At 37.1% G+C, this 72,089-nt stretch overlaps 3 protein-coding genes across 3 annotated transcripts; 2 read left to right on the top strand and 1 right to left on the bottom strand.

The window, feature by feature from the left end:
- Nucleotides 1-14,885: 14,885 nt before the first annotated feature.
- LOC141555656 (antibacterial peptide PMAP-23-like) lies at nt 14,886-19,332 on the bottom strand. The gene is made up of 4 exons (XM_074288705.1): nt 19,133-19,332; nt 17,638-17,745; nt 16,672-16,761; nt 14,886-15,184 (listed from the first exon to the last, which is right to left on the bottom strand). The coding sequence occupies exons 1-4, from the start codon at nt 19,313-19,315 to the stop codon at nt 15,167-15,169; spliced, it is 399 nt and encodes a 132-aa protein (XP_074144806.1). The 5' UTR covers nt 19,316-19,332; the 3' UTR covers nt 14,886-15,166.
- A 20,906-nt stretch (nt 19,333-40,238) lies between these two features.
- On the top strand, nt 40,239-45,191 carry LOC141551429 (protegrin-5-like). The gene is made up of 4 exons (XM_074283064.1): nt 40,239-40,448; nt 41,998-42,105; nt 42,351-42,422; nt 44,940-45,191. The coding sequence occupies exons 1-4, from the start codon at nt 40,257-40,259 to the stop codon at nt 45,057-45,059; spliced, it is 492 nt and encodes a 163-aa protein (XP_074139165.1). The 5' UTR covers nt 40,239-40,256; the 3' UTR covers nt 45,060-45,191.
- Nucleotides 45,192-67,689: 22,498 nt separating this feature from the next.
- Nucleotides 67,690-70,289, top strand: LOC141551427 (cathelicidin antimicrobial peptide-like). Its single transcript, XM_074283062.1, has 4 exons — nt 67,690-67,899; nt 68,960-69,067; nt 69,315-69,386; nt 70,111-70,289. The coding sequence occupies exons 1-4, from the start codon at nt 67,714-67,716 to the stop codon at nt 70,183-70,185; spliced, it is 441 nt and encodes a 146-aa protein (XP_074139163.1). The 5' UTR covers nt 67,690-67,713; the 3' UTR covers nt 70,186-70,289.
- The last annotated feature ends 1,800 nt before the right edge of the window (nt 70,290-72,089 follow it).

The raw sequence follows: 72,089 nt of genomic DNA, 5'->3' as shown, positions 1-72,089 counted from the left end.
ATTCATGAAAGCAAGTATCTTTAGGAAGTCAAATAAGGAATACTTTTCAATCTCTTGAAATTATTAAATATATTTAAAATATTTTAAAAATTATTTTTCATTACTTTCTTTTAAAAAAATTTGAAGTCTGATTTCACTCCTTCCTTTAAGCCCTCCCAACCATTTAGAATGCAAGTCATGTGATATCAATTATACATATGAAATGATGTAAAACATTTCCATTTTAGTCATGTCACACACACACACACACACACACACACAAATCAAGAAAAATAAAGTGAAGGAAATTTACTTCTATTTTCAACCAGAGTTCATCAGTTCTCTTTTTGAAGGTGGATGGCATTTTTTATAGAGTCCTTTGAAATTGTCTTGGATCATTGTATTGATGAAGAGTAGCTAAGTCTTTTGCAATTGATTATCATCATATTATTGTTATTGTGTATAGTAACCTCTTCATCAGTTCACATAAGTATTCCTATGTTTTTGGAAACACTCTTCTCATTTTTTTATGGCATAATAGTAGTCTGTCACAATCATGTACTACAATTTATTCAGTCATTCTTCAAGTGATGGGCATCTCCTTACTTTCCAATTCTTTGCCATTACTAAAAGAAGTGCTATAAAATTTTTGTATTCCTTTCCCTTTTTCTTTGATCTCTTTGGAAGGCAGACTTTATAATGGTATTGCTGGGTCAAAGAGTATTCATATTTTAAAAAATATTTTAATAGTTTTTATTTACCAGATATATGCATTGGTAATTTTACAACATTGACAATTGCCAAACCTTTTGTTCTAATTTTTCCCTTCCTCCCCCCCCACCCCTGCCCTGCAGATGGCAGGTTGACCAATACATGTTAAATATGTTAGAGTATAAATTAAATACAATATATGTATACATGACCAAACAGTTGTTTTGCTGTACAAAAAAAAATGGACTTTGAAATAGTGTACAATTAGCCTGTGAAAGAAATCCAAAATGCAGGCAGACAAAATTAGAGGGATTGGGAATTCTGTGCAGTGGTTCATAATCATCACCCAGAGTTCTTTTGCTGGGTGTAGTTGATTCAGTTCATTACTGCTCTATTGGAACTGATTTGGTTCATCTCATTGTTGAAAATGGCCCCATCCATCAGAATTGATCATCATACTGTATTGTTGTTGAAGTATATAATGGCCCTGCTCATTTCAGTCAGCATCAGTTCATGTAAGTCTCTCCAGGCCTCTCTGTATTCCTCCTGTTGGTCATTTCTTACAGAACAATAATATTTCATAATAGTATTCATATTTTGATTGCTGTTTGGATATAGTTCCAAACTGTTTTCCAGAATGGTTCCTCAGTTTTCAGTGCTTTAATTTCATTATTTTCCACATCCTCTTCTACATTTGTCATTTTCCTTTTCTTCATATTATCTAATGTGATGGTTGTAAGATAGTACCTCAGAGTAGTTTTAATTTGTCTTTCTCTTACAAAATGAAATTAGCGGAGCCAAGAGAACATTGTAGATAGTATCAGCAATAATCAACTATGCATCATTCAGCTCTTCTCAGAAACACCAAGATCCAAGAACAAAGGTCTCAGGAAGGAAAATGCTAATTATATTTAGATAAAGAACTGATAGATTCTGAATTCAGATTGAAACATACATTTTTTACTTTATCTTTTTTACATTTTTTCCTTTTGATCTGTTTGCTCTTTTACAACTGCAACTAAAATGGAAATATTCTTTACATAATTGCACCTTTAATAACTGATATTAAATTATCTGTTATTTTTGGCAAAGGGGAAGGGAAGGGAAGGAGAAAGGGAGAAAAATTCTTACCTCAAAATCTTGTAAAAATGAATGCTAGAATGTCTTGACATATAATAGGGGAAAAAAAGAAATACTTTAAAATTTTTTGCCTTTCTCTGATAAATAGAGATTCAGAGTACATTCATATGATTATAGATTTGATTTCTTCTTCTGAAAACTGCTCATATGTTTAGACTATTTATCAACTGGTATTGGCACTTATTTTTTACTAAAGTTGACTCAGTTCCTTATATAAATCAGGCTTTTATTAGAAAATTTGTGATTTTTTAATATTACTTCATTGTCTAAGGTACCTGTTAGAAAACTGTAATTTCCCTAATTATCTCTTTTAATTAGATTCATTTTTCATTTGGTTTGTCTGATATCATGATCCCTATCCCTACCTTTTTTACTTCAACGAAAGGATAACTGATTCTGCTCTAGCCCCTTATTTTAACTTTATGTGTACTATCTGTTTCAAGTGTGTCTCTCATAAACCAATTGTTGGATTCTGATTTTCATTCAATTTTATGACCCACTTCTGTTTTATGGATGAGTTCATCCTATTTGCATTCACGGTTAAGAGTACTGTATATTTCCCTTCATTTTATTTCTTCTTTTTATCTTTTTTTTTTTTTAAATTATTTTCTCCCTTCTCAAAAGTCTGTTAGTTTCTGACTACTGCTTCCCTTAATCCACTCTCTTTTATTACTTCCTCTCCCCTTTCTTTTGCTCCTTCCCCTTTATCCTGTTGAGTAAGATAGGATTTTAAAGTCAACTGAATGTGTGTATATATTGTGTTTTTGAACCAATTTCAATGAGAGTGATGTTCAAATACTGCCTGCTCCTCCATTTCATTTTCTCTTCTATTGTAAAAGCTCTTCTTTCCATGCTTCTAATATGTGAGATAATTTTCTCTATTCTCCTATTTTCCCCTTTCAATTGTGTCTGACTTTTTGTTAACTCATTTGGGGTTTTCTTGGTAAAGATACTTGAGTGCTTTGCCATTAACTTCTCCACATCATTCTACAGATGAGGATACTGAGGCAGAGTTAAGTGACTTGCCAGGATTGAACTCAGGAAGATGAGTGTCTCTGACTCCAAGCCTGGCACTCTAGTGTGCCAGCTAACTATCTATATTAACTCATTTTCTAAAAAAAGTTTAAACATGTGTAATTCTTTTTCTTAAATAGCTTTTTATATTTCCAAATACATATAAAGGCAGTTTTCAACATTCACTTTGCAAAACCTTTTATTCCCAATTTTTCTCCTCTTCTCTCTCTCAGACAGCAATCCAGGATAGGTTAAATGTGCAATTCTTCTAAACATATTTCCATATTTGTCATGCTGCACGAAAAAAATCAGATCAAAAGGGAAAAAATACGAGAAAGTAAAACAAACAAGCAAGCAAACAAATAGTAACAACAAAGGCGAAAATACTATGTTTTGTTTGTTTTGTATGTCGTATGTTGATATTCAATCTCCATAATTTTTTCTCTGGATTCAGATGGCACTTTCCATCACAAGTCTATTGGATTATCTTGAATCACCTCATTGTTGAAAAGTCTAGTTGTATATCAACTCCTTCTAACTATCCTAATAATGATAAAGTTATTTATTAGGCATTACATATATCATCTTTCCATCCTTTATGATTTCTCTTTTATGTTTACTTTTTTATACATCTTTTGACTCTTGTGTTTGAATGTCAAATTTTTTACTCAGCTTTGTTTTAGGTGCTTCTAAAGGAGTGTGATCTGGGGATAGCTATAGCCACTGTTCTTCTGGTCTACACACTGGTCTATACCCTGGAATGGCCCTAGTTTCCTTAGAGTCATAAGAGTTAGACTGATCCCTTGTTCCTCTCTACTTTGGAACTATGACCCAGAACTGTGTATGGACAATGCAGTTTCCAGTCAGAACCAGTTGGAGCCAGTGCAAGCATAGGGCTCCCATAATCTCTTTCTGAGCAGTTGTCCAATCCCCTCACCTGGTTCTGGGACAAAAGTTCCTGAAGCTGCTGGTGCTGGTGTCCCAGTCCCCTCCTAGACCCATAGTGGTGTTGCTGCCTGTACTCTGGACTTCTCTGTTGTCCTCCTAAGTTGTCTTGGCCCAGAAAAATGTCTCATCCTAACTTTTGTTGGCTGAACTTCTCCAGAATTTGATCTGAGGCATTATTTTAAAATTGTGCATGAAAGTTGGGAGAGTTCGTCTGGTTTGCTGCTTCTACAATCCCTGAGATTCTCCCTCCCTGAGAGTAGGCTAGTAGCACAGTAGTGTGGAAAGTTTTCATCTACTTTGCTAATGCAAATTGCTTTAGTTCTTGAGGATTCCTGGCTCTGTCAGCTTACCCAGCACCTCATACATTATCTAGTCTGACTATATCTTCACAGATGTCCTCCTTTATAACACTGTTGACAAGCAGGCATCCAGCCTCCACCTGAAGACCTCTATTGATGGGGAACTTTTTACCTCTAAGGCAATCAGTCTTTCTTTGTGATAGTTTTAATTTCTAGAAGGCTTTTTCTTTTCATCTACCTTAGATCTACCTCTCTATAACTTCTACCTATGGCATTTGGAATCAAAGAGAACAAGTTTAATTTCTCTTCCCACATGACAGCCCTTCAGATATTTGAAGACAGGAATCCCATTCTCAGCAAGTTTTCCCTTCTTCAGATTAAAAATCCTAGTCTTCACCCCCCTCATCAGCTGCTTATCCTCCTCTAGACTGATGGGAAGAATCAAATGAGATCATATGAAGGCATCATATGAAGGCATATTAGAAAGGACAAATAAAATGATGCTACTTTTTTTCTTTTTTTTTTTTATTATAACTTTTAATTTACAAGATATATGCACAGGTAATTTTGTTTTTGTTTTTGTTTTTTTTTCTGTTTTTCCTGAGGCTGGGGTTAAGTGACTTGCCCAGGGTCACAGCTAGGACGTGTTAAGTGTCTGAGACCAGATTTAAACTCGGGTCCTCCTGAATTCAGGGCTGGTGCTCTATCCACTGCGCCACCTAGCTGCCCCTACAAGTAATTTTTCAGCATTGACAATTGCAAAACCTGTTCCAACTTTTCACCTCCTTCTCCCAACCCCCTCCCCTAGATGCAAGTAGACCAATCCATGTTAAATATGTTAAAGTATATGTTAAATACAGTATATGTATACATATCCATATAGTTATTTTGCTGCACAAGAATAATTGAACTTAGAAGTAAGGTAAAATTAACCTGGAAAGGAAATAAAAAATGCAAGCAGACAAAAACAGAGGGAGTGGAAATGCTATGTTGTGGTTCACTCTCATTTCCCATAGTTCTTTCGCTGGGTGTAGCTGGTTCTTTTCATTATTGAACAATTAATTTGAACTGATTTGATTCATCTCATTGTTGAAGAGAGCCACGTCCATAAGAAAATTGATCATCATACAGTATTGTTGTTGAAGTGTATAGTGATCTCCTGGTTCTGATCATGTCACTCAGCATTAGTTCATGTAATTCTCTCCAGGGCTTTCTGAAATCATCCTGCTGGTCATTTCTTACAGAACAATAATATTCCATATATGCCACAACTTATTCAGCCATTTGATGGGCATCCATTCAATTTCCAGTTGCTAGCCACTATAAAGAGGGCTGACACAAACATTCATGCACATACAGATCCCTTTCCCTTCTTTTTTTTTTTTTTAAATTTTATTATAGCTTTTTATTTACAAGATATATGCATGGGTAATTTTTCAGCATCGATAATTACAAAACCTTTCATTCCAGTTTTTCCCCTCCTTCACCCCCCAAGATGGTAGGTTGACCAATACATGTAAAATATGTTAAAATATAAGTTAAATACAATATATGTATACATGTCCATACAGTTATTTTGCTGAACAAAAAGAATCGGACTTTGAAATAGTGTATAATTAACCTGTGAAGGAAATAAAAAATACAGGTGGACAAAAATAAAGGGATTGGGAATTCTATGTAGTGGTTCATAGTCATCTCCTAGAGTTCTTTTGCTGGGTGTAGCTGGTTCAAATCATTACTGCTCTATTGGAACTGATTTGGTTCATCTCATTGTTGGAGAGGGCCTTGTTCATCAGAATTGATCATTATATAGTATTGTTGTTGAAGTATATCATGATCTCCTGGTCCTGCTCATTTCACTCAGCATCAGTTCATGTAAGTCTCTCCAAACCTTTCTGAAATCATCCTGCTGGTCATTTCTTACAGAACATTCCATAACATTCATATACCACAATTTATTCAGCCATTCTCCAAATGATGGGCATCCACTCTATTTCCAGTTTCTGGACACTACAAAGAGGGCTGTCACAAACATTCTTGCATATACAGGTCCCTTTCCCTTTAAAATCTCTTTGGGATATAAGCCCAGTAGTAACACTGCTGGATCAAAAGGTATGCACAGTTTGATAATTTTTTGAGCATAGTTCCAAATTGCTTTCCAGAATGGCTGCATGTATTCACAATTCTACCAACAATGCATCAGTGTCTCAATTTTCCCATATCCCCTTCAACATTCTGCATTATCTTTCCTGTCATTCTAGCCAATCTGATAGGTGTGTAGTGGTATCTCAGAGTTGTCCTAATTTGCATTTCTCTGATTAATAATGACTTGGAGCACCTTTTCATATGGCTAGAAATAGTTTCAATTTCTTCATCTGAGAATTGTCTGTTCCTTTGAACATTTATCAATTGGATAATAGATTGATTTCTTATACATTTGAGTCAATTCTCTCTATATTTTGGAAATGAGGACTTTATCAGAACCTTTGACTGTAAAAATGTTTTCCCAGTTTATTGCTTCACTTCTAATCTTGTCTGCATTAGTTTTGTTTGTACAAAACCTTTTCAATTTGGTATAATCAAAATTTTATATTTTGTGATCAATAATGATCTCTAGTTCTTCTTTGGTCATAAATTCCTTTTTCTTCCACAGGTTTGAGAGGTAAACTATTCTATATTCTTCTAATTTATTTATAATCTCATTCTTTATGCCTAGGTCATAAACCCATTTTGACCTTATCTTGGTGTATGGTATTAAGTGTGGGTCAATGCCTAGTTTCTGCCATGCTAATTTCCAATTTTCCCAGCAGTTTTTGTCAAATAATGAGTTCTTATCCCAAAAGCTGGGGTCTTTGGGTTTGTCAAACCCTAGATTATTAAAAGTTATTGACTGTTTTGTCCTTTGAACTTAACCTAGTCTACTGATCAACTAGTCTATTTCTTAGCCAGTACCAAATGGTTTTAGTAATTGCTTGTTTTATAATATAATTTTAGATCTGGTACAGCTAGGCCACCTTCATTTGATTTTTTTTTCATTAGAAAAAATTTCTCTTGAAATTCTTGAACTTTTGTTTTTCCATATGAACTTTGTTGTTATTTTTTCTAGGTCATCATATAGGTTTTTGGGAGTCTAATTGGTATAGCATTAAATAAATAGATTAGTTTAGGTAGTATTGTCATCTTTATTATATTCACTTGACCTATCCAAGAATGCTTAATAGTTTTTCAGTTGGTTAGATCTGACTTGATTTGTGTGGAAAGTGTTTTGTAGTCTTGCTCATATAGTTTCTGACTTTCCCTTGGCAAATACATTCCCAAATATTTTATACTATTGGCAGTTACTTTAAATGGAATTTCTCTTTGTGTCTCTAACTGTTGGATTTTGTTAGTGATATATAAGCATGCTGATTCTCTAAATATGCCATCATCTCATCTGCAAAGAGTGATAATTTGGTTTCCTCATTACTTACTCTAATTCCTTTAATCTCTTTCTCAACTCATTGCTGAAGCTAGCATTTCTGATACAATATCTAACAGTAATGGTGATAGTGGGCAACCTCGTTTCACTTCTGATCTTATTGGGAATGGTTCCAGTTTATTCCCATTATGTATGATGCTTACTGATGGTTTTAAAATAGATGCTACTGATTATTTTAAGGAAAAGTGCATTTATTCCCATACTCTCAAGTGTTTTTAATAGGAATGGATGTTGGATTTTATTAAATGCTTTTTCTGCATCTATTGAGATGATCATATGGTTTTTGTTAATTTGCTTATTGATATAGTCAATTATGCTAATAGTTTTCCTAATATTGAACTAGCCCTGAATTCCTGGTATAAATCTTACTTGGTCATAGTGTATTATCCTGAGGATAGTTTTCTGTAATCTTTTTGCTAATATTTATTTAAGATTTTTACATTAATGTTCCTTAGGGAGATTGATCTATAATTTTCTTTCTCTGTTTTCAACCTACCTGGTTTAGGTATCGTACCATGTCTGTGTCATAAAAGGAATTTGGTAGGAGTCCTTCATTCCCTATTTTTTCAAATAGTTTATATAACATTGAGGTTAATTGTTCTTTAAATGTTTGGTAGAATTCACATGTAAATCCGTCTGATCCTGGGATTTTTTCTTAGGGAGTTGATTAATAGCTTGTTCTATTTCTTTTTCTAAAATGGGACTATTTAAGCAATTTACTTCTTCCTCTGTTAATCTGGGCAGCCTATATTTTTGAAGGTAGTCAAAAATTTCACTTAGGTTATCAAATTTATTGGCATAAAGTTGGGCAAAGTTACTCCTAATTATTACTCTAATTGTTCTCCCTTTTCATTTTTAAGACTAACAATTTGATTTTATTCTTTCCTTTTTCTAATCAAATTTGATGGTTTTTTCATAAAACCAACTCTTAGTTTTATTTATTAATTCAATTTTTTTATTTATTAATTCAATAGTTTTTTTACTTTCAATTTTATTAATTTCTCTTTTTAATTTTAGAATTTCAAGTTTAGTATTTGATTGGGGGGTTTTAATTTTCTCTTTTTCTAGCTTTTTAAGTTCAAACCCAATTCATTGATCTTCTCTTTCTCTATTTTATTCAAATAAGCCTCTAGAGATATACAATTTCCCTTTATTACTGCTTTGGCTGCATCCCACAAATTTTGGTATGTTTTCTCATTGTTGTCATTCTCTTGGGTGAAATTATTGTGTTTATGATTTGCTGTTTTACCCATTCATTCTTTTTTTTTTTTTTCCCTGAGGCTGGGGTTAAGTGACTTGCCCAGGGTCACACAGCTAGGAAGTGTTAAGTGTCTGAGACCAGATTTAAACTCGGGTCCTCCTGAATTCAAGGCTGGTGCTCTATCCACTGCACCACCTAGCCGCCCCCTACCCATTCATTCTTAAGAATGAGATTATTTAGTTTCCAATTACTTTTTGATCTATTTACCTCTAGCTTTTTGTTGAATGTAGTTTTTTCTTGCATCGTGATCTGAAAAGAATGCATTTACTATTTCTGCCTTTCTGCATTTAATTTTGAGGTCTTTATGTCCTAATATATAGTCAGTTTTTTTTCTGCTGAGAAGAAATTGTACTCCTTTCTGTCTCCATTCAGTTTTTTTCAAAGATCTATCATGACTAACTTTTCTAATATTCTATTTATCTCTTTAACTTCTTTCTTATTTGTTTTGTGTTTTTTCTTCAAGAATCCATCGTCAATTATGTAATAGTCTGGTTATTTTTAATGGAGACCTGTGTGTAAAATTTGGAGATGTGGCCAGTAAAATTTGCCACTCTGGGATGATTTCACAGCATACATTAATTTGTGCATTAGTATAAAAGGTATATATCTTGTCAGGTCTTATCCCAGATAATTGTACTGCTCACTTAATGGTCTTTAATAAAATTCTAGCCACAAGCACTGTGTAAGGAGTAAGGCATTGTTCTGGTTATTCTGGAAGGTTCACTCACTCTATCACACTGTCTCCTTAATGAAGGACCACTCTGAGTGCTTCATTTTTTTTTTTTTTTTTTTTTTTTAGCAAAAACTGATATTTCCAAGGGTTTTTGAGTGACTCTTTCAACCACATTGGATAATGCCAGTTCAACTTCTCTCAAAGCCTCTTGAACTTCTTTTGTAAGCTGGTGTGGTGAGTTTAAACACTGTCTCCCCTTAAAATATCATATAATAGTTGCAATTGATAGGTAGTTAAGCCTAACGCTGGGCACATCCATTGGATATCTCCTATCAATTTCTGAAAGTCATTTAAAGTGTTTAGCTTCTCTGTTCTTTTTTTTTTTTTTTGATACTTTATTTTTAAATTAATTTTATAATTATAACTTTTTTGACAGTAAATATGCATGGGTAATTTTTTTACAACATTATCCCTTGCACTCACTTCTGTTCTGAAATTTCCCCTCCTTCCTTCCCCCACCTCCCCTAGATGGCAGGCAATCCCATACATGTTAAATGTGTTATAGTACATCCTAGATACAATATATGTGTGCAGAACCAAATTTCTTGTTGCACAGGAAGAATTGGATTCAGAAGGTAAAAATAACCTGGGAAGAAAAACAAAAATGAAAACTGTTTACACTCATTTCCCAGTGTTCCTTCTCTGGGTGTAGCTGATTCTGTTCATCATTGATTAATTGGAACTGAATTAGATCTTCTCTTTGTTGAAGATATCCACTTCCATAAGAATACATCCTCATTCAGTATTGTTGTTGAAGTGTATAATGATCTCCTGGTTCTGCTCATTTCACTCAGCATCAGTTCATGTAAGTCTCTCCAAGCCTCTCTATATTCATCCTGCTGGTCATTTCTTACAGAACAATAATATTCCATAACATTCATATACCATAATTTATCCAATCATTCTCTAATTGATGGGCATCCATTCATTTTTCCAGTTTCTAGCTTCTTTGTTCTTAAGGAGAGTTTTTATACCATAAGCACCTTAGGATATACTTCATATACTAAATATTGAAAAGGAGCATGTCTTTGAATTTTTTCTGGAGCTATGTGCAATTTGTAGTTCCTTAGTGTTTCAATGGTTTTTTTGTAGACATGCTTCTAACATTTGTTTCTACGGTGCACATCCCAATATATCATCCATATAATGTACGAACATTACTTTTGGAAATGCTTTTCTTACTGAGTAAGAGCAGCAGCAACATATATTTGACACAAAGTAGGGCTATTTTTCATTCCCTGTGGCACAACTATCCATTCATATCTTTTGTAAGGCTCAACCAAGTTAATGCTGGGCACTGAAAAGGCAAATCTTTTCATATCCTCCTTATCTAGAGGAATAGAATAGAAACAATCCATAATGTCTATAATCCAAAGAAGACATTCTCTAGTCAATTGAGTAGGAGATGGAAGTCCAGGCTCAAGAGTTCCCATAGTTTCCATCTATTCATTTACTTTTCTTAACTCAGGTAAACATCTTCCATTTTCCAGATTTCTTTCTTACAACAAATACTAGGGAATTCCAAGGACTTAGAGAAGGTTGTAAGTGTCCTTGACCAAGTTCCTCTTGTTCTATATCTAATAAGGCCTGAATTTTATCGCTAGCTAAGGGCCACTGTTCTATCCACACTGGTATATCAGTTTTCCATTGGATAGGAACAGGTGAAAGTGTTGGCAGGCCTTCAACAGCAGCCTTGCCTAAAAAACTAAAGTACTCATTTTTAACCCTAATTGTTGTAAAATGTCTCTTCCCCACAGGTTGATGGGGATTTTTCTAATTATAAAAGGTGTAAAAACTCCTGTTTCACCTTCAAATATTCATCTCAAAGGGGTAGCTCTAACTTCAGCTGCAATTGATTCTCCTGTGCTAGACATGTAGGTGTCTGCCTTAATATTTGGCTAGTGACTGGCCAGTTGCCACCTCTAATGACTGTGCGATCTGCACCTCTGTCTACCAGTATATAGATGGTGAGCATAGGTCGATCAGCTGTCACAGCTGCTGTCCAATATATTCCTGGGTTTTGTTGCTTGGAGTCAGAATGTGGGTGACTATCACCAGGTTGCTTATTAGGAGTCTGTATCAATAAACCTGATGCTACTACTTCTCCTAGTTGATAAGTCACACATTGTCTACCTGTATTAGTGACTGGGATATTATCTACACATTCCCCAGTTTCCCACATCAGTGTATGGATGGACACTGTTTTGTAAGTACTCTCAGGAGGTGAAATGGTCAAGCCTACTATGCCTGGAGGTAAGGGATCCATAGGCTGGAGAGGAACAGATTTCACCTCTCCAGGGGTATCTCAGTTGTCCTTGCTGCATACAACTCTATTCTCCCTAATTGTAGTCCCTTGGGAGCATTAGGTTCCTTCCTGGCTGATTGATTGTGTCATCCCTTTCTCCCATCAGGTTGTTTCCTGGCTGATTGGTCATGTCTGGGTACTGGACTTCTAGGCACTCTCTGGGTGTAGCATCAGCTGCCATCATGCCCCAAGTATTTTTTGCCTTGGGCCCTGGAGCTGGGCCCCTCATCCCGTTTCTCTTAATCAGTCTACATTCTGATGCACAATGGAACCCTCTGTTACATTTTGGATATGGGGTATTGGGTCTTGTTCTCCCACCCTGTTTTCTCACTCTGTCTCTATGCCAACATTGAGCTTTCAGATGCCCTACTTTACCACATTGAAAGCATTGATGAGTCTCTGTTGAAGTGCCTTGCCAGAAGGGACCCTGTTTTCCCATGTTCTGATCTTGGGAAGTCTGCATCATAGCCTGGCTATAAAAGGTATTTGTGCCCACTGTGGCACAGCTTCTTATGATCTCCTCTAAAGGAACATCCTTGCATAGTCCTACTATTAAATGCTTTTGCAAACTTCATTAGCATTTTCTTTAGCAAGTTGCCTTATCATATGTCTGTTACTGCATTTTCACCATTATTCCATATGATAGCTGTCTGCAAACGTCCCACAAAATCAGCAAAGGGTTCATTTGACTCTTGTGCAACTTTTGTGAAGGCCTCACCCTTGTCGTTTTTATCAGGAAGAAAAGCCCATGCTTTGATAGCAGCAGCTTCAATTTGCTCATATGCTGCTATGGAGTAATTAATCTGTACTAAAATTTCTGCATAAGAACCTACACTCAGTTAGTTGGTCATAGGTGATTGGAGCAATAACTCCATTATGACTATTTCATTGGCCTTGTATCTTACAGAGCTCACTATATTCAGATAGCCACATTGCTATAGATTTCCAGTCCTTAGGGTTTAAGACTTTATAAGCCAAATTCTGTAATAACATCTTAACATAAGCTGATGTAGCCCCATAAAGAGAGCAAGCTTTTTTCAGGTCTTTGAGGATTTCTATATCAAAAGGAGTGTATCTTCTACTTTCTTGACCTGAAGAGTTAAACTGTTGAATCACTGGATACATATTGCTTTTCAAATCAGCTAAATTCTGCCCTTCTTTTGTGGCTTTAAGTACTGCCTTTTGCAATCTAGTCATAGGAGGCCATGATTGCTGGGGAGGGGAAGGTGCTGGTGATATCACCTCCCCTCCCACAACTCCTCTTCCCTCCATCCTGGAAGGTGAAGTTGATGGGGGTGGGTGGGTGTCAATGATCTGCTATGTTGTAGGAGGGGTTGAAGTTAGGCTGTGAGAGTGAGAATCACCACGCCCATCAATTTCACTTAAGTCCTCAAGCCCTCTGGTGACATCAACATTAATTTGTTCTTTGTCATCCTCTTTTTTCCTCACACTTCCTCATCTGGCTTTTCTTAAAACTTTTCTTTTTTCTATAACTTGTGGGATTCTTTAAGGCCAATTGTATTATGTTGTATGTATCGAATATTTCCTTGGAAATTGAATAAGGACCTTTATCATTATAGTATTCACATAGTTGTTGTCCTACCAGCTTCCAATTATCTGGCCCTATTTCTCCTTCCTTTAAGAACCAAGGGGATGTGCGTTCTAATGTACCCAAGAGTCTAGCGATCTGCAACCAAGTTATAATTAAACCTTATCCCTTGTTCATCTTAAGCATACTTTCTATAGTGCCCCCTCAGGGTGGGGGTGGGGGTGGGACTGGGGCTGAGGGAGAATCTTTTCTTAACATCTGCCCCATTTCAGCTAGAAAAGATTCACTAGTTTAGCCCTTAACAAAGTCAGTTCCCTGTTTGTCTATTAAAATACTCACCTAATTTCTGGGTCACCAGGGATTTCTTCAGTGAAAGTAGGGTCCTTGGTCCCATGTTGGGCACCAAATGTGAAGACTGAGTTAGCTCCTTGGATGCCTTGGAATCAGTCGGAGTCAGGATAAGCAAAAGTCCTTGGTCTTTATTCTTGATCTTTAGCAGTAGAAGTGAAGGGGATGGACGCAGGATCTCCACGACCTTCCTTTTCCTCATCCACCACCAAAGTGACCCTGGCTTGTCTTACTTCACCCCCTAATCCCTTCTACAATTCTCTGTATACATCAAAAGTTCAAGCCAATACAGAATAGTGGGAAGGGCTATTTTCCAAGCATATTCTAATAGAGTTATTGTCCAATGGGTAATTAGCCTTAAATGCCCAGTTGTCTGATTCTAGTACATCAGGTCAGAGTTTCTGCCCTTTACAAGATGCACAGTAGCTGAACTGCGAACAGGCTGCGAAGGATGGCCATGCTGTGGAAGTATGATTGCTCTGGGAGGAGCCCCATGCTATGGAATGTGGCTGTGCAGTTGTACAGTGGTCTATGCTGAGTCACTCCCAGTGCTGGGTGGGTGTTACCAGGGCCAGTTAGATTCTGGCGTTTTGGGGGTACACTCTATCTTTGGTGTTAGTGTAACTTCTCTGCTAATCTCCTGCTTTGCAACCAAAGCAGAGCAGTGAACCCATGGTAGAGTCCTCCCTGCAAAATCTCCACCCATGGAGACCACATCCCCCTCTGGTCCTGCTCAGTGTGGGCTAGCCTCCCTGTTCTGCCTCCCTGCCTGCACTGGTCTACTCCTGCCAATCAGGACAAACCTTTTCTGATGATCTTCCAGATTATCTTTGGCTGGTAATTCATTGTTCTCCCAATATTCATGGATTTTACCAGTCAATCACTATTTCAGAGGCCAAATTTGGTAATCAGTAGTGAGGGTAGAAGGGAGCTCAGAATGAAACTAGTGTCCTCTCCACCATCTTGGATCTATCCTCCAGTTACTTTGTTTTCAAAGGGACAAATGAGAACAAACAAACAAAAAAATAAAAGCAAATGAAATCTTTATTTATCCAGAAAGGAAACAATGAGCATTTATTCCACAACAATTCTATGCATTTGATCCTCAAAACAAGCCTGAGAGGTAGGTGCTGATATTATCTCTATTTTTCATTTGAGGAAACTGAACTAAACAGAGAATAAGGGATTTCCCAGGATTGCACAATTAGTAGTGTCTAAGGCCATATTTGAATTTAGTTCTTCCTAACTTCAGGCCCAATGCTCTAGCCACAGTGCTCCCTTTTGGTTATCCTCAGAAGCCGCTTAATGCTGGTTTTTAAGAACTTCAGAAATTCCGGTTTTAATTGACTTCTTGACCATTATTATTCTTTTTTTGGGTGTTCTTTCCCACTTTTTTTGAGATCATTTTTTTGTGAAAATCTGCAGGATAAAGAATAGTGAAGTTTAATATTTTTGGAAGAGTGGTAATAACTCCCATTTCCCCAGTTTTACAAATCTAGTAAAGGAACTAATACTGATATTATCCCCATTACATGAAACTATCTCAGAAGAGGAAGTGACCTATGTAGAGTCACATAGCTAATAAATATTTAAAGTAGTCTTGAAGCTAGGTCTTTTGTCTCCTGGATCAATGTTCTTTGTGATACATGCTACTGTCTTTCTGTGGAAATTACTCTCTCTCTCTCTGTCTCTTTCTCATATTTTCTCTCAGATTCATGTCAATTTTTCTTAACATTTGTTTATTAAAGTTTTGATTTCCAAATTCTCTCCTTCCCTTCCTTTCCTATCTTTCCTTAAGAAGGCAAGCAATTTGATATTGATTATACCTATGAAATCATGCAAAACATTTCCATGTTAGCTATGTTGAAAAAGAAAATACAGACCATAAAAATAAACCCAAGAAAAATAAAGTAAAAAAGGTAATGCTTTGATCTGCATTCAAGACTATCAGTTTTTTTCTCTGGAAGTCAATAGAATTTTTTTTTAATCACAAATTCTTCATAATTGTTTTGGATAATTGTAGTGATCAGAATAACTAAGTCATTCACAGCTGATCATCCTATAATATTACTACTATTGTGCAAAACAATCTTTCGGCAGCAATAATTTCACTTTTCATCCATTCAGATAAGTTTCCCTAGCTTTTTCTGAAACCATTCTACTCGTCGTTTTTATAGCACAATTTTATTCTACCAACAAACATATATCATAACTTGTTTAACCATTTCCCCATTTATGGACATTTCTTCAATTTCCAATTTTTTGTCAACACAAAAATTGTGTTTTAGGGATTCTATTTTATTCCTTTCTAATGTACTTTATACAATCTTGTGGTTTTTGCCTCCCTTCTAAAGTGTAAATTCCATGAGACCAGTGACTGTGTCTTACTTATATTTTCTAATTGCAGTATCTTGCATTGTATTCTATATACAGTAGGTATTTAATAATGTCTGTTGTACTGGATTGTCCTCTATACTTTAAGACACAGTTCCAACCTTATTTCTTCTCTGAATCTTCCAGCCCACATTTCCATTTTCCTTCTTTGACTCCTATCTATTTTCTCTGTAACTTTCAATCAGTCCTTCCCAGAATCTGGTTTCTTTCTACCTATGAGATTTGGTGCAAGAAATAATATGGTCCAACCCCCTCATTTGGCAGATGAGGAAACTGAGGGCCTAGAAAAAGTGAAACAATTTGGACAAAATAATTCAGATGGTGGCAGAAGTGGGAATCTACCCCCCTCCCGCCCCAGGCCTTTGGACTATAAATCCACTGTTCTTGTCACTAAACCACACTTATTAATTAATTATAGCTTGTGGTCTGAACATTTTCCCTAATTGATCCTACTCTATTTGACTGCTCTTCTTGAAGTTCTAGGGCTAGGAATGACATCAGGGACTACTTACCTCAGTACTTCCCACAGGCACACATTTTGCCCACACATTAGCTTCTTTCTCATTGATGGCTACAATTACTCCCTGACAATATTTCTCCTTCTGCAGTTGGAGAGATAGAGGGGGGGAATAAGAGAAGCATTAGGCCTCTAACACATGGAGAAAATAGGAAAAACATGTATGTATACTCCAGCTTCCCCTTTCCATTCCTCCCCCAACCCCAATCATAGGTTTCCCAGCACTGTGCTCTAGGATCCTAGGAGTTAGTATTGGAAGGTTTCATATAACCCAATAGTATCAGACTGAAGATTGGAAAAGAAATAGGAACCACAAAGCCATGTATCCTTATGAATCATCTATTGACTTAGTTATAAAATGTAACATTGCCTCTTCTTCATTGTATTTTTATTTATTTTATTAAATATTTCCCAGTTACATTTAATTTGTTTCAGAACTTTCAGAGGTCTTATTACTATTACCAATATAACTGGTTATATTAATGAACACAGTATTTATTTTATTTTATGCTAAAATAAAAGATAGAAGAGAAGAGAGATGAGAGGGAGAAAGGAAAAAGGGTAAGAGTAGAGAGAAGGGAGAGAAACAGGAAGAGATAGAATGTATGTGTATACATATATATGTGTGCGTGTGTATGTGAGAGAGAGAGAGAGAGAGAGAGAGAGAGAGAGAGAGAGAGAGAGAGAGAGAGAGAAAGAGAGAGAGAGAGAGAGAGAGAGAGAGAGAGAGAGAGAGAGAGAGAGAGAGAGAGAGAGAGAGAGAGAGAGAGAGAGAGAGAGAGAGAGAGAGAGAGAGAGAGAGAGAGAGGAAGGAGGAGGAGGGAGGAAGGAAGGGGAAGAGAAAGACAAAGATAGAGAGACAGAGAGGAGGGAGGGAGGAGGGGGGAGGCTGCAACTGAGAGGGAAGAAGGTGAATTTGGGGAAGGGGGGCCACAGGGCTAGAAAAGAGGAAGGCTCTTACCCCATTTTCTTTGAAGGTACATGCGATAGGAGTGAGAGTTTGTGATGAAAGGCAGTTGGTCTCTTTCACTATGAAACTTAGATAATGGGGCTCCCTGGAAGTGTTATTCTAGACACCAGGAGAAAAAAAATTCAAGGCATTTATAGCTGATCTCCAAATCTCCTTTTATCCTGACTCCAGTATCTAAGTGACCCAAGCATGTCCCTTTAGACTCAGCTAGAGCGAGAGAGGGGTGAGATGCAGTCTGCTCTATTGAGAATTTCACTTTAATGTGAATTAGGGGACCAGGGTTCTAATCTCTAGTCTGTCCCTTCATGTCTTTAAGACCTTCAGCAAGTCACAAAAACAGATTTAGAAGAGTCTTCTTGGGCCATTTAAGCCAATTGGAAGAGAAACCCTTTCTAGAACCTCCCTGACCAGAATTCAATCTGCTTCTGCTTGAAGACTTCCAGTGGTGGGAAACTTTACTACTTAGATTTTTCTTCATTTACTTCTTTTCCCTGTATCTTAGTTTCCTCATTTATAACTGGGAGAAGGGCACAGGCAATTCTTGCCTTCTGTAAATTTGAACCAAGCTGGGGCTGGAGCTGTGACTTAGGGAGTGGTTTTCTGCTCCAGGTACTGGAGCTGCTCAGGTGGGGAGCATGTTGGGTAAGGGGAACACCAGTCACTGAAGTCCCTCCTGTTTACAGACCCTAAGCCCCTGGGGCTGCAGAAAAAGCAGTGGAGGGGATGGATCCACATAGAGCTTCACAGGGGAAGGGGAAGGCTTGGAGATCAAATAGTCTATTGTTGGGAAGTAAGAAGTTTCTGAAATCTGTCAGTCACATAGTAGGTGCTGAATAAATGTTCTTGATTTGACCTACCTGGGTTGTAATAGAGAACATTCTTTAAAAAGTAAAAAAGAATCTGTCCAAAACTATATAACCAATCAGTGTAGGGTTAGGGATTAGAAACTGACATCAGGAATTATGCTAATACAGGCCAATGGAATAGGGCCCATAGTCATCATCCACCCGAGATTCACAATCATTGAATTAAAAGGAATCTCAGGGGTAGCTGTTTTGTGGTACAAAGGGCATTAGGTCCTGAGGGAAGAAGAAATCTTAGCCCTTCCACTAAACATCTGAATATCCTCATTCTTGGTCTCAGCTTTCTCATCTGTCAAAAGGGCAACAGGGCTACAAGGTCTCTGAGGTTGATTCTGCTCTAGCATATCTGAATCCCAGATCTGGAGGCAACACACTCAGGTTCAAATCTTGGATCTATATTCATTAAGAGCTGGATGACCACTCAGTACTTTTCTAGATCAGGATTCTATCTCTAGTCCTTTCCCCATTCCCTATTTTTTATCATAGAATGGAATTGATGACTGACTTTGTAATCAGAAGACCTGGCTTCAAATCCCACCTCTGACACTTATCTGAGTGACCCAAGCATGTCCCTTTAGACTCAGCGAGAGCAAGAGATCCTGTCCCCCTTCTTCAGTACTCACCCATTGAGGCTGGAGCTCATGTCCATTTAACCAATAGGCATTTTTATCTTCAGAGTTTTCATTGACATATGTGACAGCGATAGTCAGGGCATCAATATAGGTGAGTCCTTCTGGGTTCTTAGATGCTTTAACCTCAATCAGGCTCAGAAGGAGCAGAGGAAGCACAATTCTGAAGCTTGCCATTTTGTTTTTTTGGCTGATGATGCTCCTTCTTTCAGCAGGCCCTTATTTATATCCCTAGAAAGTCTCTCAGTGGGTGAGGAATTTGGGCTATTCCCAGGGATTAACCAATGACATTTAAAATAATTTCAGTTGAGAACTATCCTCTTTCCACGGATCCTGATAGAAAGGAATCAAAGAAGTTCATCAATTATCTTATACTCCACCTGTTTCCCTCTGAGCCAATTCAAGAAGGCATTCAAGATGCTAGGAGTTGTCACCAATACCCCGGGGCAGATATTTATCATCAGATGTAATTATGAAGCTGAATAAAGTTGGCCCAAAGGATAATAGATTTAAATCTATAATAGGTCTCATTAAGTCTATCCCTCATTCTTTTTTTCAATTGAAGAAACCGAGGCATGGAAAGACCAAGAGACTTGCTTAAAAATACATAGGTAGAAAATAATAGAAATAGATTTAAAACCCAGGTCTCCTGACTTCAAATTTGGTGCTTTTCTATTATACCATGCTGCTTCTCACTTTATAGATCATGGTGTCAAACTCAAGAAGAAAGACCTTTTAAGCCTTCATAGCTAGGATCTCTGCCTGCAGTGTGTTGAATTACTATAACATATAATTATATTAACTATATCTTTTATATTTTTATTTTGTTAAATGTTTGCCATTTACATTTTATTAGAGTCATGTTACTTCCAATTACATAATATTCTTTTACATTATATTTAAGTCATAGTGATAAAGAAAATTGTTGGGTACTTCCTACCTATGAGTTTCCCCAGCATTGATGTTGCTTTCATTGGATCCTGTATTGGGCATTTCTATTGTAGATCATAGACAATCGTCAATTTACATGGGGAAGGGACTTTCAAAGTTTTTAAAAGACTTTGAAGCCCCTCTTTCTGCATGTTGACTCCTATTAATATTTTCTGTTCTGGACTTTGGGATTCCAAACCTAAGTCAGCCATATAGGAGGCAATTAGAATGGGATTCCAAAATTGGAAGGAAATTCTCTCCTTCAAATTAGGGATTTGCTCCTTACTTTTGACCTCTTGTAGATCCCTGGCTAAACTGGGATTATCCAGGAGTGTACTGAGCTCAAAGGTCAGCAGACATGGTTTTAGGAAATATTGAGACTGGTCCTTTGAAATAAAAAAACAAAACTGTGCTATTTCTGTCAAGAAATTAGGATGGGGATGCTGCCCTAGTTTGAAGTGAATTGCTTAGTGAATAGTCTCTTGATTGGGACCTTTTCCCTGATAGGTAATCAGGAAATAGGAATAGGAAATGGGAAATTTGGTAGCCTCTTTGGTGATTCTCCACATACTTTGTTTTATTTTTATTTTCTTTTGACTTATCAACATTCTAAAACATCTATTTAAAACATTATTTTGTTTTCATGAAGGTTCATCTTTCTTCCCTTATAACTCTTTCCTAATTCCCATTGAGAAAGCAAGAAAAACAAAAGCTCTCTTACAAATATGAAAGTCAAACAAAACATGTCAAATATATTATATATGTGTATATATATCAATCTGTACTCTTAAATTTGTCACCTCTCTATCTAAATCATGGTTGATCAGTATGTTGATTAGAGTTCCTAACACTTTCAAATTTGGATTATCTTTACATTATTATTGCTATTGTCTAAATAGTTTTCCTAATTCTGGTTGCTTCACTCTGCATTGGTTCATACAAATCTTTTCAGATTTTTCTGAAACCATCCTCTTCTTACAGCTCAATAATATTCTATAACATTTATACCATTCTATAACATTCAAACCATTCTTCAACTAATGGGAATCTCTTCAGTTTTCAATTCTTTGATAATTTAAGAAGAACTGCTATACTCATTTTGTGGTGGCCAAGAATTGAAAATTGAATGGATTCTCATCAACTGGGGAATGGTATATGATTGTGACAGAATACTTTGTGCTATAAGAAATGATGAGCAAGATAATCTCAGAAAAACCTGGAAAGACTTACATGAAGTGATGAAAAGCAAAATGAACAGAACCAAGAGAACATTGTACAAGAAACAGTGCTATTGTGTGATGATCAACTGTGAAAGACTTAGCTATTCACAATAAAAAGAACCCAGACAATTCTAAAGGTTTTATGATGAAAAATGTTCTCCACCTTCAGAGAAAGAAATGATGGAGTCTAAATATTGAAAGACACTTTTTAATACTTTTTAAGTTTTCTTGGTTTTTTTTGTCTGTTTTCTTTTACAATATGACTAATAGAAATATGTTTTGTGTGATGGCACATGTATAATTTATATCAAATTGATTGCTTTCTCAAGGAGTGGGAAGGAGAGGAAAAGAGGGAGAGAGTTGGAAATCAAGTTCTTAGAAAAAACAAATATTGAGAATTGTTTTTACATGTAATTGGGAAAAATAAAATATTAAATAAAAAAACAAGAGGTGCTATAAATATTTGTGTGTGTGTGTTTCCCATTTTCCATTTCTCTCTTTGGAGCAGTATAGATCTAGTTTTGGTACCTCTGGATCAAAGAATATGTGCAGTTTAATACTTTTGGGCTCTAGTTCCAAATTGTTTTCTAGAATGGCTAGACCAATTCATAGTCCTAGCAATATTGATGGATCTGATTTCTCACATTTTCCTTTTTGGTCAACTGTGCCAATCTAATGAGTGTGGTTTTAATTTGCATTTCTCTAATTATTATTAGTGATTTAGAACATTCTGTTTCATATGCCTATTGCCAGCTTGGATTTATGAAAATTGCTTGTTTATATCAAGTGATAGTGAAGCAGATTAAATTCTGTCAAGAAGACAAGTTCTGATTCACACATTTACTAGATGTTTGCTTCTGGGCAAGTCACTTCATCTCTTTGCCTTGTTTTCCTCAAATGTAAAATAGAAATAATAATAGTACCTATCTCCCAGGATTATTGAGATCAAACTGTCTCTTTATATACTCTAACCATTTATCAATTGCGTAATAACTTTTTTTGTGTGTGTGTGTTAAGTGTCTGAGGACAGACTTGAACTAAGGTTTTTCTAACATCATAACTTTTTTTAAATTTTAATTTAATCATTTACTTACCAACAAGATCTTTATCAAATAAACTAAATGCAAAAACTTTCCTCCCATTTACCTACATTTCATCTAATTTTAACTGCCTTTTTAAATAATAGCTTTTTGTTTTTCAAAATACATTCAAAGATAGTTTTCAACATTCACCCTTGCAAAATCTTGTGTTCCATTTTTTTTCTCTCCTTCCCTCACCATGTTCCCTCCTAAACAGCAAGTAATACAAAGTAGGTTAAACAATTCTTCTAAGCACACTTCCACATTTGTCATGCTGCACAAGAAAAATCAGATCAAAAGGAGAAAAAATGAGAAATAAAAAAACAAATAAGCAAACAACAATAAAAAGAAAAAAATACTATGTTGTGATCCACATTCAGTTTCTCTGGATGAAGATGGCTTTTTCCATCACAAATGTATTGAATTGCCTTGAATCACTTTGTTGAAGAGCCAAGTGTATCACACAATATGATCACATAATCTTGTTGTTACTGTGTTTTACTCACTTCACTAAGCATCAGTTCATGTAAGTCTTTCCAGGCTTTTCTGAAATCAGCCGTCTGATCATTTCTTATAGAATAATAATATTGGATTACATCCATATACCATAACTTATTCAGTAATTCCCCAATTGATGGGCATCCACTCAGTTTCCAGTTCCTTGCCATTACAAAAAGGGCTGCTATAAATAAACATTTTTGCACATGTGGATTCTTTTTCCTTTTTAAATGATCTCTTTGGATACAGACTCAGAGGCACTATTGTATGCACAGTTTTGGGCATAGTTCCAAATTGTTCTCCAGAATGGTTGGATCAGTTCACAACTCCGCCAATAACGTATTAATGTCCCAGTTTTTCTACATCCCCTCCAACATTCATCATTTTCTTTTACTGACATCTTAGCCAATATTAGAGGTGTGAAATGGGTACCTCAGAGTTCTCTTAATTTGCATTTCTCTAATCAGTAGTGATTTAGACCATTTTTTCAAATGACTAAAAATGGTTTTAATTTCTTTGTTTGAAAATTGTCTGTTCACACCCTTTGACCATTTATCGATTGGGGAATGACTTGTATTCTTGTAAATTTGACTCCATTCTCTATATATTTCACAAATGAGTCTTTTGTCAGAAACATTGACTGTAAAATTTTTTCTCCAGCTTTCTGCTTCCTTTCAATCTTGACTGCATTGGTTTTGTTTGCTTACACTTTTATTCTTATCCCCAACTCTGCCCCACTAAGATTGTAACTCTCGTTATATCAATAGCCTTCAATTATTTATTGGAAGAAGAGAGAGGGATATGCATGTGCATGTATGTGTATGTGTATGAGCATGCATGTGTTTGTGCCATGAAGAGCATCTCATATTCCTGCCAAATCAATAACCCAGGGAAATTCAGCAGGGACATAGATTCCCTAAGGAATTGGATATAACTAATCAGTGAAATGACCCTAGAGATCAAATATATTAATCCAGGGAAGAGAAGTATGTATTTTTTCTCTTGGCCCCATGAAAGCATGAAAGTTTTCAGTAGCCTTTCTGTTCCATCCTGGCTGAGAATGAAGAAGCCCTAGGGATGCTCATATCTCCTGAGGATATCACAGGGAAATAGTTACAGTCTCATTTTGTGCCAGAGGGGAGTTAGACTATCAGTTTGCTACCAATTCCCTAGATGCTCCCTTCTTCTTAGAAATCAGCATCAGTCATTGTGACCAGATGTCACTCTTCTTACCTGCAAGGCTTAATCTTGCCTGATCCAGATAAGAACCTAGCAAAACTCATCAGATTTTACCAGTTTTGACATTCTTTTTTCTAAGTCATAGTAAAACTATTTTTTCCTCTCCTTTTATTTTCTCTTTTTCTCCTTTCTGACTGTCTTCCTTTACTGTGAGTGTTTCTCTTCAATAGTGTTGGCTTTCTTTATTTTTCCTCTGCTAATTTCTGTCTTGTACTCAGGACTTCCTGTTCCTGTTCAGGGCTTTGATATTCCAAACATTACTTGTATGAAGACATTCCTTTATACTAGTCATCCATTACTAGTTTTGTTGTTGTTGTTGTTTTTAAATGTATTACAACCTTTATGTTCCCTATATGACTCTTCTTTGTCCTTTGGCTAAGATTTTACTCATTATTTTATAAGTTTGTTTATATATTTTTTTGTTGCTGGGAAAATCTTTTTTATAAGGAATTCATTTTATTATTTTAAAAAATTACTAGTACTTAATTTTTCTAAATACATGTAGACAATTTTTATATTTTATTTTTTCAAATACTTGTAAAGATAGTTTTCAACATTCATTTTTCTTCCCCCTTCTCTTATCTCCCTTGTTTCCAAGATAGCAGGCAATCTAATATAGGTTAAACATGTATAATTCTTTTAAACATATTTCCGTATTTGTATATTGTACAAGAAAAATTAGACCAAAAGTGATAAACACATGAGAAAGAGAAAAACAAACAAACAAAAAAATGAAATATTATGCTTTGATCCACATTCAGTTTCCATAGTTCTTTCTTTGGATGTGTTTGATATTTTCTATCCCAAGTCTATTGGAAGTTTATGGAACTGCATAAAGACAATTTTAATATTTTTAAAAATAGGAGTTCTAAAAAATTTCCCTCCCTTCTCCCTAAAACAGCAAGCAATTTGATATAGGCTATATATGTATAATTATGTGAAACATATTTCTATATCAGTCATGTTGTAAAAAAAGAAACAGATCTAAAGGAAGAAAAACATAAAAAAATAAAGATAATGAAAATAGTATGCTTTGACCAGCATTCCAACTTAATCAGCTCTTTTTTCTGGAATTGGATAATATCTTCCATCATGAATCTTTTGGAACTGTTTTGGATCATTGTATTGCTGAGAAATAGTAAGTCATTCATAGTTGATCATCATATAATGCTGCTGTACAATGTTCTCCTGGTTCCACTCACTTTGCTTTGCAGCAGTTCATGTAAATCTTTTCAGGTTTTTATGTAATTTACTTGTTCATCATTTCTTATAGTACAATAGTATTTCATTACATTCATATATTACAACTTGTTTAGTCATTCCCCAAATTGATATCCCAGTAATTTCAAATTCTTGACCATCACAAAAAGAACTGCTACAAATATTTTTATATATGAATTTTTATTATCTCTTTGGGATACAGACATAGTAGTGGTATTGCTGGATCAAGGGGTATGCACGATTTGATTGCCCTTTGTTCATAATTCCAAACTGCTCTTCTGAATGGTTGGATTAATTCACAACTTTACAAATAGTGCTTTAGTATTATGGTTTTCCCCATATCCTTCCCAATATTTATCCTTTTCCTTATTTTGTCTTATTAGCTAAGATAAGTGTGAGGTGATACCTCAAAGTTGTTTTAATCTGCATTTTTCTAATCAATGATGATTTATAGCATTTTTAATATGACCTGAGTTAGTTTGGGTTTCTTAATTTGAAACTGCCTACTCATCCTTTGACCATTTGTCAGCAGGGTAATGATTTATATTGTTATAAATTTGATTCTATTTTCTATATAGTTAAAAAATGAGGCCTTTTCAAAGACACTTTTTGTAAAAATTGTTTTCCAGCTTTCTGCTTTTTTGTCTAATTTTGGTTGCATTGGTTTTGTGTGTGCAAAACCTTTTAACTTTATTTTATTTTAAAAATTGATATGAAGCTTTTATTTTATTTTAATAGTATTTTATTTTTCCAAATACATGAAAAAATAGTTTTGTTTGACGTAATAGAAGGCATAACCTCATATTCCAAATTTTTATCCCTCTCTTAGCCTCTCCTACTTCCTCAAGACAACAAACAATCCAATATAAAACCCTTTAAATGAATATAATCAACATTATCCATTTTACAACTCATAATACTCTCTATCTCTTGTTTGAACAAAAATTCTTTGCTTCTTCATAGATATTATTCCTAATTCTCCTAATTTACTTATGGTATCATCCTTTATGTCTAAATTATGTACCCATTTTTCTTTTAGCTTGCTATATAATATAAGATGTTGGTTTATACCTTGTTTTTGCCATGCTGCTTTCCAGTTTTTCTAGCAGTTTTTGTCAAATAGTGAGTTCTTATTCCAAAAACTAGAGTCTGGGTTTACCAAACATTAGATTACTGTGTTAATTTACTACTATGTCTTATATACCTAATTTATTCCACTCTATTTCTTAGCTGATACCAGATAGTTTTCCCCCCACTTAATAGTATTTAATTTTTTTTCAATTACATGTAAATATAGTTTTCAACATTTACTTTTATAAAATTTTGAATCCGAAATTTATCCCTCTCCCACCAAGACGATATACAGTCTGATGTAGGTTATATATGTACAATAACATTAGATATGTTTTCACATTAGTCATGTTTTGAAAGAAGAATTAGAACAAAAAGTAAAAACCATGAGAAAGATAAAAACAAAAATCAAAAAAAGTGAAAATAGTATACTTCAATCTGCATTCAGTCTTGATAGTTCTTTTTTTTTGGAGATAAATAGAATTTTCCATCATGAATCTTTTAGAATTGTCTGATAAGACCTGAATCTGTCATATCATTGATCATATCATAGTGTTGCTGTTACCGTGTACAATATTCTCCTAGTTCTGTTCACTTGAATCAATCTCAATTCATGGAAATCTTTCCAGGTTTCCCTGAAATCTACCTTCTTATCATTTTTTATAGCACAGTAGTCTATTACATTTGTATACCACATTGTTCAGTCATTCCCCAATTGATGTGCATCCCTCAGGTTCTAATTCTTTGCCAGCACAAAAAGAGAAGCTATAAATATTTTTGTTCACATTCTCTTTTTTTTAATTATTTCTTTAGGATCAGAAAGCTTACACAATTTTGTAACCCTTTGTGCATAATTCCAAATTACTCTCCCGATTGGCTGGATTAGTTCACAACTCTACCAATAATGTATTAGTGTTCCAATTTTACCACATCTTTTCCAATATTTATAATTTTCATTTTTTGTCATATTGGTCAATCAGAAGTAAGTATCAGATAATTTTAATGACTGCCATTTTATAATATAGTTTGAGATCTGGTACAGCCAGTCCACCTTCCTTTACATTATTTGCCATTAGTTCCTTTTATCTTCTTGAACTTTTATTCTTCCAGATGAATTTTGTTGTCAGCTTTTCTAGCTCTATAAAAATTTTTTGGTAGGTATATTGGTATAGCACTGAATAAATAAATTAATTTATATGGTATTGTTATTTTTACTATTTGGCTCAGCCTACATGTTTAGTTCTGTGTGAAATATGTTTTGTAATTGTATTCATATAATTCCTGGGTTTGTATTGGCAGTTATACTCCCAAGTATTTAATATTGTCTATAGTTATTTTTTCATTAAAGCTTTTTAATTTTCAAAAAGATATGTAAGAATGATTTTTCAACATTGACCCTTGAAAAATCTTGTATTCCAATTTCCTTCCTTTTATTCCCCCTCCCCTAGATAGCAAGTAATCCAATATATGTTAAACATGTTTATACAATTATCTTGATGCACAAGAAAAATCAAATCAAAAAGGAAAAAATGAGAAATAAAATAAAATGCAAGCAAACAACAACAAAAAGAGTAAAAATGCTATGTTGTGATCCATACTGAGTTCTCACAGTCTTCTCTTTTGGTGTAGATGGCTCTCTTCATCACAAGATCATTGGAAATGGTCTGAATCATCTCATTGTTGAAAAGAGCCACATCCAAATTGAAACTATTTCCACTCATATGAAAGTGTTCCAGATCACTATTGATCAGAGAAATGTAAATTAAAACAACTCTGAGATACCACTACACAGATTGACTAAGATGACAGGAAAAAATAATGATGAATGTTGGAGGGGATGCGGGAAAACTGGGACATTGATGCATTGCTGATGGAGTTGTGAACGAATTCAACCATTCTGGAGAGCAATCTGGAATTATGCCCAAAAAGTTATCAAACTGTGCATACCCTTTGATCCAGCAGTGCTACTACTGGGCTTATATTCCAAAGAAATACTAAAGAAGGGAAAGGGACCTTTATGTGCCAAAATGTTTGTGGCAGCTCTTTTTGTAGTGGTTAGAAACTGGAAAATGAATCAATGCCCATCAATTGGATAATGGTTGGGTAAATTGTGGTATATGAATGTTATGGAATATTATTGTTCTGTAAGAAATGACCAGCAGGATGAATACAGAGAGACTTGGAGAGACTTATATCAACTGATTCTGAGGGAAATGAGCAGAATCAGGAGATCATTATACACTTCAACAACAACACTGTATGAGGATGTATTCTGATGGAAGTGGATATATTTGAAAAAGAGAAAACCTAATTCAGATCCAATTGATCAATGATGGACAGAATCAGCTATACCCAGAGAAGGAATACTGGGAAATGAGTATAAACTGTTTGCATTTTTGTTTTTCTTCCCAGGTTATTTTTACCTTCTGAATCCAATTCTCCCTATGCAACAAGAGAACTGTTCGGTGCTGCACACATATATAGTATTTAGAATATACTATAACATATTTAACATGTATAAGACTGCTTGCCATCTAGGGTAGGGGGTGGAGGGAAGAAAGGAAAGAGTTGGAACAGATGTGAGTACAAGGGATAATGTTGTAAAAAATTACCCGGGCATATGTTCTGTCAATAAAAAGTTATAATAAAAAAAGAAAAGAGCCACATCCATCAGAATTGATCATCATATAGTCTTGTTATTGCCATGTACAATGATCTCCAGGTTCTGCTCATTTCACTCAGCATCAGTTCATTGTCTACAGTTATTTTAAGTGGAACTTCTTTTTCTGTCTCTTGCTACTGGGCTTAGTTGGTAGTATATAGAAAAGCTGATGATCTATTTGGGTTTATTTTATATCTGTAATTTTGCTAAAGTTGTTAATGATTTCCAATAGTTTTTCTTTTTTCTTTTTTGCTGAGGCAATTGGGGTTAAGTAATTTGCCCAGGGTCACACAGCTGGGAAGTGTTAAGTGTCTGAGGTTAGATCTGAACTCAGGTCCTCCTGACTTTAGGGCTGGTGCTCTATCCACTACACTACTTAGCTGCCTCTTTTCCAGTAGTTTTTTAAGTTGATTATCTAGGACTCTTTAAATATACCGTCATATCATCTTCAAAAAGTGATACTTTTGTTTTCTAATTGCCTATTCTAATTCCTTTAATTTCTTTTTTTTTCTCTTATTGCTAAAGCTAACATTTTTAGCATAATATTAAATAATACCATTGTAATGGGCATCCCTACTTTACTCATGATCATATTGGGAAAATTTTTAGTTTATCCTCTTTGAAGATAATACTTGCTTGGTGGTTTTAGATAGATACCACTTTTTTTTTTTTTTTTTTTTTTTTTAAAGGAAAGCTCCATCTATTCCTATGTACTCTAATGCTTGTTTGTTTTTTGTTAAAGCCTTTTTCTGAATCTATTGAGATAATCATATGATTTCTTATGGTTTTGTTGTGATCAATTATGTCGATAGTTTTCCTAATATTGAACTAGCTTTGCATTCCTGGTATAAATCCTACCTAATTATAGTGGGATATAGTTATAGTTTGATATCTTGCTGTAATCTTTTTGCTAGTTTTTTATTTAAAATTTTTGCATCAAAAATCATTAGGGAAATTGGTATATAATTGTCTTTCTTTTGGCTCTTCCTGGTTTAGATATTGCACAATATTTGTGTCAGAAGAATTTGCTAGGATTGTTTCTTTTCTAATCATTTATGTAATTTTATATAGTTTTCTAAATTGTTTATATAATATAGGAATTAATTGTTTTTTAAATGTTTGGTAGAATTCATTTGTGAATTTATCTGATCCTGGGAATTTTTCTGTTTTTTTTTTTTAAATATTTTGTTTTTTCCAGTTACATAAAAAATGGTTGTTTTTTTTACATTTAGTTTTAAAACTTTGAGTTCTAGATTCTCTCCCTTCCTCTTCACAACCTCCTCTCATGTGAATTTATGCACAAAATTCTATAAAAAAGCCATGTTGCAAAAGAAAACATAGATATTAACCCCTCCCCCCAAAAATAAAGTTTAAATAAAATATGCTTCAATTTGTATTCAGATACAATCAGTTCTTTCTCTGGGTATGGATAGTATTTATTATTATACGTCCTTCAGAGTAGTCTTGGATCATTGTATTGCTAAGAAAGTCATTTCTAGTTGAGTCTCCCACAACATTGCTATTACTTTGTATACAGTATATTTCCCTTTGTGTGAGCTCATCGAGGACTTTCCAGAATTTTCTGAGACAATCCTGCTCATCATGTCCCAAAGAATAATAATATTCCATCATAATCACATTCCCCAAATGATGGACATCTCCTCAAGTTCCAATTCTTTGCCTTGAGAAAAGAGCTGCTACAAATATTTTTGTACATATAGGTACTTTTTCTTTCCTTTTAAAAAATCTCTTTCAGGATATATGCTTAGAAGTGGTATTGTTAGGTCAAAGGAAATGCATGATTTTATAGCCTTTTGGACATAGATTACATTTTTTGATTAGTTATCAATTGGGGAATGGCTCATTTTTCTTAAAAGTAAATTTGATTCAATTTGATATATATTTGAGAAATCATGCTTTCATCAGAGAAGCATGCTTCAAAATTCTTTTCACAATTACTATTGCTAACTGAATTTCCCCCCCATTTATTTTATTTTCTTAATGTTTACATCCTGTCTCTTTTCAAAAGTGGTTTACTTCTTCCCCAATATGTCCTCTCTTCTATTACTCCCTTCCCTTCTCATATCTCCTTTCCTTTCTACTTTCCTAAAGGGCAAGATAGATTTATATACCTAATTGAGTGTGTATGTTATTTCTTCTCTGAGCCAATTGTGATGAGATTAAGGTTCACTAACTCCCCCTTCCTTCCCCTACACTTTAAAAAGCTTTCTTTCTTTCTTTTTTTGTCTCTTTTGTGGCAGATAATTTACATCATTCCACCTCTTCTTTTTCCTTTCTCCCTGGGAATTTTTTTTTATTAGTTTATTGATGCCTTGTTCAATTTTTTTTTCTAAGATTGGGTTATTTAATTATTTTATTTCTTCTGTTAATCTAAGTAATTTATGTTTTTGTAGAAATCAATCCTTTTAATTTAGATTGTTAAATTTATTGATATATAATTGAATAAAATAGCTCAGAACAGTTATCTTAATTTCCTCTTTACCCTCCCTTTTTTTGGTACTAGTAATTTTCTTTTGTTTTCTTACTTTCAGTTTTATTAATCTCTCTTTTGATTTTCAGAATTTCCAATTTGGTGTTTAGTTGGGAATTTTTAATTTGTTCTTTTTCTAGCTTATTTAGTTGCATTCCCAATTCATTGATCTGCTCTTTTTCTACTTTATTGATACAAGGGTTTGGAGAATAAAATTCTCCATATGTACTGCTTTGTTTGCATCCCATAATAAAGAATAAATTTTAAAAGAAAAACTTTTCTGTGCTAGACAAGATAAAATCATATTTCAGTTCAATTCAGGTAAATTGACCACTTATGTGGAAAGCACTGAGCTAAGCCCTGGGAACAGATGGGCAAAGAGAAAAAGCAATCCTTGTCCTCATGGAGCTTATGTTCTACCGTGAGTAGGATAAGAAACATATACAATGTTAATTCAAATAAATACAAAGTCATAAGTTGAGATCAAGCCTTAGACACTTAAATCACTATGAGACTTTAGAGGAATCATTTAAACTCTTGTTTTCCTTAGTTTTCTCATCTATAAAATGGGAATAATAATAGCATCTAACTTCCAGGATTGTTCTGAGAATTAAATGAAATAACATTTGTAGAATATTTACTTAGCACAACGCCTAACTCATAGTGGTTTATTTTTCTTTTTGAAGAGGACCAGTGTTATCACGGGTGACTTGTACATGAGTTGGATTGAAGTGAATCAGAGTTGCACAAAATCCTCAGCCTCACTCTCTCTTACTGAGTCATTGAAGTTCAGTGATAGGACAAAAATCAGGACCACTGGTGATGTCCCGGGATACCTAACCTTGTCCAGAGTAACTAGCTATCTAGTGGTAGTGGTGGTAATAATAATAATAAACAGTAATTTTAAAGTATATTTAAATATATATCCAATTATATATCAATAAATTTAACAATCTAAATGAAAAGTATTAATTTCTACAAAAATATAAATTACTTAGATTAACAGAAGAAATAAAATACTTAAATAACCTAAACTTAGAAAAAAAAGAAATTGAACAAGGCATCAATAAACTCCTTAATAAATTAAACATATACTATATGTATATAGTGTATATTTATAGGGTTTTCACTGACATTTTGCTAAAACTTTGTGATGTAACGCCTATCCAAGCCACCAGGTGGCAATACAAACCCTTGTGCTAATCGCCTCTGCCCTTTCTCTTTCAGAGCTCTTCTGGCTTGGATTTATGACAGGACTCTTGGGACAAGGAGTATCAATTAATTCTGTCATAATACACAATTCATTTGGATTACACCTTCATTCACATAAGATCCCAGCTTCATGTGATCCCAGAAGGAATACTGACACATATAACCCAAAAGTACATTGACTACGGGAAATTGGTCAATCAATAAATATTGATTAAACACCTATAGGTTGCCAGGGAGTGTGCTCATCACTGGAGATACAAAAAGATGCAAAAGACAATACCTCAAGGAGTTGCACAATATGCAAGCAACTATATAGAACCAAGCAAACTATATACAAAAAAAGGGAAAAAATTGACAGAGGGAATTGAGAGGTGGGAGATGGAATAGAACAGCCAGGAGGGCAGTGTTGCTGGATTGAAGAGTAATGTTGGGGAGTAAGGCGTAAGAAGATTGTACAGGTAGGAGGGGGCTAAATTACATCAAACTATAAGAAGTAGAGGCTTAAATACTCCGGCTAAGTCAACTTCCAGTGTTGGGAAAGGGTCTAATTCCAACTCCATTCCCCTTGTTTTGTTAAGGATTTATATCATTAAGACAAGCCCCCTCCAAACATTGATAGTCAATTGAAGCATGATTAATTGTTGTTTTTGGGTCATTTCTGACTCTTTGATACCATTTCAGGTTTTCTTGACAAAGATACTAGAATGCTTTGCCATTCCTTCTCCAGCTCATTTTCCAGATGAGGAAACTGAGGCAAACAGAGTTAAATGACTTGCCCAGGTCACACAGCTACCAAGTGTCTCAGGCCAGATTTGAGATCATGAAGATGACGTTTTCTTGTCTTTAGATCTGGCATTCTATCCACTGTGCCAGCCACCTAGCTGCCCTAACACCAGCCAGCCCCATAGGCATGGCTGGAACCTACTTAATTTTGATGAATCACATGAGACTAATTAGGTTAGCAGGAGTTTCTGAACTGAAAGAATTAGGTCATCCAAGGCCTGGAATATGCTTTAAGCGTCAGGCCATCTGGTTCCAAGATGACCACCGGGATAAAGTAAGAATAAAATCAATGAAATTTGAGATGTAGATAAAGGAAGAGGAGAGAGCTCATGCTTAGAATTTTTCTATTAGTAAAATATGAGACAAAGTTCTCTGTTGATAAGAAGTGAGGGGTGACATGGGAGGCTTGAGGAAAAAAGAGATTTAGAACACAGGTGTCAAATACAACACTCCCCCTCTCTCCAGATTAAAATGTTGTGAGACTGTTTATAAAATAAATAAAAATACAATGACACACAGGTAGGTAATGTAGTAGGTGGGTTTCTAGGTAATATTCAGCCACTAGGAATCCTTATGGACTGATTAGTGGACCCATTTCTATTTGAGTTTGACATTACTGGTTTAGAACAACAACTGTAACGAATGTGATGTAATTAATTGTTGTTCAGTTGTGTTCAATTCTTTCCTGGCAGAGATACTGGAATTCCTTTTCCAGCTTATTTTACATGTAAAGAAACTGAGGCAAACAGGGTGGACTGACTTGCTTAGAGTCACACAGCTAGCAAGTGTCTGAGGCTAGATTTGAACTGAGGAAGATGAGTTTTCCTGACTCCTGGCCTAGTATTTTGTTCATTATACCATTTGGTTTCCCCCCTATAGTCAATTAGGAAAGACTAAAAGATGGCTCAGACAGTGTCAGACTAAAAAATCCAGATTATTTGTTCCACTTCTCTTTCTGGTGAGAAGCATGACAGGTATTCAAGGAAATGAATATCTTTTTGAAAGAGCTGCCTCTTCCCCATGGTCTACAAATGCAAACTGTGAAACCAACTCTGGTTCTCTCTTGCCAGCTTTGTGTTTGTCTTCAGAAGACAGACTGATATTAAACAAAACAGCCTTATGTATTCTGGGGCAAAGAAAGGGATTAGAAAGAATCTGTGCCCATGTGTAGTTTTTTCCTTTCTACACTTCAGAAGCAATTAGTGACCTTGGTAGAAACACATACTAAATTGTATGTGCTTGAATATATAGTCCTCAACAAAAATTCCTGGACATCTGACTTTTATGTGTTTTTTTTTCTGGGTATAACTGAGATTAAGGTTCCTGAAAAGGGACTTTTTTACTCCATGAGATAGCAGCAGCAAGAACATTGATGGAATTTTTGCAGAAACACATGGCAGACATATGTTTCCATGGAGTCTTGAAAGGCAGCATCCTGAGAGTGGACTTTTTCCAGCTTTGGTGGGCAATTCATGTTCAAGAGTTCCCAAGTTTGAGTTCCTATTTGAAATTCAGGAATTGGCTAGTGAGAGAGAGATTTCCTTAACAGTATACTTCTTGGAAAAAGAAGAGGATTGCTAACATACCTCATAGCCAAAGGTGGGTGTTTGTGTGTGCATATATGCATGCATACACATGCACAAGAAATCTGGAACACTTCCTTCTTCCTTGCTATTACCATGAATTACTTGGATAGTGCAGTTCTGATGGGATAGGGATGATTTATTTAGCATTTACTAAAATAGTTATTGAGGCTATGAGTAGGTGGATGCTTTTTACGTGATTATAACTATGGGTTCATGTCATCATTCCATGGAACAAAAGAACTTTTTTCCAAGCTATTTCCAAGATATATTTAATTTCTCCCTTTTAGAGGAAGAAGCTCACATAATTCTTTCTCAGTAGGCAGTAGAATTACTATAAAATCTACTTTATAGTTGAGAAAACTGAAGTACACAGGGATATTAAATGATTTGCTTATATGATCAAACAGATTAGAAGCTTTAGAGTCAGGATTTGAACCCGCATCTTCTTACTGTAGTAGTAACTTTCCATTATGACACCCTATCTCTCTAAATGAACTCAGAAGAATTCAACTTACAGAAAGCCCTAAGAACTATTAGGAACTTAGAAATAATCTGTCCAACCATCTCATCCATAATTAAGAAAATCGAGGTTTAGAGATATTAAACGACTTGCCTGAAAGCACATAGTTAATAAAGTAACAGAACTAAAATTGAAACTCAGTTTAATTCTAAACACTGTTATCTCCTTCCCCCTCCCCACCCCAATTACAGAACATTGCTTCTCAAATTTGGAAACAAGGACTTTATATGTAAATTTAGTAGGTAGCCACCAGGAATGATTTCAGAGATAAAAAGAAACTAGAAATTCATCTCTGCATTTCCTTGTTGACAAAATGGGAGCCCTGGGAGAGGGAACTTAAGGGATTCCCTTTTACAACAAGAACCATATATTTTATAGGATTGTAAGACTTCATACTAGAATGGACTTCATATATCATAAAAATCAAGGTTACCCAGTGAATTCATGGCAGAACATGAAGGCAGAGAGAGTAGTCTAGAAGAAAACTAGCAGTTCATCCAGGAATCCCTGAGGGTTTGAGGACTGACTCTGATATTCTTTAGATGGGAATTTTAAATTGAATATGTGACCTTAAATGAGGTATGAGCTCACTGGTTTTCTTCTCTGCTCAATGGGAAGGTTGGATGAGATGGGCTATGAAAACTCTTGAAGTCTAGAGCTTCTGATTGGTTAGAAATTGAACCCATTCTCTCCACTAGACTAAAACATAATGTAAAATGTAGTGTCAAAAAACACTTCACATTTTTGCCAATTGACATCCAGAGCAGGTTATTTAAGTAGCAAGCAGCAAAGAATCACTAAGAAATATCTGATTTCCCCTTCCTTTACCCAGCCTGAAATTTCCACCTTTTATTAAACTTTGGGGTTTAGGAATTATAGGTCCCTATTAATATATAGATGTTAGGGAGGGACAGAAGGCAATAAATCTTTAATGAATAGCTTTATTCATTATTCATTTATTCATTATTTAGGCTCCAAGGGTAGGGAATTTTGGATTAGACCATAAAATCATAGGATTTATAATTATAAGGGACCTTGAAAAGCAATTAGTCTGACTTCATTTTGCAGAAAAGGAAACAGACTTAGAAAATTAAGTGATTTTTTTCCAAAGTCATAGAATGACTTGGCCTGAATTTGAATCTGCCTATTTTGATTCCAATTCCATTTTAGCCTAATCAAATGTATCAGATAATTTTCAACAATTTCATGTTTGATTTCTCCTACCTGAGTCCTTCATGTTTCTGTTTCTGTCCATGGATAACTATGAGTTCTTTGTGTCTTTTGAATTTTCTGTAGTCATGAAATAGAGGCTGTCCTATACTTGATCTGCATCTAGTATCTTAAATGACTGCATAAGAGCTAGGGACCCTTTGGCCCACATTTGAAGAAAACTAGATACAAGCTATATTTTGAGTATACTGGGAGATTTTTCTGGAGCTTCTTCATATGGGGGAAATGAGACAAAAAAGAGAAGACATTTATAAGTTAGTTCCCAGCATCAAACCTGATTTGTGTGCACTCCAATTCTTGAGGGAAAATGAGGTTATGAGCAGGTGGATGTTTCTCAATTGATTATAATTATGGATTCATATCATCATTCCATAGAACTAAAATTAAATGGTTTATTTTAAATAAATTTTATCTTTTATTTGGGGACAGGGGAGATCATTTAATCCAATGCCCACATTTTATTGAGGAACTGGTGTCCAGGAAGCAATTTTGAGGGAGGGAAGACCAAGATGGAATGAAATGTAGTAGGGTCATAGCAACATACATCTCCAGCCACCTGGGTTGTCAAAATCAGACTTCCTAATTTTGCTTCAAATTGGTCCAAATCTAAAGGCAGCTTCAGTTTTCAGGAAACAACCCTGGTTCGATACCTTGACCCACAAGCCATTGCATGATTGTATACAGGACACTGTAGTTCACAATTTATAGTCATATTGACAAAGTCACTTTAACAAATACTGATTAATTAAATATGTAGGGAACTGAGACAAATTTATAAAAATAAGAACCATTTATCAATTGAAAAATTATCAAAGTTGATGATTATGTAGTTCTTTTTCTTGCCTTTTTTGCAGCATAGCTAATAGAGAAATATGTTTTGAACATCTTCATATGTATAATTGATCTATTGCTTGTCTTCTCAATGCATGGGGAGAGGCTAGAGGGAGGGAGAGGACTAGAAACCCAAAATTCATACAAAAGGAAATAAAATAAAAAATAATAATTTAAAAACTCACTGATTAAAGGCTTATTTGGGAAGGACATTGGATTCTCTCTTGATTAAGAATATTAGCTTATATTTTGATAGAATTTTTTTTTTACTGGTCTTGTTACCATATTTCAATAAACTCCAGTGATTCCTTCAGTATAAAATACAACATTCTCTGTTTGACTGGTAACTGTTCCTCCATTATATCTTTCCCTCTCTTGCTAGGATAGTAATCATGATCCTAGGCAAAGTTATGCCTAAAATATATTAATTTTATTTTTATTAAATTATTATTATATGTTATTTTATTGTTTATTATTAACACAATATAATATAATTAATATCAAATTAATTAATAAAAGAGATAAATGGAGGAGCATTTTTCACATTTATATATTTATTGCTTTTTTATTATTACCACAATGTACATTATTTGATTCGACCCTCACCACAATTCTGTGAAAAAAATGAAACAATACTGAAGGTATATGGACCAAATATTGCCTCCATGCACCTGTATAATAGCTCAGCTCCCATAGGTGCAGAGAAACTGCTCTCCCAATTCTACGCTTTGACATCTTTGTCTGTCTTCAACTGGAATATTAACATCAACCTCCTGATTGGGATTCCTCAATCTATACTGTATATAGCTGTCCAATTAATATTCCTTAAGCTTAAGCCTGAGCCTGTCACTGCCCTGCCTTCCTATTGCCTATAGGATGAGATATCAATATTCCTGTTTGACATTTAAACAGAAGTAAGCAAAGGAAGCAAAGCCAAGATGGCAAAGTCACAAATCTCTTCTTCAAATTCCTCCAAATACCTTTAAATAATGACTCTAAATAAAATTTTGAGTGACATAAACCACAAAAAGACAGAGTGAAGCAATTTTCCAGGGCAAAACAACTTAAAAAGTCATCAAGAAAGGTCTGCTGCACTAGAATAAGAATGTAGTGCAATTCAGTACAACCCCTACCAGCATAGGGCCAGATCCCAGCAGACCAGGTCCCAATATTTAAAACCTTTCTCAGTCTGACTTTCTTTTCTGATTTCATTGCCCATCCATCTGCCTTCACACAGTCTACATTTCTGCAAAACTGTATTACTTGTTGTTCTCTATATATGACAGATCATCTCCCACAATTGTGCCTTTGCAGAGATGGTCCACTATATTAGGAATGCCTTCTCCTTAGATGCAGCTTTCAAAATTGCTCCCTGTCAGGTACTATCCTCTCCATCAGGACTTTACTGGTCTCTTCCCTTCACTCTCTCCACATGAAGCAATGTTAGTAACTGAATTACTGTTTATTTGCTGCTATGCCAAGTTTGGTCTGATCTTCGGACTGAATTACATCTTCTGCTTCCTTGGGTCTGCACAGCCAGGAGTCTCCCAAGCCAGGGAAATTCTCTCTCTAGCTTTTTCTTTCAGAATTCATACCCTCTTTCAGGGCTGTGACCAGAGATCACCTCTTTTGGCTGAAGAAAACCTATTATTTGACTTATGACATTCTGTGACATGGACAGCCTATAGGGCTGATGTGTCAATATGTAGATTTGTTGAGTTGAATGGGAGGGAGGCAGGATTTTAGTTGGGAAAACTTTACCATGGGAATAAAAAAATCATAATTCCTCTGGTTGCCCTTTGGATGTTCTGCTTTTAGAGAATTGAGATCTGAGCATTTTGGGGAGGATCAGTGAGATTTTGGAGGTAATTTAAGCAACCTTTACTCTATTGCAAAGTTCCTTGAGTAATTGGAAAGGCAACCCAACCTGCCAGCTAACTGGGCCATCCACCTATTTGCAGACCCTCCTAGACTTTGTAAGACAGAGAGAGATGGAGAAATGATTTATTTCTTCACATTTTAGTTGGGAAAGCTTTACCATGGGAATAAAAAAATCATAATTCCTCTGGTTGCCCTTTGGATGTTCTGCTTTTAGAGAACTGAGATCTGAGCATTTTGGGGAGGATCAGTGAGATTTTGGAGGTAATTTAAGCAACCTTTACTCTATTGCTAACTGGGCCATCCACCTATTTGCAGACCCTCCAAGACTTTGTAAGACAGAGAGAGATGGAGAAATGATTTATTTCTTCACATTCACTACCTTGCCTTCCTGCCCTCCTCTCTTCCACCTTTTCCTCATACTTCCCTTCTTCCCCCATCACTTCCTTTTGGCTAACTCCAGGGCTCCATGAAGAAACTGAAGAAAGGGACCCCTAACCTTGGGGGCAAGAGATGACCAATGACAAAAGAATGGGGGAAACCATAGACCTCGAGAAACTAATGGAGCCCAATGGCTTGAGGTAGCCATTGGCCTTGTGTAAGGCTGGGGAGGAACCAATGTATAAATGATAGCTCCTGTCTGCCCAAAGCATTGAGTGCCATAAAGATGAGGATGCAGAAGATCTCAAACATGCAAATAACCCTTTTGGTGCTGGGACTGCTCAGCCTAACTCCACTTGCCCCTACCCAGGACCAAACATACCAGGAGCTGGTGAATAGATTCATCAATGAATACAACAGGAATTCAGGGTCTGAAAACCTCTTCCGACTCTCCATCCTGAATCTGCCACCTAGGGAAGTGAGTAGCACGGGATAGTGGGGGAGGGTTCCATCTTTCCAGATTTTCTGATATGAACTCTCCATTCTTGGGAACTTTGGTCTCCTCATTGGGAACCATTGTGACATAGCAGAAAAAGAGGGGCAGTCAGGCGGCAAATGAGGTAGAGCACTGACCCAGAAAGTCAATGAGTCCTGAGTTCAAATCCATTCTCAGACTCTTACTAGCTGTGGGAAGTCCTTTAACCTCTGTTTGCCTGAGTTTTTTCACTTGTCTTGTGGAAATAATTATAGTACCTTCCTTCTAGAGTTATGGAGAGGATCAAATGAGGTCATAATAGCAAAACATTTAAGCAGACAATAGCACTATATAAATATTTGCTATTATTTTTATTCTTGGAGTCAGGAGACTTGAATTCTCCTTCCAGTTCTGACACTTTTTCCTGAAGAATGTCTTTATCCTGTCTGAGTTTCAGTTTTCTCATCTGTGAAATGGGGATGACAATCCATTCCTGGCCTATTTCAAAATATCCTTGTGAGGACTCCCCAGCTTTGATTTCCTTTTCTCTTACCCCTGACTTTCCAGTCCCACTCTCACCTCAGAGCAGAGCCCAAGCTCTCCACCAGTGATGTTTGGCTGGAGGCATTTTTTCTCTGTCCTCTCTCTTTCTCTGTCTCTCTTCTTATCTCTGTTTCTCTCTCTTTCTCTGTCTCCGTCTGTCTCGTTGTCTCTCTCTCCCTCCATACACTGCAGAGGATCATGTATTGTGAAATTGGAAGGGACTTTAGGTGTCATTGAGTTTAACCCTCACAGTTTACAGAGTAGGCAATCGTGAAGTAACAGATCTGGGAATGAATAAATGAACAAATGAATGAGTGAATGAATAAAACATAAATTCTGAATCCATTTCCCCCCACTTTTAATGATTTCCTATTGACCTTGCATAGAGCTTGTTGCATATATGTTGATTTGCATATTGTTCCCCCTTTAAGATTGTAAGCTCCTTGAGGAAAGGGACTGTCTTTTGGTCTTTTTTGGAACCCCAATACTTAGCATAGTACTGGGCACCTAGTAAGTACTTTGTAACTGTTTATTGATTGACTGAATTCTCTTCTATATCTCAGGAACAATTATGGAAACTAGGCCCCAGGAACGGAGAATACAAATAAAATCCAAGTCTACAGACTCCAAATCCAGAATTCTTATCACTAATACAACTTTCACATGATCCTGATAATATTTAAACTCATGTTGTTTTTGTTTTTGTTTTTGTTTTTTTTTTCCTTTTGAGAGTTGTCTCTTAACCAGAATGAGATGGCCACTGAGGACAGGGAGTATGGAACACTGGGGATGGGGGTGGGAAATTCAGAAGATATTCAAGAGACAATGGTTCTGCAAGCTCCAGTTCTAAAACTGCTGCTGGTGTGATCTTGGGATTCTTCCTCTAGAAAATGATAGGGTCAGACTGGATGGTGTCTAAGATCCTTTCCAGTACTGAAGAGCTTGCTCCAGGTTCCCCAGAGGCTCACATGAAAACTGGGTCTAACGGCTGTCCTTCCTTCCTTTCCAGAACAATGATCCTGCTATTCCTTTACCTCTGAACTTTACCATTGCTGAGACCGTGTGCCCCAATTCTGAAAATATCAATCCAGATGAATGTGACTTCCAGGAAAACGGGGTGAGAGTGTCTTAGGTTGGGGAGGGAGCCGGACTCAATGAGTCTCTTTCTGGGGAGATTGTCACCTTGGAGAGGGAAGGGTGCTGAACTGTTTTCCTGCTGCCCTGAGGAAAGTGAGCTTCCCCAGAAAAATCCTACTGGTTGGTTGGGTTGGGACAAAGCTTGAGCTTGCTGTCAGCCCTGGCATGTCAGGGGCAAAGGTTACAGACTCCCAGTCCTGAACTGTCTCTGTAACCTCTTCATAGGTGGTGAAAGAATGTGTTGGAACCATTTCTCTGGATTCTGCTGAGCCCTCTCTTGATATTTCCTGTGATGGGGTAGGTGATGGATCCTCAGTAGAGGTTTGAAGGAGGTTCCATACCTCCAGGTTCCACCAGGGATTTATGGTGCCTTGTCCACTGGAGACTTTGGGGAGAAATCTGCAGCCAGAGGGGATAGGATCAACTTTTACCATTCTTTCCAACATTATCCTCAACCTAGCCTCCTTTTCTTCTTCCAGGTTCTAAGAGAGAACATAAATACATGGGCAGGAGAATTTCTCTCCCCCATCCACCTCACCCAGTCCCAGCTCTAGAGCTAAAGTGATCTCTGAGTCTTGGAGAACAAGCTAATAGAGAAAGCTAATGAGACAGGAAGGGTTTTGACTTCTGTTTTGAAACAATATTTTGACAGGAAGAAATCCTAGAAATTATCTAGTTCAACTAGATAGTTTTTCTAGTTTTCATCTGGAAAAAAATCTAGTTCAACACCCCCTCTCCCAATTACAGAGAAGGAAACTGAGGCTTAGAGATATGAAGTGATCTTGTCCAATGTCATCTAGCTAATTAATGGCAGAACGGAAACAATTCTGACTCAGTGCAACTATTTTACTAATCCAAGAGCACATCTCTGTCCCTAGTGATGAGTGGAGTTAGAGGAACAAAGATAGGCAGAAATGTGGGAGTGGTACCTGGGAAGTAGAGGCTGAGAAGTCAGGTGGGGTCACGCCAGGGGCATAGTGAATATGACCTCATCTGAGGGTGTTCCTGGAGGACAGACACTTGGAGAAGAATCTCTTGTTCTTCTCTACATCTGCTGGACACAGAAACAGGAGGGTATCCTGGGAAAACCATCTTTTTCAAAATGAACATGAGGAAGGAGTCTTGGAGTCATGAGCTTTTTTTTTTTTAAATTTTTTAATATTTTTAAATTTACATAGAAATATGGTTTTCAACATTTATTTTTGTAAGGTTTTAAATTCTACTATGCTCAAAGAGCTATGCATACCCTTTGATCCAGCAGAGTCTCTATGGTATACCAAAGAGATCATGAAAAAGGAAGAAGGATCCACTTGTACAAAAATGTTTGCAGCAGTCCTTTTTATTAGTGACAAGGAACTGAAATTGAGTGGAAGCCCATCAGTTGGGGAATGGCTGAATAAGTTATGGCATATAAATGTAATGGAATTTTATTGTTCTAAGAGAAATGATAAGCAGGCTGATTTCAGAAAAGCCTGGAAAGACTTAAACATGAACTGATGCTAAGTGAAGTGAGTAAGAACCAAGAGAACATTGTATATACCAATAAGCTTATGTAATGATCAACTGTGATGGACTTGGTTCTTTTCAAAAAATGAGGTGATTCAAGGCAATTCTAATAGACTTGTGATGGAAGGAGCCATCCACATCCAGACAGAGAATGATGGAGACTGAATGTGGATAAAAACATAGTACTTTCACCCTTTTTTTTTTTTATCATTTGCTTGTTTTTTTTTTCTCATTTTTTTCACCTTTTGATTAGATTTTTCTTACATAGACTGATGAATATGGAAATATGTTTAAAAGAAGTGTTTAATCTATATTGGATTGCTTGCTATTTATAGGAAGGTATTGGGGGGAGGGAGGAAGAAAAATTTGGAACACAGTCTTTTGCAAAGGTGAATATTGAATACTATCTTTGCATATATTTAGAAAAATAAGAAGCTATATAAAAAGATTTTGAGTTTAAAAATTTTTTTCTCCCCTCTCCTCATGCTAGGAATCAATCTGACAGGTAATATGTGTATATTCATTTTTTGTATTGTAGTAAGTTTATTTATTTTTAACATACTTTGCTTCATGAATCATGTTGGGAGAGAAAAATCAGAACAAAAGTGAAAAACCATGGGGGAAATAAAAAAATTAAAAAAAAAAAAGTGAACATAGCACGTGTTGATGTACATTCAGTTTGCTTAGATCTTTTTCTGGATGTAGATGCATTTTCTGTCCAAAGTCTATTGGAATTGCTTTGGATCTCAGAACCAGAGAACCAAACTTGTCATAGTTAATCATTGTACATTCTTGCTGTTATTGTGTGTTCATTCATTTTTTTTTTTCCTTTTTTTTGCCGAGTCAATTGGGGTTAAGTGACTTGCCCAGGATCACACAGTATACATTCATTTTAAACATATCTCTATGTGAGCCATATTGGGAAAGAAAAATCAGAACAAAAGGAGAAACTATGAGAAAGAAAAAAAAAAGATGAAAATAATATGCTCTGATCCTCCTTCTGTCTTCATAGTTCTCTTCCTGGATGAGGAAGCCTTAGCTGTCAGTGCTAGGTTATTCACTAGATTTAAAATGTGCAAGTCTGAGTATTTGGGGTTAAATCCTGGGTTTGTCACCTAATAGCTAAGTCATGACCTGCCTAAGTGGGCTCTTTTGTAATGGGGATGTTGGACCAGATGACTGGCTTCAAGTGCTGTCTCATGAACCTCTAAGTTACTATATTCCCTGGATGGGCTGGTTTTTCTTCTCTATTCAACCTGATCCCCAGGGGCCCTGGACTAAGGACTTCTGTATCTTTTCCCTCTGCAGACTGGAAGGATGAAAAGAATTGGAATTTTCCATTTATTTTGGGCCGGATTAAGGAAACTGGGTAACTTAATCAAGAACAAAATTCAGGAAGGAATTGAACATTTTTTTGGTAGGAGATGAGGTTCCTATCTATGTGAGACTGAAAGTAAGATGCCTTCATTCAGGTTCTGTTTTAAGATTTTTTTTTAAAATTCCTGTACTCTACCCTGGCCTCTTCAGATGAATAAATTTGTTTTCCTCTCTTTGCCTCCATATTTTTTTTTCAGACTCCTCCTCCATTCAGTGCCTTTCTGGCAGAACACTGAAGTTCTTATCCTGTACTCTTAGCACACATAAAGGAAAAAACCCAGTCACAGTGTGAGCAAAGATGTAAGCACACAGTGTGATGTATGGAAATGTGTTGGAGTAAGGCAACATTTAGATAAAGTGCTCTAGGAAATCTGAGAGAAAGATTATTTTTTGCTTAGGTCTATATGAGGGTTGAGGGCTTCATGGAAGAAGTAGCCCGCGAGCTGGGCCTTGGAGGAAGAGAAGGCTTCAATAGGCAGACAAAAGAAATATATTTCAGGTACCTGGAACTCATTTTAGGTAGATTAAGATAAAACTATGGAATAATTAGAAACTAGTTTGATTGGAAAATATTTAAAACATTAAGGGGTAGAGTTTGTAAGGTTTTGTGTATAAGTTAGGGTCATGAAGATCTTAAATGTCAGGCCTTTCCCAAAAGTTTGTAATTTATCCTACAGACAACAGGGAATCTAAGATTTATTTTATTTATTTATTTTTTGATTAAGCAGATCTTATCTTTTCATTAGCAAGATCATTTTGGTTAGTTTTGTGTAAGATGAAGTAGGGAAAGGAGGGATTAGAGCCAAAGGGATTAGTCAGGAGCTTAGTGAGACAGGTGAAAGATGGTGAGAGACAGTCAGTGTTTATAGAAATGGAAAAGAAGGGTGAGATGAGAAAAGCAATATGGAAAAGATAGAATGTGGAACTATTCAGATCTGGCCACTGACTGGATGAGGCTTATGGCGGAGAAGACAGAGGGAAAGTGACTCCATTCTCCTGGGAAAGAGCTACCCACTTAGACCCAATGGACACAGTTCAGTAGCTCTTGTGAACCACCAGTAGTGGATATGGGAAGACTGGAAATGAAGACTTGTCCCTTTGACTAAGAAAAAAAAAAAGAACTTTTGCGGGCAGCTGGGTGGCGCAGTGGCTAGAATACCAGAAGTTCTGGAGGACCTGAGTTCATATTCAGTCTGGGATATCCAACACTTCCTAGCTGTGTGATCCTGGGCAAATCACTTAACTCCAATTGTCTCAGGGAAAAAGAAATAAAAACAAAACAAACAAACAAACAAACAAAAAAAAAACACTTCACTAGCAAGCAGTAAAATCAAACCCAGATCTTGTAAAGTCTGGGCTAGCTCCCTGGAGGCCTCAGGATCAGCCAGAGTCAGGAGAAGTAAAAGTCCTTGGTCTTTAGGGGAAGAAGTGAAAGAGGCAGGCAAATTGCCAGAAGTTTTGCCAAAGATCTTGTTGCATATCTTTGCATATATTCTGGAGTCCAGAATCTCCATCTTTCTCCTCCCCATCCTGCCACCTGTCTCACCCCACCCTCTAATCCTTGCCTACAATAATCTTAACACCAAGCATTTAGCCAGCTTCAAGAAGGGCCATTTATCCAAATATATGCTAATAGAGTCATTGTCTCACATAGAATAGGTAATTAGCCTTAAGTGCTCAGTTGTCTGATTCAGGCAAACCTTTTTCAAAGTTTCAGCCTTCTACAAGATCTCATATCCTTGTTCTCCCAAAGCAATATCACACCCAGAACCAGAGCCTCTCAGAGACACACAGACTAGGGTGGCAAACCTTACCTAGTATTTACTCATCATGAGTTCTCCCAGTTAGAGAATCCCTCTCACTATTCTAGACTCAAAGTCAGGCACAGAGTCAGCAAAATTCCCAAGTGTTCACACTTTCCCTCATTCTCACTCTTTAGAGAGTCAATTCCAATGTCAGGAAGTTTCAGCAGAATAAAAAAAAAAATGTATGCCTGTGACTATATGGACAGGGGTAGCCTGCCAAAGTAACCCCTACAGAGTTACAGCTAGGCAGGGTTTTATCCAGAGCATGGAGTTCCAGAGACATGATCAGCCCCTGTGGTAGTCCTCCAGCATGGTCCTCTATAATGTTCCTGGTGATTTTCTGGAGGTGTTGGAGCAGCTTTCTTTTCAGTTCAGTAATCATCACGAGAATAGCCAGGTGTTAAAGTCCAAATCCTTTATGATCTCCTTCACAATCTAGTTTCCTAGCCTGGGGTCTGGGCCAGCTTTCTGGAGAGCCTTTCAGACCGGCCTTGGTCTCAGTGGGGGAAGCGCAGGAGGCCAGCCCCCAGGTGCTGTGAGATGAAGTGAATGAATCTGTTTCTGAGTCTGGCTGAGTTTGTCCCAGCTTATATGCTCTATGCTGAGTATGAACCAATCATTATATCACTAGGAAACCATTCTTGGTTGTAAGATTAAATCAATCATACTGAACTTAGAGAACTATTAATCACCATGCTAAACTAGATAACCATTGTCTCATCAATTCCACTGAGTTAGCACCTTGTAAGAATTCTTGTTTCAAGTACAAGAGTTTTGGCCCATAACAGTCCTCTTCCCTCCTTCTGGCTCAGGCTGCCACCAACTTCATTAGGGTTCCACTTTCTAGGACCTTTATCCCTGGGCTTATGCTTCCTATCTACAAGCTAACTCCGCTTTCATCCTATTACCACATCTTTGTAGGGCATGGTGGTCTGAGTACCATGTTCTTTCAGACAGGGAGGCAGAACTGCACTGGGATAGACTCTCTTTTCATCTCAATTCCACCCACCCCCAATCAAATTTGCCTTCAGTCTAAGGTTCCTCCTTTTGATTTGGATCCTGTCCCAGTCTGAGACAGTCATTTTCCCTTTCAATTACCACATTCAAAATGATTGGAAGAAAAAGTCCTTCTTTCTACATCTTCTCACGATCTGATTTCTCCTATGTAATTACTATATCACAAAGGAGTAGAAGCATCTGTGTCTTCTCTCTCTTGCTTCAGATTTATTGATTTTCTCTCATTTTTCTGCACCTAGAATAGTATATTTGCACATTATAAATATTTGGTGAATCGAATAACTAACTACTTGTCAAAAATATTATGGGCAAGAATGACCTTGAACTAAATGAAAGATTGCATTACTCTGCCTCTGAAGTCCTTTCCAATTCTGACACTCTATAAATTATCTTACCCTCAAGATATAGAAAATCAACCTGGACCATTGTAGCCAATATTCTTCTCTTGTTCTTCCTAATCATCCCCTCCTTACTCCCCACCGCTGCCCAGTACCCTTGCCTTTATATCCAGCAACAATAGCTTTTATAACTATTTTACTAATGTCTTTGTATGTCTTACATCAATGTTCGCAACTACTCTGGGAGGTAGATGGCACAAACAATATTCCATTATATTTCTGAGGTACTTGAAACTCAGAGTCAGCAAGTGACTTGGCGAAACATGCAGTAAATAACAAGACCACTACTCTCATCTGCCTTCACCACCAGCACTCATTTCATTACACTGGTCTCCCTTTGGGGTTATCCACCTGCCAGTGTGGTCTCAGATGAAAATTTCCAACAGAACTCATAAGTGGGATGCCCCAAACAGCTTTAGAGAACTACTAAGCCTGGCAGAACCATGTTCTAGATCACCCCAGACCCTATTTCTTTCCTTTTCTCAAAGTCTAGGTTTTTTTCACCCTCAGTTATTAGTTCTCTGTCTAGAAGAGGATGACCTGCTTGCCTGTCATCCTCCACCACAATATCAGAGCAGAGGCTGAGGAAGATCCTGAAAGCTTTCCAAGGGAAGAAAAGATAGGGAGAGACAGGGCAGAGATAACTTGGGGATAATTTGGCTTCAGCATGAAGGAGGGGAAACATGAGATGCTTCCAGGCTTGTTTTCTCATCCTTCTCTTCACATTTTCCATTTTTTTAGACAAATTGGTCTAGTCACTATTCTTCTATTCCATCCTTTGCTCTATCTTCTCCACCTATTTGGATAGATCATGTTCTGTGTCTTCAATACAACTTGCCTCAATCACACATTTCTATCTATTGACATCCTTCATGCTAGAAGATTAAAGGGTCATGTGCTTGTGAAGTCTCTGATCTTTCTATCTAAAACTGATCTCTCCCTCTTCAAATCATAGTATGCTTTAGTTGGTTTCTCCTAATGTATTCCAACTATTTAAAATTGTAGGTTGTGTAATCCTGTGATCAAAGATCATTTGTATAATATTTTATATGGTATATATTGATTACTTAATACTCTGTACCTGTGAGATGAATGGAGTTGGTAAGAGAAGAGAGATCCTGGTCTTCTAGTTTCTATAATCTAGAGAGAACCTAACTTTCCAAGGAGAGAGAAAGAAAACTCTTCCCTAATGAAGTGATTCTTATGCAAATATTTAGAACTTTATATGTGTTTCTCTATAAATACAGCTCTACTTGGTTTGTATAATTGTCAACATATTCCTCCTTTTTACAAAACCATATTAGGATCTCTGGAGTTTTCTGGGAGGACTAGCATGTCTGGCGTAAGGGCTTGCTGAGCCCTTTTCAGGTTAGCTCATCAGTCTTTGGTGCCCATCTGTCATCAAACTCTTCTTTGTAGTTACAAGAATTTGTAGTAAAGGCATAGGACTCACTCTGGTATAACCATTTCAGTAGAATAGTTAAACCCGATTGAATGGATTTGAATGGAACAGAATCTATTGGTGAGTTAGCAGAATATCTCCTACAAGCCTGTGAAGACTTCCCCCTCTGACCATTTGTTCCAGTGGCAGGAAGGTGCTGAAGCATGTGGAACTCTTAGAGACTGGTCATCTTGGAGACTGGTCATCAGGAGCCCAGTTCATCCATTGCATCTTAGGCCATTGGCAATTATCTTGACTTTTATCTTGCTATTGGACTTTAGTGACTGATTTAAGAGGCCCTAGGACTTGCAAAAGCCTCGTGATAGATAATGCTATCCACATCCAGAGAAAGAACTGTTGGATTGTGAATGCAGACTGAAACATGCTATTTTCAATTTATTAATTTTCATGATTTTTTCTTTTTGCAAACTGTTTCTCTTTACACAACAGGGCCAATACAGAAATATGTTTTACATGATTGCACATTTGTAACCAATATCAAATTGCATACCATCTCAGGCAGGATAAAGGAAATGGAAGAGGGAAAAAATTTAGAACGCAAAATTTTATACAAAACCTGTGATAAAATTTGTCTTTTCATACAATTGGAAAAGGCACTATTCAAAATGATAAAAGTGTTTCTCAATTGGTTAATCTGTGTAATTTTTAATTTTAACAAATTCCCAATTCACTAAATGACTTGTCTGGGATCATGCAAACAGTATGTATCAGATGTAGGACTTGAACCTAGAACTTCTTGCTTCTTGGGCCATCTTGACAGCGTTTTTCTCATAATCCTTAAATTAAATGAATGTCCTCTGCATTCTGGAGTAGGTGGGTGATGCAGAGCAGAGTGAGCCAAGTCTGGTGTCAGTCTCAGACACTTATTAGCTGTGTGAGTCTGGGCAAATCACTTAAACCTGTTTGCCTCAGTTTCTCCATCTGTAAAATGATCTGGAGAAGGAAATAGCCAACCACTCCAGTGTGTTTGCAAAGAAAATTCCAAATGGCATCATAGGTGTATATATAAATGAAATGGCTGAACAACAACAAGACTGCATGCTAACCAAACTGAACTACTCCCTAGTTCCCCAAAATGGATTCCATCGTGCACCTCCTTGGGATTACACAGGCCATCCTACATTCCTAGAATGCATTCTCTCCTGAGCTTTTCCTCTCAGAATCCTTAACTTCCCTCAAAGCTCAATTTAGCTACCTTCTCTTCTATAAGCCTTTCCCTCCTCCCTCATTAGTACTCCTACTCTCTCTTCAGATTGCCTCAGATTTCATGTTGCAAATGTCTAACTGAATAAAGTATTATTGTAACATGATTTGGAAACAAGATTGCACTGGACCTACCCTGAAATCCTGATTTGGTACATTCTCCTAAACCCTTCTGCAGTCCTCTAAGAAGCCTCTCTTCTGTGACATCTTCTCTGGTCTTCACTGATTAGATTTCTCCCTATTACTAAGTACCCAGGACTAGTCTTCCAATTCCATCTAACCACTTCAAATCCCAATTAGCTATTGGATTTTTTTACTTCAAAGAGTAGCAAAAACAAACATATGAATTCCACTCAATCAACACTTTGGAATTATAATCTCTGTGCACACACCTGACTCTGTCTCTTGAGAGAGAAATGAAATTCACAGTTGAGCTCAATTTCTATAGAACACGAATCCTACCAAGTTCAAGGCTACAGCCTTGCTGGGATAAAGTCCCACCTGAATTGACTGCAACCGTTGTCCTTGATTTTTGGATTTCCTGATGTTCATGTCTTTCCCAGCATACAAGTTGGGATTTCACTCCTTGCACTTGAAAAAGGGTAAAGGAAAATGTCAAAGCTTGGACCATTTCTAAGGGTTACATGAAATAGAAACAGAAGGAGGGTATTCTTGGAAGACTATTTACCTTTATCAAAATGAACATGAAGAAGAAAATGCTGAGATCTTAAGTTTTCTGTGGTAGGTGGAGCACTGGATGTAGAATTAAAGGCTGAAAATTGGGGCTTGAGTCCTGGGTCTGTCACCTGGCACCTGGGTCATGATCTGTCTAAGTGGGGACATAACTTATGGTGATTGCTAAGGCCTTTACAAGTCCTATGAACCTCTAAGTTACCACATTCTAAGGAACTACATTGGGGGAAGGCTGGTTATTTTTCTCTTTTCCATCAGAATTGATCATTGTATAGTCTTGTTGTAGCCATATAAAATGATCAAGGAGCTTGTAATCTAAGAGGATGGGAGTGGGAGCAGAGACAGAATGTAAAGTGGAAATGTATGGAAACAAAGCAGTATTTAGATAAAGTGCTCTAGGAAATCTAAGAGAAAGATCACTTTCTGCTTAGGATCTGTATGGGGCTGAGGACTGGGGGAAGGTCAATAGACCTGAAATGTCTTCATGGAAGAAGTGACCTGGGAGCTGGGCCTTGGAGGAAGAGAAGGGAGACATGAGAAAAGATGCATTCCAGACACAGGGAACTCTCTTTGGGAAGATCAAGAAAAAACTATGGAACAGTTAGAACCTAGTTTGACTGAAAAATATTTAAAACATTAAGGGGTAGTGTGTGTAAGGTGTTGTAGGTAGGTTGGCTGATGAGAGTTTTTCATGTCAGATCTTCCCCAGAAGTTTTCTATTGCTGTTCTTGTTAAGCAGGGGGGTGAGAATATTACACCTTTTCATTAGCTAGAGCTTTTTGGTAGCTGCTTGGAAGATGGAGTAGAGAAGGGAGGGACTGGAGCCCAAGGGATTACTCAGGAAGCTATTGCAATAGGTGAAAGAAGGTGAGACTCAAGGCTGCTATTTATAACCATGCAAAAGAGGATTTAGATGGGAAAAGCAATGTGGACAGGATGGGAGGTAGAATTGACCAGCTCTGGCAACTAACGGGATGAAGCTCATGGGGAGAAGGTATTCCCCTGGGAAAGAGCTACCCACTTAGACTCAATTGACTATAGAGAACCCAATGCAGTGGTTCTTGTGAGCCTCAATAGTGGATATAGGAAGAGGAGGAAGAAAGGCAAATAAGTGTGAATAAGAAAAAAGAAACTTGTGAATCAGACCCAGGTCTCTTATCCTTGTTCCCCCAAAGCAATATCACACTCAGACCCAGACCCCCCAGAGTGACAGAGCTCCACACACAGATTGGGTGACAGTCACTTACCCTAGTATTTTCTCTTCATCACTTTTCTGAATTAGAGACTCCCTTGCTATATTCTAAACACACAAGCAGACACAGAGTCAGCAAAAATCCCAAGTGTTCATGCATCCCCTGACTCTCAGCTCTATAGAGAGTCTCACTAGCAACTGTCTTTTTTTCAGGAGGATCAATAGAATGAATGCCTATGAATATATGGGCAATAGTAGCCTGGCAAAATATTCCCTACAGAGCAACAACTAGGCCAGAGTGGTGAGGTTTTTTCCCAGGGCATGGCATTCCAGAGACATGATCAGTCCCTGTGGCAGTCCTCCCACTTGGCACTCTTCCCTTAACTTGGCTCAGGTTGCCACCAATTCCCATGAGGGTCCCTTTGTTCTAGAAGTCTTGATCCTGGGCTTATGGTCTCAGGACCCCCTCTCTACAGGCTAAACATCCACCCCATTACCACATTCTCTTAGTATATGGAGCTCTTATTTCAGACAATGGAGCATAATTGCACCTGGGACAAACTCTTTTTTCCACCTTCCCCCAAATGCATTTGCCTTCTATCTAAGATTCCTCCTTTTGATTTAGATCCTATCACAGCCTCTGAGGCATGGTCATTTTGTCCTTCAAATAGGTGCTTCTCTATCCCACACATTCAAAATAACTGGAAGGTGTTCCTTCTTTCTGTATCTTCTCACACCTGGATTTCTATATGATTATCACATCACAAGGGAGTGGAAGGATCTGTGTCTTTCTCTTATTCTTGCTTTAGGCTCCTTGATTTTTCTCTTATTTTCCTGCACCTAAACCAGTATTTTGTATACTGTAGGTATTTGTTGAATTGAATAACTTCTTGTCAAAAATATTACAGACACGGATGACCTGCTATTAAACAAAAGACTGAGCTGCACTGTCTCTGAAATCCCTTCCAGTTCTCATTCTATTTTACCCCCTCAGACACAGAAAGTCAACCTGGACTATTATATCCAATACCCTTTTCTCCTTCTATCTGACCCCCCAGTGCCCTTCCTGTCTTTATATTCAGTGGCTTTTTAAAAATTAATTTTATAATTATAACATTTTTTTGACAGTACATATGCATGGGTAATTTTTTACAACATTATCCCTTAAACTCCCTTCTGTTCCGAATTTTTCCCCTCCTTCCCTCCACCCCCTCCCCTAGATGGCAGGCATTCCCATACATATTAAATATGTTATAGTATATCCTGGGTACAATATATATGTGCAGAACTGAATTTTTTTGTTGTTGTTGTTGCAAAGGAAGAACTGGATTCGAAAGGTAAAAATAACCTGGGGAGAAAAACAAAAAATGCTAACGGTATTCCTTTTCTATCAGTGGCTTTTTATAGCACTTTAAATTTTTCTAATGGCTTTACAATCCTTATCTCAATGGATTTTCACAACAACTCTGGGAGGTAGATGGCAAAGATACTATTATTTCATAATATCCATGAGGCACTTGAGACTCAGAGTCATTAAGTGACCAAAGTCAAACATGTAGTAAATACAAGAGCCAAGATCACCATTCTCATCTGCCTTCATGACCAGCATTCATTTCATTATACTCCTCTACCTTTGGGGTTGTCCACCTGCCAGTGTGGCCAGAACTCTTAAGTGGGATACCCCAAATAGCTTTAGAGAACTTCTAAACCTGATCTTGCCTACAGAAAAGTAAACAACCAGGTTCTAGATCACCCTAGCTCTATTTCTTTTCTCCTCTCAAAATTCAGTTTTGTTTCAACCCCAGTTACTATTTCTCTGTCTAAAAGAGGATGATCTGCTAGACTGTTATCTTCCACTATGGTGTCAGTGAGGGGAACGCTGAAATATCTTCAAGACAAGAAAAGATGGGACAATCTAGAAGGGATGCCCTAGCCTCAGCATGAAAGATGAGGATAATGAGATGCTTCCAGGTTTATTTTCCCATCCTTCCTTCTAATATTTCTTCTGATAACTGGACTATTTTCTGTTCTCCAATTCCATCCTTTGCTCTGTATCCTCCACCTATTTGCATAGGTCATGTTCTGTGGACACAATAGGATTTCCCCTATTTTTTTGTTTTTTTTTTATTAATTTTTATAATTATAACATTTTCTTTGACAGTACATATGCATAGGTAATTTTTTTTACAACATTATCCCTTGTACTCCCTTCTGTTCCGAGTTTTTCCCCTCCTTCCCTCCACCCCCTCCCCTAGAGATGGCAGGCATTCCCATACATATTAAATATCTTATAGTATAGCTTAGGTACAATATATATGTGCAGAACCGAATTTTGTTGTTGTTGTGGTTGCAAAGGAAGGATTGTATTCACAAGGTAAAAATAATCTGGGAAGAGAAACAAAACAAAACAAAACAAAACAAAAAAAAAAAAAAAAAAAAAAAAACAATGCTCACAGTTTAAACTCATTTCCCAGTGTTCCTTTTCTGGATGTAGCTGATTCTGTCCATCATTGATCAATTGGAATTGGATTAGCTCTTCTTTATGTTGAAGATATCCACTTCCATCAGAATACATCCTCATACAGTATCATTGTTGAAGTGTATAATGATCCCCTAGTTCTGCTCTTTTCACTCAGCATCAGTTGATGTAAGTCTCTCCAAGCCTCTCTGTATTCCTCCAGTTGGTCATTTCTTTATTTTTTTATTTTTTATTTTTATTTTTTTAAATAATATTATCCCCTGTATTCATTTTTCCAAATTATCCCCTCCTTCCCTCCACTCCCTCCCCCCGATGACAGGTAATCCCATACATTTTACATGTGTTACAATATAACCTAGATACAATATATGTGTGTAAATACCATTTTCTTGTTGCACATTAATTTTAGCTTCTGAAGGTATAAGTAACCTGGGTAGATAAACAGTAGTGCTAACAATTTACATTCACTTCCCAGTGTTCCTTCTCTGGGTGTAGTTATTTCTGTCCATCATTGATCAACTGGAAGTGAGTTGGATCTTCTTTATGTTGAAGATATCCACTTCCATCAGAATACATCTTCATACAGCATTGAAGTGTACAGCGATCTTCTGGTTCTGTTCATTTCACTCAGCATCAGTTGATGTAAGTCTCTCCAGGCCTCTCTGTATTCCTCCTACTGATCATTTCTTACAGAGCAATAATATTCCATAACCTCCATATACCATAATTTACCCAACCATTCTCCAATTGATGGACATCCATTCATTTTCCAGTTTCTAGCCACTATGAAAAGGGCTGCCACAAACATTTTGGCACATACAGGTCCCTTTCCCTTCTTTAGTATTTCCTTGGGATATAAGCCCAGTAGTAGTATGGCTGGGTCAAAGGGTATGCACAGTTTGATAACTTTTTGGGCATAATTCCAGATTGCTCTCCAGAATGGTTGGATTCTTTCACAACTCCACCAACAATGCATCAGTGTCCCAGTTTTCCCACAGCCCCTCCAACATTCATCATTATTTGTTCCTGTCATCTTAGCCAATCTGACAGGTGTGTAATGATATCTCAGAGTTGTCTTAATTTGCATTTCTCTGATCAATAGTGATTTGGAACACTCTTTCATATGAGTGGAAATAGTTTTAATTTCATCATCTGAAAATTGTCTGTTTATATCCTTTGACCATTTATCAATTGGAGAATGGCTTAATTTCTTATAAATTAAAGTCAATTCTCTGTATGTTTTGGAGATGAGGCCTTTATCAGAACCTTTAACTGTAAAAATGTTTTCCCAATTTGTTACTTCCCTTCTAATCTTGTTTGCATTAGTTTTGTTTGTGCAGAAACTTTTTAATTTGGTGTAATCAAAATGTTCTATTTTGTGATCAATAATGGTCTCTAGTTCTCCCTTGGACACAAACTCCTTCCTCCTCCACAAGTCTGAGAGGTAAACAATCCCATGTTCCTCCAATTTATTTATGGTTTCGTTCTTTATGCCTAAATCTTGCACCCATTTTGATCTTATCTTAGCATGTGGTGTTAAATGTGGGTCCATGCCTAGTTTCTGCCATACTAATTTCCAGTTTTCCCAGCAGTTTTTGTCAAATAATGAATTCTTATCCCAAAATTTGGGATCTTTGGGTTTGTCAAACACTAGATTGCTATTTTTATTCATTATCTTGCCCTGTGAACCTAACTTATGCCACTGATCAACGGATTTCCCCTATTACCACATAACCATTTATTAACATTCATCCCATTCTACCAGATACCTGATTTCATGAAGTCTCCTCTTATTCCTCCAGCTAGAACTGATATCTCCCCCTTTAAATCCTACTCTGCTTTTGTTGGCTTCAGCTCGTGAATTCTAATTGTGTAAAATATATTGGTTGTGTAATCTGGGATCAAAGATCATTTGTATATAACTTTATATGGTAGACATTGTCTGCTTAATATCCTTTGCCTATGAAATGGGTCATCATATGAAATCATCTAGAGAGAACATAACAAGGTTCTAGATTCTCTCCAAGGAAAGGTTCCTATAGGGAGAGAGATAGCTCAATCTTTTGTAATGTGGTCATTCTAATGTAAATTTTCAGAAGTCTATTGTGTTGTCTCCAAATATAGCCATATTTGATTTGTGTAACTGCTAAAACATTACTCTTTGGATCAGATTTGGACCACAAGTATAACCACATCGATGTCTATAGGGTTTACTGGGAGAACAAGCATGTTTGGTGTAGGGGCTTCCTGAGCCCTCACCTGGGCTGCTCATGCACCTTTTGTAATTATCTGCCACCAAATTCTTTGAAGTTCCAAAGTTGTAGTAGGAACAGAGTCCCTACCCTACCTTTTCAGCAGACTGGTAAACCACGTTAAGCGTTCAAAGCCATTTGTGAGTTAGGGGGATGTCTACTGCAGATTGAGACTTCTCCAGTGGAATGGATGAAGGAAAAATATTTGTTCCAATGACCATGAAGCTGGCTGAAGCAAGTACTATTTGACTTAGAGATTTTTCAGAAATCAGGTGGCAAATTCATCCATTGGACCTCAGGATATTAGCAGTCATCTTGACTTTTGTCTTCCTATTGAACTTTTTTTTTATCCCAAAAAAGCATTTTTTAAATAATAGCTTTAATTTTCAAAATATATGCAAAGATAGTATTCAACATTTATCCTTGCAAAATGAGGTGCTAAATTTTTTCTCCCTCTCTTCTCTCCATCCACTACCCTAGACAACAAGTAACCAATATAGGTTAAACATATGCAATTCTTCTAAACATATTTCCACATTTATCATGCTGTACATGAAAAAAACAGATCAAAAAGGGAAAAATGAGAAAGGAAAAAAACAAGCAAACAACAATAAAATCTATCACAGTTGATCAGCACATCATTTTGCTGTTGATGTCTCCATTGTTCTCTTGGTTCTTTCTACTCACTTCACTTAGCTTCTGTGCTTGCAAGTCTCTCCAGACTTTTCTAAAATCTTCCTGTTGATTGTTTCTTACAGAAAAATAATATTACATTACATTCATATGCATAACTTATTCAGCCATTCCTCAACTGATGAGTACCCACTCAGTTTCCTGTTCCTTGCCACTACAAAAAGGGCTGCCACAAACATTTCTGCACAATGGATTCTGTTCCCATTTTCCTCTCTTTGGGATGCAGATACAGTAAAGACACTGCTGGATTAAAGAATAGGTAGAATTTGATAGGTCTTGGGGCATAGTTTAAAATTGCTCTCCAGAATGGTTGGACCAGTTCACCAATTCACCAACAATGCACTTTGTCCCAGTTTTCCCACATTCCCCCCACATTTTTCATGATCTTTTCCTATCATCTTTTGCTATTAGATTTTACTGAGTAATCTAAAAGACACTGAGTTAAAAAGATTCCACTTAAAATAGCCACAAAACATACAATTTTAGGCAGTCAAGATGTCACCATATTCAATTTTATGAAAAATGGTTGTTTAAAATATTTTATAAGCAATTAGAAAAAATACTATCAAAAAAGGAAAGTAATTTTTCTTGATTGATTAATTTTAAAGGGCACTGAATGACTTGTCCAGGGTCATACAGTCAGTATATATCAGAGATAGGACTTGAACCTAGGACTTCCTGCTTGTTGGGCCGGTTTGATAGCACTTAATGTTTGTTTCATAATCTTTAAATTAAATGAATATCCTCTGCATTCTGGAGTAGGTGAATGGTGCAGAGGAGAGAGAACCCAGCTTGGAGTCAGAAGCAACAGAGCTCAAATAACGCCCCAGACACTTATTAGCTGTGTGACCCTGAGGAAGTCACTTAAACTATTTGTCTTGGTTTCCCATTTATAAAATAAACTGAAGAAGGAAATAGCCAACCACTCCACTGTCTTTGCCAAGAAAACCCCACATGGCATGCCAGTGTGTCAGATACAAATGAAATGACTGAATAGATTCAATGTCTGCATTCTAGCCAAACTGAACTTCTCCCCAGTTTCCCAAAATGAATTCCATCTTCCACTTCCTTGGCATTGCACAGGCCATCCTGCCTTCCTGGAATGCATTCTCTCTTGAGCTCTTCCTCTCAGAATCCTTATTTTCCCTCAAAACTCAATCTAGTTGCTCCCTGTTTTATAAACTTTTCCCTCATGCCCCATTAGTACTCCCACTCTCTCTTCAGATTGCCTCAGGTTTTATATTGGAACTAACTGAATAAAATATTATTGTAACAAGATATGGTAACAAGATTGCCCTGGCCTTCCCCTGAGAGCCGGATCTGCTACATCCCTCCACCCCTTCTCCAGGTTTCTAAGGAGCCGCTTCTGTGCCATCTTCTCTGGTTTGCACTGATTAGGTTCCCCCAAATTACTAGAAACCCAGGACTAGCACCCAGTCCTATTTAACCACTTCACATCCCAATTAGCTATCACACAGGGATATTTACTTTAAAGATGGACCAAAAAGAAACATTCAGACATTCTACTCAATACTTTAGAGTCATAATCCCTATGCACAAACCAACTCTGTCTCTGGAAAGGGAAATGAAGTTCACAGTGGTTCTGTTCTTATAGAACATGAATCCTACCAAGTCCAGGTGTATAGTCCTGCTGAATTGGCTGCACTTCCCACCCTAGATTTTTGGATTTCCTGAAGTCCATGTCCTGCCCAGCATTCAAGTTGAGGACACTTTCTCTACTTTGAATGGAAAAGGATAAAGGGAAGATTCATGTTATGCCCTCTAGGTATCTGCCAAATTTCCATTGCACATCTCCTCCACAGGGTATGTCAATTCAAGAGTATTTTCAGATTGTTTTCTTGGCCAAGAAGCTCCAAGTGCCTTGACTTAGGTTGTGACAAAAGACAAGGAGGCATGAAAAAATGTTGTTTGAACACAGGACAACAATGTCTGTCTCCTTGCAGCTTGTATATCAGATTGTGAGAAACAGGCAGTACTGCATGGGAGTCACCTTTCAGGAGGTGCTTGGAGTATTGCAGAAATAGATGGAAATGTACAGGATTTTCAGCTAATGATGGCAAGACTGGGGAAAGACTTGGGTGTTCTCTAGAGGTGCTCCATGGAGGTCTTTAATAAAGATTGGGTGCATCTTGTAGGGGGTGAGATAGACATATTGACATATTGGTTGGATTCAGTGGTCTCCGAATTCCCTTCCAACTATGAGATGATATGATTACATGAATTCGTTTTAGCAAACATGTATGGAAACAGTACACTGTGCTACTCATTGTGGACAGGAGGCAAAAATGAAATTGTCAACAAACTGTTCAAGGACTTTTCAAGGAGTTATGTTCTCTTGGTTGAACAGAACATATGAATAAATTAATATAGGGAACGGGGCCCTCCTGTAGCCAAACATGGCTTATGGTATCTAGTACAGTGGATAAATGATATCTCCCCTACCTTACTTGTCAGTTTGTTTCTATTTCTAAGACTCCAGACACACTTCTTATCTTTTTTCACAGAAGATAGGTTTTATTAGCTTTTGAGTAAAATTTTGAGAATAAATATTTTATTTTATATCATCTATATTATACAATATATTTGTCTATTGTGAACCTTCCAAAAAACCTATCATTGAATCCAAAAATAAGAAAGGAGGACATTAAGCAAAAGTGACTCAGTTGAAAGGGGACCCACATGTGCATAAATGTTTGTGGCAGCCCTCTTGTAGTGACAAGTAACTGGAAAATGAGTGGATGCCCATCAGTTGTAGAATGGCTGATTAAGTTGTGGTATGTGAATGTTATGGAATATTATTGTTCTATAAGCAACAATCAGGATGTTTTCATGATTTTAGAGTCTGGAGAGACTTCCATGAACTGATGCTGAGTGAAGTGAGCACAACTAGGAGATTGCTGTACACAGCAACAACAAGATTATATGATGATCAATTCTGAAGGATGTGCTTCTTTTCAGCAATGAGATGATCCAGGCCAGTTCCAATGTCTTGTGACAAAGAGAGCCATCTATACCCAGAGAGAAAACTGGGAACTGAGTGTGGATCACAACATAGCATTTTCACTTTTTTTGTTGTTCTTTGCTTGCATTGTATTTTCTTTCCCATTCTTTTTCTTTTTGATTTGATTTTTCTTGTGCAACAAGATAGTTGTATAAATACGTATGTATATATTTGATTTAACATACCATGTTTAATATATATTGGATTAGTTGCCATCTGAGGAGGGGGTGGAGGAAGGGGGGGGAGGAATTAGACCATATGATTTTGCAAGAGTTAATGTAGAAAAATTGTCTATGCTTGTGTGTGTGTTAAAAGGCTTTCATAAAAAAGTTACCCAGTTATTGAAAAAAAACCCTGACATTATAAACATCATGTCACACTCATTGTCCTTCCCTTCTGCAAAGAAGTGAGGGACATAATTGAATAAGTACCTATAGTTCTCTTCTCTTCTTTTCTTTTTTTAAAATGGATATTGTATTTTTCATCAGTAACATGTAAAGAGAATTTTTTTGCTTTTATTTTTACAAGATTTTGAGTTCCAATTTTTTTCCCTCCTTTCCTTTTTCCCCTACTTCTTCTGAAGGACTAGGCAATTTGATATGGTTCAGAGAAGGTACATAGAGACTCATCAGTCTTTCTTACATGCATTCAATGATTATGAAACATATTTGAATCATTAAAAAAATGTATGGATTAAACTGTGGGTGCTCCCAAAGACCAAAATAAATCAAATGTGGGAGCTAGTCTAGATTTATCACTGTGGTCCCTTTCATGTCTATGATTTTGAATCTAGGATTCTGCAGCCTGGATGAACTCAGGGAGCATCCATCTTTATGGAAATTTTCAGGGCTCTGGTGGTAGCAGAATAGGGCATTGAACATGGTAAAGAAGCAGGAATGGATGGTATCAAGGATGACATAATGATATGTTGCTTTTCTGTTCTAAATTTCCATTGCAATTGAGATTGGCAATTCCTATGAAATGCTTTAGCTACCCTCCCAAACCCTCAAAACCCTTTGCAATAGTCTCAAGCAACAGGACTTTGACTTGACTAATAGACCACTGGTGAAATGGATAGAGATCTTGAAATGAGTTGACACAATTGTCCACTTCTTTTTTTTCCATAAAGAGGGATGCTCCCTGAGCTCATCCAAGCTGCAGAATCCTAGATTCAAAATTATAGACCTGGAAGGGACAACAGTGATAAATCTAATCCAGCTCCCACATTTGATTTATTTTGGTCTTTGGGGGCAACCACAGTTTAATCCATATATTTTTTTTTGTGGTTCAAATCTGTTTTATACTCATTTGTACATTCATTCAATCGATTAAGAAAAAAGAGCAGAATAATAGCCCTTGCTTTATATGCCTCAGATACTTATTGAGAGATAAATATTGAGAGATAAAATATGTTTTAAAATACTATATAAATGTTAAGTTCTGTTATAATCCTGATATTTAAGGCTTGCACAATGTGGCAACACTTCCCCATTCCAAAAAAGTAATAATAGCTCTAATTTATGTAGAAAGGTCCTAAAGTATTTTGACACACACAAAGTATCCTCAGAGCCAAAAGTTGAACCTAGAGCTTCTGTTTAAGTCCAATACTCTTACTACCAGTCATAGTGAAAATTTGCATTTATGAACTCTTTACTTAAAACTATGCCACTAAGCTAAGCAAGAAAAGCAAAACCCCCTTTCAAAGAGCTCATAGGTTAGTGTGGGAGATAACATGTTAACAACTAGGTACAATAAGACACTGCAGTAACAAGTGGGGAGAGTCTCAAAGGGAAGGGTCCATACAGAAGATGGAGATGGTAGATAAGGTTTGAAGAAAGGCAGGAGGCTGCTTGGTTCTTGCTTTGCTCCAGCCTTACGGGTCTCTCCACTGGCCCCTGAATGTGCCTGATACATTCAGGCCTCTCATCCACTTGTCTTCCTCATGAGAAGGCTTTCGTTTTCCTCTGCTTTTCCTGACTCCCAGTGTCCTCTCCTTCCAACTGGTTTTACACAGGTATGGCCAAACAAGCATTGGTATTCAGGCCAGAAGGCCTTAGGGAAAACCTATCTCTAAGTGTGACTCCAGGAAGTCCCCTTAACTGCTCAATTCTTGTTCTTTTTTCCATATATATAACTTCCATAAAATGAAAGTTATACAATCAGGTCTGGGAGGTAGTGTGAGATAGTAGATAGAGGACTCCTAGGAAGGAGTTAGGAAAACTGTATTAAATTCTCCTCTGGCATACTGGACATACTGGGACATTGGATCAATTCTCTATTGGAAAAGGGAGTTTCTTCACCAGAAACTCTCTGTATTAATGAAATCACAGGTATTCACCATTCTCTCCCCCTCTAACATATCAAAACATAACACTAAATCATTCCTGACCTTAACAGACTATTGGAAAAAAGACTTTGTAATTTTTAAGATGCCTTAGGAATAGCATGTTGATATTTCCTATGATACCACATACAGTATATTTTAGTTTTCTTGGATGATTTCATTTGTATCAACATTATCTCACTCAGTACTGAGAAGAATGAAGGTTGGGGGCCTAAGGTTATAGCCCAAGAGAGAGATCCCACTAATTAGCAGGCAAAAGAGTTGCTGGGATACAGTTTCCTAGGCATTTGTCCAGCCAGCCCTGGAGAGAGACAAGGTTGTCCATCTTCAGGGAGATGAAGTCCAGCTTTGGACAGAACTGAAGGACACTGTGGGATAAAAGAAGATGCCTGAGATAGTGGTATAATGAACTTGATATCTACTCCTTATGGTTCAAGGATAGATATTTTAACTATGAATAAAGGCAGAAACAAGACTGTCCTTTTTAGGAGAGCAGTCCAAGCCCATCACAATAGAATTTTTTACCCCTTTTTCTCACCAAATTTTTTCTCACACTAAATATGAGAAGTCTTTTATTCACAACAACTCTGGGATGCAGAGCTGGGAAGGATTGCTATCTCCCATTTTACTGATATGAAAACTGAGGCCCAGAGGAGAAAGTAACTTTCCTTAAGTGACATTATAAGTGTCACAGCCAGGAGTCTCCCTCTGGTCTTTGGACTTCCAAACTAGTATACTTCCCTATAGACCATTGTACCTCTCTGTACTGTTCAAGAAGGAATTGCCAATAAGTTTGGACAATTTTCTGAAATTTAAAAATAGTACCTAAACATCTATATAACAGGTAAACTTGCTTAGTAAGTCTTTACATTAAAATGAATTAATTTCAACATACCAAATATAAAAAATATTCAGCTTATCTTATCATTTCCCAAAAGGATCCTTTATCACTGATCATTCTTATATAGTTAGAGTTTGTCTCTTCTTTTAGTTTTGGGTTTTGAGTTTGTGTTTTCTTCTAGGCCTGTCTCAGTCAGTGCCCTGGGAATTATAGGTTTGATACCAAAATGAAATTCAACATTGTAATGGCATTCAAACACCCATCTCCAAATTGCCCATCATGGTCCAAAAGCCAAATCAAAGTCCTAGGTTGAAAGCATCTCTATTTTTCTCAAGTGACTGTTGCCTCAGTGTTGTCAGCTGCCTGAGCTCTTAGTTTCCTGAAGGTCCCAAGAAGAGATCCCAAAACAAGCCCAGCTTAAATGAGGTTGGGGTTAGTGTATAGCTCCTTTCACACTTTGCATTGTTTATGTGAAGAGCTCTGCCCTTGAAATGAAAAGGAATGGAGTTCAAAATTCTGTCTCATACTGATTAGCTAGATGAAAAGTCATTTAACATCTCTTTACCTCAGTTTTTTCATCTGTAAAATGAGGAGAGTGTCAATGTCTTCTCAGGTCCTTTTTAACTCAATTCTGTGAGCCATAACCCATAACCCCGTAATCAAGGGATAAAGAAACTGGAGCAAAAGCTGTAAAGATAGAAAGGGGAGCTAAAAGGAAGAGAAATCAACTAGTAACTGTTATGATATGCAATAAAGAGTGAAAAGGATATTTTTCATCATTTGATCTTTTAAAAAAATTTGACACATTAAAAAATATCCATTTTAGTTTGTGAAAATTCTCCCCCACATTGTTATTTTTTAGGAATGAAAAAGAGTCAAGGAAAAGAAGTCACCCAATTGACTGTGACTCTAGAGATATTTTCCTCCTTCTATCCCATTAATCCAACAGCCTTATGCCAAAAGGGCAAGGAAATAAGCATTTAATAAGGCCCTAGTATATGTGAAGTATTTTATTAATATTATAATTGATCATCATGAAATGAGAGATATAAGCTATTATTCCCTTGATTTTGCAGTATGAGGACATTGAGGCAAACAGAGAATTATTGACTTGACCCAGAATGACCAAACTATTAAGTGTCTGAAGTGAGATTTGAACTGAGATTTATTCTGACTGCAGACTCAGCACTGTCTCCATTGCACTACCAGACTGCCTGAAGTCTAGAATCATACTTCACTAGCAAGTCTTCCTAAAGTAGAATGCACTGGGCAGATGACTAAAGTTGTTCTGCTGCTTTGGGGGAATTCACTTTTTATGTTCCAATAAGTTTCTCTAAATGTCCATATTTGTAATTTCTAACAGAACCATAATATTCCACTATAATCAAATCATGGTTTCTTCAATCATTAAACTACTGATTCTCCCATCAATAGACAGATGCTTACCTTGTGGTTCTTTACTGTTACTAAAAATACTATTGTCAATATTTTTGAATGTCTTTCTTTTAGGTCTTTGATGTCCATTGGGTACATTAACTTTATTTCCCTTTCTGACATATGGTAGGGACTTAACAGATGCTTTTTTCCTTTCCCTTTTACCTAAGAATTTTTGGACTAATGGGGCAGAATAAAGCACTTTTTTTTAGACACAGACAATTTTGATTTGTTTTACTGACTTGCATTTTTCCTGTTACAAAGAAAAGTAATTTTGTGGAATGCAGTCTTTGGGAAGTAATGGATTTTTCATTTCAGATGAACTGGACTACTAACTGTTCCTCCATCACATCCTGTCCTCTTCTGCTAGGGTAGCAATTGTGATCTCAGACAAAGTTATATTTAAAAGAGATAATGGAGTAACTGCATTTTTCACATTTGCATAACTTCATTGCTTTACTATTATTTACAAAGCATACATCTCCTAATTTGAATCTTACCACAACCCTATGAAATAAAAGATACCAGAGCCAATGAAGCAATACTGGACAACCATGCACTAAATACTCTTTCCATGCATGTGTATAAGCTGTCTCCTGGAGCTCGTGGGAGTGTTCTCCCAATTCTACCATTCTCTTTGCTTTAACTGACTTAATTTTGACTTAAGTGCAACATCTAGGTCCCCATATCTACAAGCCAGGAGATCCCCATGACAGGTATTATCTCTCTCTCTTATACTCTTCAGGGCTGTGCTTAGAGATTGTTGGAGACCAGCTCTAGTAGCAAATTAAGGGTGTGAAAAGCAAGGGCCAGGCAGAAAAATTTGCCATGAATTCTTCAAATGGTATTGATCAGACACAAATATATATACTCCCATTGCTTATAGGCTTGATACAAAATATACTCTTTGATGTTCAAATACTTTTTTTAGGAAACATGATCTAGTGAGATGTAAATGATTAAGTCCTTATCTTGGTTACTTGGACAGAGTTCTACATAGTTGAGATACATATCAAAGTAAATTTATACCAATTTCCTCAAGTACCTTTCTCTCAAATGCCTTTCGTCTCCATTGTGGACTATTTTTCCTGTCCAAAGGTCAAAGGTATTTTATAAGAAAAGGGAGGTCGGTGAGGCACTCTAAGTTTCGAAGACTTGGAATGGATTTTTGCCTCCTGGTCCTCTATAAGAGATAACCTCTTCTGGCTGAAGAAGACCTACTATATGGCTTGTGATATTCTCAGACATGGTCAGACCATAGGGCTGATGGATAAACATACCGATTTGTTGAATTGAATGAGAGGGAGGCAGGGTTCTAGCTGGGAAGATTTTACCAAGGGGAATGAGGAATCATATAGTGTACCAGGAATTTCTGGTTGACCTTGGATCCTCTTCTTTTGGAGAATTGAAGCTGAGCAATTTGGGGAAGAAGAGAGGAGGCTACAGAGGATAATTTAAGCAATCCTTTCTGAATTACAAAGTTCTTTGAGTAACTGGAAAGGCTTTGGACCCATCCACAGTCCCTCCAGAAGTTTGTAAGATAGAAATAGATGGAGAAATTTATTTCTTCACATCCTTTCATTTGCCTAATCTTTCAGTTCTCCTCCCTCTCTACAATTTTCCTGTACTTCCTTTTTTCATCCAACACTTCCTTTTGGTTAACTTCAGGGCTTCATGAAGAAACTAAAGGAAGGATCCTTCAGCACTAGGGATGAGGAAACCAGTAACAAAAGAATGGAGGAAACCATATACCTCAGGGAACCGTTGGTACCCAGTGGATGAAGGTATTCATTGCCCTTGTGTAAGGCTGGGTAGAAACCAGTATATAAATGATATCTTCTGTCTGCCCACAGCATTGAGGGTCAAGAAGATGCAGAAGATCTCAAACATGCAGCTACCCCTGTTGGTGCTGGGGCTGCTCAGCCTGACTCTACTTGTGTCTGCCCAGGATGGAAGATATGAGGAGTTGGTGAATAGATTCATCAGGGAATACAACAGTAATTCAGGATCTGAAAACCTCTTCCGACTCTCCATCCTGAATCTGGCACCTAGGGAAGTGAGTAGCACTGGGATGGTGAGGGAGGGTCCACCTTTTCGGATTCCCTGATATGAACTTTTCACTCTTGGGAATTTTGGTCTCCTCACTGGAAGCCATTGTGACATAATGGAAAGAGAGGGGCAGCCAGGTAGCAAATGGGGAAGAGCACTGACTCTCAAAGTCAGGGAGTCCTGAGTTCATATCTACTCTCAGATTCTTACTAGCTGTGTTACTGGGGAAGTCCTTTACCCTCTATTTGCCTGAGATGCCCCAAATCTCTTGTGGGAATAATATTAATATGTACCTCCATGAGTTACTGTGGGCAACAAATGAGGTAATAATTGTAAAGTATTTAACATAGTACCTAGCAGATAATAACACTATATAAAGATTTGCAATTATTATTTTTGGAGTCAGTTCTCTTCTTCCAGTAATGACACTTTTTTCTGACTCTGAGCCATGAACTCTATTTTCTCAGAGATTCAGTTTTCTCATCTGTGAAACAGGGGTGATAATTCATACTTAAACTATCCCAGAGTTTCCTTGTGAACCCTCCCTTGACCTTGATTTCTCTTTGGGTCCTTATTAGTATAGTGCCTGGTACATAGCAAGTACTTTAGAAGTGTTTATTAATTGAATGAATGTCTTGCTATATTCCAGCAACAATGCTAAGCACCTGAATACAAATAAAATCTAGGTGCTCAGTCTCCAAATCCAGGATTCCTGTCATTACTACAACTTTCACATGACCCTGAGAATGTTTAAACTTATATTGTTTTTTTTTTTCCTTTTTGAGAGTTGTCTCCCAACTGAGACTGAGATGGCACTGAGGAGGGGGATTGTGGAAGCTGAACATTGTGGGTGGGGGTGGAGGAACCAGAAGCCATTTGGGAGACCCTGGTTCTGCAAGCCTCCAGTTCTGAAGCTGCTGACAGTGTGACCTTGGGGGATTTCCTCTAGAAATTGAGAGGGTCAGACTGGATGGTGTCTAAAGTCCAGCACTAAATAGCTTGCTCCAGGCTCTCCAGGGGCTCAGCTGGAACCTGGGTCTAAAAGGCTGTCCTGCTTTCTTCCCCAGAACAATGATCCTGCTGCTCCTCAACCTCTGAGCTTTACCATTGCTGAGACCGTGTGCCTCAATGCTGAAAATCGTAATTCAGATGAATGTGACTTCAAGGAAAATGGGGTAAGAATACCTAGGGTCAGGGAGGGAGCCCGAGGCAATGAGACCCTTTCTGGGGATATTGTCACCTTGGGGAGAGGAGGATGTTGGGCTCTGCTTTCCTACTGCCCTGAGGAAAGTGAGTTTCCCAAGAGGAGTTGTAGAAAAATCCTCCTGGTTGGCTGGGTTGGGACAAAGCTTGGGCCCTGGCATGTCAGGGGCAAAGGTTACAGACTCCCAGTCCTGAACTGTCTCTGCAACCCTTCCATAGCTGGTGAAAGAATGCATTGGAATCATTGCTCTGAATTCTGCCCAGCCCTCTGTTGATATTTCTTGTGATGGGGTAAGTGATGGATCTGAATTGGTGGATAGGGGGATGAGTGTAAACCTCCAGGCTCCTGATTTTTGGTGCCTTGTCCACTGGAGGCTGCTGGGAGAGATCTGGGTGGAATCCACATTAACCATTCCCTCCAATCATAGAGTGCCATAGCTAGTCTCCTTTTTTCCTTCCAGGTTCTGGGAGGAGATATAGATACAAGAGTGGAGAATTTCTCTCCCCCATCCACCTTATCTAAAACTAGCTCTGAAACCTGAGAGATCTCTGACCAGCTGCATGGTCAATACAACCTGGTCCTAGGATGTTCCTGGGCATAGAAGCTTTTAAGGGGTGGGGGAAAATTCCTATCTTTCTCTACATTTTCTGGGCCTAGAAACAGGAGGAGGGTATCACTGGAAGACTATTTACCTTTTTCAAAATGAACATGAAGAAGAAACTGCTGAGGTCTTAGCTTCTGTGCTAGGTGGAGCTAGGAGCTCTGTGCTAGGAGCACTGGAATTAGGATTGCAAGGTTGAAAATTGGCCTTGAATCCTGGGCCTGTCACTTGCCAGCTGGGTCAGGATCTGTTTATGTGTGTTCCTATTGCTAATGGGGGAATTACATGAAGAAGGCAAATAAGTCCCATGACTTACCACATTTTAAGGCATTATTTGGGGGGAGGGGTTATTCTCTCTTCAACCTGACTCCCATAAGTCCTGAATTAAGGAGCCCTGTTTTTTCCCTCTGCAGCCTGAAAAGATCAAGAGAATTGGGCTGGGAGGACTGGTTAGAAGAATCTGGAACAGAATTAGAAGACGTGGCTAGGAGGTGAGACTCCTATGGAAGACTGAGTCTCAGATTCTGTTTTAAGGCCTGCACTCTGCCTTGGCCTCTTCAAATGAATAAACTCCAGCTTTACTCTTTCTGCATCCATCTTTGCTCACACTTTGTCCTTCATTCCAATTTTGGCTCAATATTGAAATATTAATCATGTACTCTTAGACAGTTTTAGTGCACAATAAAAGATGAAAAGACTCATCCACAGTCTTTCCCCTCAAGGAGCTTGTAATCTAGGAGGGTGGGAATGGGAGCAGAGATAGAAGTACTGAATATAAGGTGGAAATGTGTGGGAACAAGGCATCATCTAGACAAATTGCTTGAGGAAATCTGAGAGAAAGATCACTTTCTGATTAGGATCTAAATGGGGCTGAGGTTTGGGGGAAGATCAATAGACCTAAGAGGTCTGCATGGAAGAAATGACCTGTGAGCTGGGCCTTGGAGGAAGAGAAGGCTTTAATAGGCAGTTAAGAGAAATATATTCCAGAAACAGGAAACTCTCTTTAGGAAGATCAAGAAAAAAACCATGGAACAGTTAGAGCCTAGTTTGAGTGGAAAATATTTAAAACATTAAGCGGTAGAGTGTGTAAGGTGTTGTAGATAGGCTGGGCTGATGAGAGTCTTTCATGTTAGACCTTCCCCAGAACTTTTTAATTTATCCTAGCTAGAACATACAGTTCCTGTTGTTGTATTTGTTAAGCAGGGGGGTGACAAGATTACATCTCTCCATTACCAAGAACTTTTCGATAGTTACTTGGAAGATGGAGTAGAGAAGGGAGGGACTGGAGCCAGAGGGATTAGTCAGGAAGGTATTGCAATAGGTGAAAGAAGGTGAGACTCAAGGCTGGTATTTATACCTATGCAAAAGAGGATTTAGATGGGGAAAGCAGTGTGGACAGGATGAGAGTTAGAACTGACCAGCTCTGACAATTAACGGGATGAAGCTCATAGGGGAGAAGGTATTCCCCTGGGAAAGACCTACCCACTTAGACTCAATTGACTATAGAGAACCCAATCCAGTGGTTCTTGTGAGCCTCGGTAGTGGATATGGGGAGAGGAGGAAGGAAGGCAAATAAGTATGAATAAGAAAAAAGAAACTTGTGAAATCAGACCCAGGTTCTCTTATCCTTGTTCCCCCAAAACAATATCATACTCAAACCCAGAGTCTCCCAGAGTGACAGAGCTCTAGACACAGATTGGGTGGCAAACAAACAGTCACTTACCCTAGTATTTACTCTTCATCACTTTTCTGAATTAGAGACTCCCTTGCCCTATTCTAGATATACAACTGGCACAGCGTCAGCAAAAATCCCAAGTGTTCATGCATCCCCTGACTCTCAGCTCTATAGAGAGTCTCACTAGCAACTGTCTTTTCTTTAGCAGGATCAAGAGAATGAATGCCTATGAATATATGGGCAATAGTAGCCTGGCAAAATATTTCCTATAGAGCAACAACTAGGCCAGAGTGGTGAGGTTTTTTCCCCACGGCATGGCATTCCAGAGACATGATCAATCCCTGTGGCAGTCCTCCCACTTGGCACTTTTCCCTTAATTTGGCTCAGGTTGCTACCAAATCACATGAGAGTTCCTTTGTTCTAGAAGTCTTGACCCTGGACTTAAGGTCCTAGGGCCCCCTGCCCATAGACTAAAACCCATCCCATTACCACATTCTCTTAGTGTATGGAGCTCTGGGTCCATGTTATTTCAGACAATGGAGCACAATTGCACCTGGGATAGACTCTTTTTTCATCTCAATTCCACCTTCCCCCAAATACATTTGCCTTCTGCCTAAGATTCCTCCTTTTGAATTAGATCCTAGCACAGCCTCTGGAGGAATGGTCACTGATATTCCTTCTTTCTGTATTTTCTCACACCTGGACTTCTATATAGTT

Source organism: Sminthopsis crassicaudata, chromosome 1 (assembly GCF_048593235.1).
Source record: "Sminthopsis crassicaudata isolate SCR6 chromosome 1, ASM4859323v1, whole genome shotgun sequence".
Taxonomy (NCBI): Eukaryota; Metazoa; Chordata; class Mammalia; order Dasyuromorphia; family Dasyuridae; genus Sminthopsis; species Sminthopsis crassicaudata.
Note: the sequence above shows the minus strand (reverse complement) of the source record. Positions and strands in the feature narration are given on the sequence as shown.

Excerpts from the sequence above, each read along its gene's own strand:
- LOC141555656 (XM_074288705.1), bottom strand. The coding sequence starts at position 19,315 with ATGGCAAGCTTCAGAATTGTGCTTCCTCTGCTCCTTCTGAGCCTGATT. Across the intron at positions 17,746-19,132 it reads ATGAGCTCCAGCCTCAATGG|AATAACACTTCCAGGGAGCC; the intron begins GTGAGTACTGAA and ends CCTGGTGTCTAG. Across the intron at positions 16,762-17,637 it reads GTACCTTCAAAGAAAATGGG|AAGGAGAAATATTGTCAGGG; the intron begins GTAAGAGCCTTC and ends CTCCAACTGCAG.
- LOC141551429 (XM_074283064.1), top strand. The coding sequence starts at position 40,257 with ATGAGGATGCAGAAGATCTCAAACATGCAAATAACCCTTTTGGTGCTG. Across the intron at positions 42,106-42,350 it reads GTGACTTCCAGGAAAACGGG|GTGGTGAAAGAATGTGTTGG; the intron begins GTGAGAGTGTCT and ends ACCTCTTCATAG. Across the intron at positions 42,423-44,939 it reads TTGATATTTCCTGTGATGGG|ACTGGAAGGATGAAAAGAAT; the intron begins GTAGGTGATGGA and ends TTCCCTCTGCAG.
- LOC141551427 (XM_074283062.1), top strand. The coding sequence starts at position 67,714 with ATGCAGAAGATCTCAAACATGCAGCTACCCCTGTTGGTGCTGGGGCTG. Across the intron at positions 67,900-68,959 it reads TGAATCTGGCACCTAGGGAA|AACAATGATCCTGCTGCTCC; the intron begins GTGAGTAGCACT and ends TTTCTTCCCCAG. Across the intron at positions 69,387-70,110 it reads TTGATATTTCTTGTGATGGG|CCTGAAAAGATCAAGAGAAT; the intron begins GTAAGTGATGGA and ends TTCCCTCTGCAG.